At 45.2% G+C, this 72,089-nt stretch overlaps 2 protein-coding genes across 2 annotated transcripts in view; one reads left to right on the top strand and one right to left on the bottom strand.

The window, feature by feature from the left end:
- Positions 1–23,342, top strand: part of lactbl1b (lactamase, beta-like 1b) — a gene marked incomplete at both ends in the record, with an annotated part of 26,795 nt that extends 3,453 nt beyond the window's left edge. Inside the window, 7 exons of the mRNA XM_083661862.1 lie at positions 3,403–3,565; positions 7,093–7,199; positions 9,889–10,046; positions 17,265–17,512; positions 19,832–19,937; positions 20,728–21,072; positions 22,709–23,342. Of these exons, the coding sequence (XP_083517988.1) occupies positions 3,403–3,565; positions 7,093–7,199; positions 9,889–10,046; positions 17,265–17,512; positions 19,832–19,937; positions 20,728–21,072; positions 22,709–23,342 (1,761 nt within the window). The remainder of the gene's footprint in view (positions 1–3,402; positions 3,566–7,092; positions 7,200–9,888; positions 10,047–17,264; positions 17,513–19,831; positions 19,938–20,727; positions 21,073–22,708) is intronic.
- A 2,734-nt stretch (positions 23,343–26,076) lies between these two features.
- On the bottom strand, positions 26,077–42,338 carry nmur3 (neuromedin U receptor 3; the record flags this gene model as incomplete). The annotated part of the gene is made up of 3 exons (XM_083661617.1): positions 26,077–26,510; positions 40,373–40,820; positions 41,916–42,338. 3 exons carry the CDS (start codon positions 42,336–42,338, stop codon positions 26,077–26,079), a joined length of 1,305 nt encoding a protein of 434 aa, XP_083517743.1.
- Positions 42,339–72,089: the final 29,751 nt, after the last annotated feature.

Raw genomic sequence — 72,089 nt, 5'->3', positions numbered from 1 at the left:
GCTCCTGAAGGTCCTTACCGTACCTTTACCTTCAGCTCCTGAAGGTCCTTACCGTACCTTTACCTTCAGCTCCTGAAGGTCCTTACCGTACCTTTACCTTCAGCTCCTGAAGGTCCTTACCATACCTTTACCTTCAGCTCCTGAAGGTCCTTACCATACCTTTACCTTCAGCTCCTGTACCAAAGCAGTGAACTCTCCTCTCCTCAAAAGCATGTTGTCGGCGCTGCTCCGTGCTCACGATGGTTTCTTTAGAATCCATTTAAAGGAACACTCCCCCGATTTCCAACCAGCTTTGGTATCATTACAAAAGCAGTAGTATATCAGAAAACTGCCAACTATTTTGAAGCCATTTGTTTAGTTTGACAATTATTAAGGTGTGGACCAGTGATGTCATTCATCCACAAAATGGTCCACAACTTAACTCAACTGTCAAACTAAATGAATGATTGCAAAACTGTTTACAGTTTTCTGATACAGATTTTGTAATGATACAAGCCGGTTGAAAATCGGGTTTTTCCTTTAATGTAACGGCAAAATCACGTTGTGTTTGGTGTGAATATATTTGGTGTGAATGATTAACCTGCAAATGATTCCAGAATTTTCCTATACAGTTGATTTGTGTCGCTCCTGGTCTCAAAGAGGCCTTAAAGGCTTGTATACGTTGGGGTAACGTGGCCCAACAGTCACCCCGTCACCCCGTCTCATCCTGCCTTGTGTCGGCTGAGCGGGCGCCATCTTTGTGGGCTCAGTGTCGACACGGCGGCGGCGAAACTGCACTGAAGTGAATTGATTCACAGGGATTAGAGATTAAGATTCCCCCTCCCACTCAGCTGGGCTTTGGTGGAGTAAATCTGGGGATTATGATGATGTCAGAGGCCCGTGGCTGCAGGACAGGAAATTGAATTGTGAGAGACGGAGCGCCGGCGGTCCGGGATTACGGCACAGTCGGTGAGAAATCCGAGATGGGAGAGTCCATGTCTGTGACTTCATCCTGGTCAGGAAAACTGCCATGGAATACCGGCCGCTGCCTTTCAGCTTCTCGGAGTCGGTTACGCAGTCAAACTAGCGCTGGACGGACGGGATGGTTGGGACCTTGACTGAATGATAAGAAGATTTGGGTTTTCTGTTGGTAGTCCAGTCTGCCCTCCTGCTGTTCGTGAAGCAGTGGCATCAGGTGGTGAGTACTCAAGCACAGTTGGAATTGTTTTTGTACTGAACAAGGTGATGGGCTGTTTGTTTCTAGCTCTTCGACAGATGTACTGAATAGACCAGAAGGGAATCTCTGCTCTGCAGCTGTGAGAAACCAGGGGACATTTTTGGAAATGAGTGTGTCTTGAGAAAAGGCCAGGTCGCAGAAAACAACGTCATCGTACATTTCTGCAAGACACAGATATGTAGAATATTAACATTTACATGTGTCAACCAAAAATACGTTGGATATCACGTCTCTAGATGCGTTTATCAATGTTATAGAGTCTGCTATTGTAATAGCGTGGTGGCCAGTACTAGGACGGCCCCTGCACACCAACATGGGCGGTGAGCAATGTACTCGCGATCGCCCAGTCAGCCCTGCCCCGCTGCTACAGCGTGGTTGGCTGCCTTGCTGTATTTCCGTCTTCAATTGGTCGATTTCGAAATGGCCCCTCCTTCCCTCGCTGCCTGTCTGTCGCTCACCACCTTGCAAAGCATGCTGGGATACCTGGCGTCAGGACATCGCAAACGACAAGACGAGAGGAGGGGCCAAAACTGAAATAGACCAATTGAAGACGGAAATACAGCAAGGCAGCCGACCAAGCTGAAGCAGCGGGGCAGGGCTTGACAGGGCGAGTGCGAGTACATGCGAGTTGATCGCGTTTGGTGAGAAGGGCGTCTGAGGCTTGGTGGCCAGTACTAGGAGGTGTGGTGGCCAGTACTAGGAGGCATGGTGGCCAGTACTAGGAGGTGTGGTGGCCAGTACTAGGAGGCATGGTGGCCAGTACTAGGAGATGTGGTGGCCAGTACTAGGAGGTGTGGTGGCCAGTACTAGGAGGTGTGGTGGCCAGTACTAGGAGGTGTGGTGGCCAGTACTAGGAGATGTGGTGGCCAGTACTAGGAGGCGTGGTGGCCAGTACTAGGAGGCATGGTGGCCAGTACTAGGAGGTGTGGTGGCCAGTACTAGGAGGCATGGTGGCCAGTACTAGGAGGTGTGGTGGCCAGTACTAGGAGGTGTGGTGGCCAGTACTAGGAGGCGTGGTGGCCAGTACTAGGAGGCGTGGTGGTCAGTACTAGGAGGCGTGGTGGCCAGTACTAGGGATGGAGGGCGTAAACACTTTGACACTGGAGAGCTGTGTTCTTGCCCCGGCGTGTTCAAAGTTCAAAATTAATTTGCTCATTTCAACCATAAATCACATTTCATGTTTTTGCTAAGCCTAACCCAAAGCAGATGCAGTGATCTTCAGCTGCCAGCCAAGATCTGTGGTAGATTAAACAAAGATCAAACTGAAGCTTAACCTAATATACTTCAACTTAACTTACAGTAGCATAACTTAAACCAATTGAACCTCTTATTAAACGGTATATATATCATTAGTTTCTCTACAGCAATGTCCCTTATGGTGGAACAAAGTGTAGGAGCACAAATTGAAGATTGCTGCCAGCCACACTAACCCTAACCCTAACCTTAACCATGCCTAAACCTGTCCTAACCTTAACCTAACCTGTTCTAACCTTAACCTAACCTGTCCTAACCCTAACCTAACCTAACCTTAACCATGCCTAAACCTGTCCTAACCTTAACCTAACCTGTCCTAACCATAACCCTGCCTAGCCTGGGTAAACCCAGCCCCCAGTGACCTGCTCTCAGGCTTACCCTGCTTACAGTCACAAGGTAGTGACTGAGAGCAGGTCACGTGGCGGCTGGGTTTACCCAGGCTAAACCATGCCTAAACCTGTCCTAACCTTAAACTAACCTAACCTGTCCTAACCTTAACCTAACCTGTCCTAACCTTAACCTAACCTGTCCTAACCTTAACCTAACCTGTTCTAACCTTAACCTAACCTGTCCTAACCATAACCTAACCTGTCCTAAACTTAACCTAACTGTCCTAACCTTAACCTAACCTAACCTGTCCTAACCTTAACCTAACCTGTCCTAACCTTGACCTAACCTGTTCTAACCTTAACCTAACCTGTCCTAACCATAACCTAACCTGTCCTAAACTTAACCGTGCCTAAATGTAACCAAAGTTGTTTTGGTTTTATTCTGGGGACTGGTTTGTCAATCATGAAGAGAACATGTGTGTGTGTGTGTGTGTGTGTGTGTGTGTGTGTGTGTGTGTGTGTGTGTGTGTGTGTGTGTGTACGTGTGTGTGTGTGTGTGTGTGTGTGTGTGTGTGTGTGTGTGTGTGTGTGTGTGTATTCCAGCCCACTCCTGCCGCTGCTGCTCCTGTTAAATTAGACCGCCTCACTGAAGCCAAGGGGATGAAGGTGAAATGGAGCCAGCTGGGCTCAGTGTTCTTCCTGCTGCTGTCTGTGGTGATGACAGCATGCTTCCTGTGGCAGTACAGCCTGCCAAAGTTACTGCCAGGTAAGACATCGGTAACAGGCCAACATGTATGCTGATGCTGTCGGGGGAAAACCTAGTATCTCCAAAATGTCAAGAAAAGCAGCCATTGATCTAGCTTGACCATCATGCACTTTAGTGATCATGGGATTTTGTTTTAACTGAAGTTAAAATATGAAATTCACTAAAATTGGAGTTGCAAAGTTTTCACTTGACAACAGTGTTTTATGTTAGACTGTTGAATCTGTTGTTGGAGTATTTATATTTTAGCATTACGTTTTTGGTTACACTCGGGCAATTGCGATGATGTCACTGAAGATGTCACAATGTCTATGACATCATCAGCGATGTCACTCACTGATGATGTCACAATGTCTACGACATGATCAGTGATGTCACTCGAGCACTCGATGATGTCATCAGTGATGGTAAGTGGGCTCAGTCTGCGATTTTTGGCCTGCGATCTCGAGCAATTGTGATGTCACTGATGATGTCACAATGTCTGGTCACTCGAGCAATTGTGATGTCATCAGTGAGTGATGTCATCAGTGATGCGAAGTTGGGCAATTGTGCGCTGCGCATGCCATTAGGGCAGGCGAGGCCACGCAGCAGCCGAGCTGCGTATGCGAGCTGCAGGGCCAGCAGGCGAGCCTAGCAATCGAGCGCGCGTAGCGTGCGAGATGAGATGCCTAGTAATTCAAAATCACAAAACAAACGTCTGTTTTTAATTCTGTAATCAGCAGCTCATTGACGTTGTCGCGGAAATGACGAGAAACAGCAAGGGGTAATCTGCAGCTCTGAGTGAGGACTCGTTGACTTGCTCCCTCAGCCCTCTAAGGGGCGATCTCAGCAAGTTCACTTAGTTTTCCAGAGAAGTGGAACGACACTTGACATGGCGGATTGGCGGTGGCGTCTTGACATGGCGTGCGGAAGTCTCAGACGGCACGTTGAACGACTAATGAAACGCAGCTGGTGAAATCCTATTAGCGTTAAGTTCTGCTTGCAAGGAACTGGATTACTCCTAAAGCCGAGGTGCAGAGCAGCTGTCTTAGTGCTGCCTCATCTTCCCTGTTGAAGTTGTGCTTGAGAAGTTTTGTTCCAAAATTAGATATTCACAAAGCAACACTCTTACAAAATCATTCAAACCACTGAATTAAAACAACTAAACATCCAGTCATCCAGAATGATCAGTAATTAGTAATATGAGGCACCATCCCTCCAAGTTTCATCAAAACCAGGCCGATGGTGCAGTCAAGCTTGAAATTGTTACCATTAATGATATATTTTTAAATGCCAAACAGTCAAAATTCCTCTAAAGCTGCGTTCACACCAACCTATTAAAGTTTTTCGCTGGCATCGAGTTTACATACAAAGTCAATGCAAACGAGCGATTGAGCGTATATTCGCCCGGGAGAAAAATCGCTGGGCGTCCGAGCGACAGAGACAGAGCGATAGGGAGAAAATACACTCGTCGCCCGAGATGAAATATCCCAACTCGAGCGAAATTACGCTGGCATCAGTCGCTCGCTGTTCAACGCTGATTGGCTGCCGTGTTGAGAGTGAGTCAAGGATCCCACTGGCTTGGAACAAACCGCTGGTTTATTGTGTGGCAACAAACCACATTGACAGCTGATTGACAGGCTGACAGCTGACATGAAGTGAAGTCTGTACTACCGGTATAGAACTCACGTTAGGAGCACGCTGATAGGCTTAGCTTGTAAACAACTACGGTGGCTCGTAGTGGACAAACATCATGACATTGCGTAACGTTATAGCCCCCAGATGTCCGTCAATTCGTGTGCCTGTTGACGAGCGATTTAATCACAGCGACAGAGCGATTCCAAAGGGTTGAATCAAGCGACAGAGCGAAAAATAAATATCTCGGTGTGAACACAGCTTAAGTTCCAACAAAATGAGCTCAGTGGCTTTTGAGATATTGCATTTGAGTTACATTTTTTTACACCCATTATGCCAATTCACCAATAACAGTCAAAATGTGTCATCCCTCCAAATTTTTAAATGTCACCTGATATTTAAAATGCGTAAAGAAAAGCTACATTCAGCGACTGGATGACAAAATAACGTTGATGTTTTTTTTGTCTCCCCCCCCAAATCTATACAGTATTTTTTGGCTGGACTGTAACAGCGGGGCCAGCCCTATAAACGGAAATGTCTGTCACTGACTGACTGACTGACTGACTGACTGACTGACTGATGAAGTTACACCATTGGTCGGCCATGGCAGACTCATCCACGGTCCAGCCCATTGGCCTAGCCATATACTAGATTTTGACTTAGCCTTGTTGAATCTACCTTGACCCAATTCCCCCCACAGTGCTCATTAACGTTTGATCTAACTTCCTATCATAGATTCAATATATTATATAGAGGCTATTTTCAACGTTTTTTTTCAATGTCTTTCAATGAGCACTAATCCATCTTTTCATATCATAATACACCTATTGTTAATCTACATTAAGCTCTGGAGAATGAAAAGGCAGATGCACGGCTCGTGCCACAGCGGTATGTATTGAGATATCCTCGTTGATCCATGAGTTCACAGTAGGACCAGAATGAGTCTGTTTGATCACTGAGCTGTACATTAGCGCCGTCTGTCAAATTGGATCCTTTGAGATCGACGGGGTTTCGTCACGACGGGGAGAGAATGAATGTAACTCTGAGCCCAGCAATTATACCACATTGTGGGGTTTAGCCTTTTTGTCCTGCCAATGATGCCATACATTATTCTATCAAATATGAATTTCAGTGGCCTGTCCTTCAACACTGTCCCCCTCTGTCTCTCCCTCTGACTCCCCCCTCCCTCTGTCCCTCTGTCCCCCTCTGTCTCTCCCTCTGACTCCCCCCTCCCTCTGTCCCTCTGTCCCCCTCTGTATCTCCCTCTGACTCCCCCCTCCCTCTGTCCCTCTGTCCCCCTCTGTCTCTCCCTCTGACTCCCCCCTCCCTCTGTCCCCTCTGCCCCCTCTGTCTCTCCCTCTGACTCCCCCCTCCCTCTGTCCCCTCTGTCCCCCTCTGTCTCTCCCTCTGACTCCCCCCTCCCTCTGTCCCTCTGTCCCCCTCTGTCTCTCCATCTGACTCCCCCCTCCCTCTGTCCCTCTGTCCCCCTCTGTCTCTCCCTCTGACTCCCCCCTCCCTCTGTCCCCTCTGTCCCCCTCTGTCTCTCCCTCTGACTCCCCCCTCCCTCTGTCCCCTCTGTCCCCCTCTGTCTCTCCCTCTGACTCCCCCCTCCCTCTGTCCCTCTGTCCCCCTCTGTCTCTCCCTCTGACTCTCCCTCTGACTCCCCCCTCCCTCTGTCCCTCTGTCCCCCTCTGTCTCTCCCTCTGACTCCCCCCTCCCTCTGTCCCTCTGTCCCCCTCTGTCTCTCCCTCTGACTCCCCCCTCCCTCTGTCCCCTCTGTCCCCCTCTGTCTCTCCCTCTGACTCCCCTCTCCCTCTGTCCCCCTCTGTCTCTCCCTCTGACTCCCCCCTCCCTCTGTCCCTCTGTCCCCCTCTGTCTCTCCCGGCTCCTGCTGTCATTCTCCGCCATGCTGCCAGATGAAGCGATGGGCCACAACGCCAAATCGGAGAGGATGTGTCCGCGCTTCCCCCAGCCTCTTCCACTGGAGCATCCCATTCCCAGTCTGAAGGAGGCCCTGGAGAAGGTGAGAGCAACGTCTCCATCTGTGCTCAGCTTTTGATATCCTGTCCTCTCCTGTGGAAAATGAACACTGGATGTGATGAGACGTGTCTGCAAAACCAGTGATGAATTTGAAATCCCTTCTGCCCAGAAGGATTTTGCCATCACCAAGTTGAGCCATCGCAGAACAGTTGCTGCAACAACTTTTCTTTTCAAAATGCACACTACCAAGTGCCCGCCAGACCCCATCACCCCCCCCCCCCCCCCCCCCCGCTCATGTCCCAGGTCGAGACCCCCACCCAACCATGCCCTGTCACTGCCCAGGGCAAACACCAAATGCCTGGACAGGAGCTTTCTCCACTCTGCCTTATAGCAACATGGAACAGCCTTCCCCCCCGCGGTTGTTGGAGACATTACATCACTGATACGGCACCCCCTGTGTGGCCCGTGATGGAATTGCATTTTTTTTATTTTATTTTTTTACAGTGCACCTGAATGCAACATGCAAGATACCCGCTGAATAAGTGTCCAAATGTTCATGTAATTCTGGCCAATACTCACACTTCTGTTATAGCATTTCAGTCTGGAATATCTACATGTATGATTTAGCTGCTAAATTGTCAAATACCGCCGTCTGCTCGCTACCCAGGCACTTATGTATGTACTTAACCTAAGTAACTATCCGGTGTGCACAACATTGTCAAACTAAACTCCGTCTGACATCTACAATCCGCTACAGAAAAATGTATATCGATTGTTTATTAACTGGCCCCTGGCCTTCTATCATTTCACGAAAGTGGCCCCCGGGCAAAGCAAGTTGAGTATCCCTGCATTACATCAAGCAGTGTTGATGCCTTCAAGAAGAGACTGAACAAACACCTCCTCAGCACCAGACCCTAAAACTCAAGGACTTCTATTCATCATACTTAATCAGTCTCACATATATTTATGAGTAGCAGCTGATCAATGCTAGGCTCTCTGAATGTTATTCATGAAGCCTGTATCTGTAATAGCACAATAACAAAAAGGAGACGATATAGTTGATGAGACAGTGTGTCTCTGTGTTTGATCAAAGATTGTGTTTCTGTCTGCAGGGAGGCACCACTTTGATCAATATCAGCACACAACACTTTCGCTCATTCATTTAAAGTTGGGCAGATGACCAGTTACGTTTTAGTTTATTCTGTGCCTATTTGTTCTCTTCTGAAAGTCCAACATTGTTTCTTTCATCTCTAGAGCAAACAAGGTCTAACTGGTTAAATAATAGATGACAGGTATCAAGCTTCATCTGTTTATCATTAATACAGGTATCAAGTTTCATCTGTTTATCATTAATACAGGTATCAAGCTTAATCTGTTTATCATTAATACAGGTATCAAGCTTCATCTGTTTATCATTAATACAGGTATCAAGCTTCATCTGTTTATCATTAACACGTTGAGTGCCATGGACGAGATATCTCGTCTTACATAATCCAACCGTTGAGTGCCATAGACGAGATATCTCGTCTTACATAAACATTTATTTTTTTTGACGGTGGGACATCGATCAACCCCTTTTACGTCTCCTATAGCAGAATTGGAGGAAGAGAATGTGTATAATATATTTTACCGACCACTAAGTGGCGACAGTGCCCTCCCGACAGAGAGAAAGTCAACCAAAAGCAGCCGCCTCCCGCGGCTGCTTCCTCCATTCTCAAGGAAATGGCTTGCCGATTTTACAGTCATCAGTCACCAGACTCGCCGCTCTCGGGCCGCGCCAGCAGCAGCACACGGGGGATTGCAAATTTGCATAATATATTATGGGTAAAACACACTTTGAAACGCCCGCAGAAAGGCCAGAATCGCACGCATTCCGAAAACCCAGAAACGAACGAGCCTCATTCTCATACTGTAGGCGGGGAGGGAGGCTGCTCAAACTCGCTGCCAGGGAGGGAGGCTGCAGCAGAGCACTCGCTTGTGACAAACGCAGGCTGAAAGCCACTAGACACGCCCACGGAGGGAGGAGTTGAAGGAGAGGGCGTTCGGAACTATATTGTTTGGATGTCTGATCTCTCACTGATGCCAAAAATAAATGGTTAAAGTGACTGTTCTGCCTGTTTGATTGAATTTCACAAAACTGCGATTATCTCAGCTTTCACTCTCAGACAGCTGAAACCATGCTGTACTCAACGGCTAATATCTACATAACTACTAACTCTACAAACTAACTCTTTTAGACAGAGAAAGCACACATTCTATTAGTACTTTTGTGAACTTCGTGTTCACAAACTCCAAGCAGAAAAGAATCCTCGGCTCTTGTAAAATGAGCCAGAATCCTCAAAAAACGGCCTGGCAGAAGCTACCTACAGCAAAAAAAAAACGGCTGGCAGTCAATGTGTTAATACAGGTATCACGCTGCAAATGTGGCCTGTCATCTGTTTCTTATTAATACATGCTATAGAGTACCCCTGGCAAGGAAAAAGATCTACAAGGGCTCCTTTATTCTATTCTATTCTATTCTATACAGGTATCATGCTGCCAATGTGGGCTGTCATATGTTTCTTATTAATACAGGCATCAAGCTTAATCTGTTTCTTATTAATACAGGTATCAAGCTGAGGCACCACAGGTGAATGGGTTGCGGAGCACAACAACTTCAAGGATCAAGCTGCTTAACCAAACGTTTTAGAATGGAACCTCCTCACCTCCTGCTGTGCTCTGTCCTGCTCCAGGTGGACGCGCTGCTTCGGCAGAACATCAACCCCACCAACCTCCCCTCTCTGTCAGCCATCGTGATCTTCAACGACAGCGTCCTGTGGACCGGCAACTTTGGAAAAAGGAATGGAAGTGATCCTCTGTCCGGCCCGCCCAATGAATACACAATCTACAGGCGAGTACGAGTACTGCACTGTGGCCTTTTGCAATGTCAGCATTCATGATGAATACACAATCTACAGGCGAGTACGAGTACTGCACTGTGGCCTTTTGCAAAGTCAGCATTCATGCAAGTGCAAATAAGAATTAAGTTTCCACTGGTCCGACGGGTTAAAGTCATCTGCTATATAGATCCTTAGAGCTGTTGTTTTTGGGGGTGACATCATTGGTGATACTGATTGGTCATTGCTGTGGTTTTTCTGCCATAGACCGTATAATAAAGATGGACGTAGCTACCATGACGTCACCCATTGTTTGTGGACTGCCATTTTGAAGCCTTGATATTCTTGGCATTCTCACCGTCGCCATCTTGGTTATCTGGAGCCAGAAGTAACGTCAATTTGGACGAGAGGAGCGACAGCTAATTGGTCCACGATCAGACCTGTCAATCACGCCCCAAAGCATAGTCTGCTTTATCGTCTAGTTTACTCGAAATGGGACCATAATTTACTTATAAAGAAAAAACATCGCATGGATGCAACTGGGACGTATCCTCAGTGATGTACCCTGGGGTCATAGGATGTTTCGGGTCTCGCAACATCATACACCCTCGCCCAGGTGACCCAGCCGGGGCTGGCCAAGCCCCAACTTACGTCCCAGTAGCTACCCACAGTCAGCCCTATAGGGAGGGTCGAAGGTGGTCACGTGGTCAGGGCCACTCAATCCGCTGCTCCGGAACTACTTTGCCGGGACCGGGGGGGGAGGGGGAGGGCTCTGGTACGTAGAGGGACCAGGCTCTGTGGGTTGCCACCCGGCCGGGCTCCTCCCTCGTCTCACCAGGTCTAGGACCTGTGTGCTGCACCAGACTCCCCCGCTCCATACATCTCATTCTGAGGTGATGGTATCTTAGTGGACACCATGCAGTACCAGTACTTGGTGGCACTGCAGTCTCCACTTGCGGCTTCAATGGCCCTTCTAAAAGGCCTCTCGTGGATTGTTGGGCTTCTTCCTCACGGAAGACGCAGGCTGGGGAGCTAACCCATACTGCTACCCGGGTGCCGTCCCTGTTCCGGCTCTCAACTGACTCTCCAGTGGTCACTAGTCTATTCCTGGTTGTCACGTAGGCTAGTCTATTCCTATGAGTCACTGGCTTGGCTAAGCCAGGCTAATTTATAAAGAAAAAAACATTGCATGGATGCAACTGGGACGTATCCTCAGTGATGTACCCTGGGGTCATAGGATGTTTCGGTACTAAATTAACATCATGCTGTATTGCTAATTTTTTTTTAAAGAAACACTTTTATTTATTTATTTCACAGGGACAGTGCATATTAAAAACATATGCCAGATTAAGCCAGGAGGCTAGTTTCCATCTGTAGTCCCTGGCCAGGTGTGAAGTTGGCAGCCTAAAATCAGGAAAAAGTGTAAGGCAGTAAGGCTGATTAATCATAGTCAAGATCAAACACATGGACAGGACACAGACATGGGCAGTATAAAGCAGAGTGAATTAGGGTTCAGCAACAGGACAACAGTCACAGACCTGCAGACATAAGCACTACTGACATAGACAGACATAAGCACTACTGACAGAGACAGACATAAGCACTACTGACAGAGACAGACATAAGCACTACTGACAGAGACAGACATAAGCACTACTGACAGAGACAGACATAAGCACTACTGACATAGACAGACATAAGCAAGACAGACATAAGCAACAGGACAACAGTTATAGCAGCACTACTGACATACTGTAGGCAAAGACAGGCGCAGGACAACAGCATAGAAAGGAGTCAGTTGAGGTGGTTCGGGCATCTAGTGCATTGGTTCCCATAGTACGGCAAATTCCAACTGTCTGTTACTTTAAAAAAAGTGGGGTGCTAAGAATTAATTGTTTTGATCTCGGTCTGGACAGAATACATCCGTGACCCCATTATGTGTTGAAACAAAATGAAGTGCTTATAACTGACAGGAAAGGAAATCTATGCATTGAAGGAGCCATTTCGCTCTGAGAGGATTTGCCAGAGCGTTTCACAGAGCACTTTAAAATGGTACTGTAAGTGCTCTGTCAAAAGCATCATCATCTTTTTGAAACGGCTTTAAGACATTTTTCCACATTTAGACATTTTTGCAGCAACCGGCAATTATGGCTGGCCCCACCGTACACAATCAATCCAGCTCTTTCAGCCTCTTCATGCATCAACATGAAAGCGTTTTGGAGTGATTCTGGGACAAACTAGATGCCACTCAGTAGAGAGTATTGGGTAGGCTGTGAAACTGAATTGCCCTTCTGGGATTAATAAAAGTTGTCTGAAGTCTGTCTGAAGTCTGAAGACCCTACCTGCACCAACACTACTGCCCCCTTTGGCCAACCAGTGTGAAAGCTTCAGAACGTCTAACCGACAGTCTATTACAGTTACTATACAGGTCTTCTAACCTTCATCTAGCACTCATAGCTTTTTGAGAGACCCTGCTGACAGACAAACAGATGGAATGGGGACAAATGGATTCCAATGGTAAATTAACTTAAGAGTTTTCTGTAGGCAGACTGACTGCACCCATCCATCACTTAAGAGTTTTCTGTAGGCAGACAGACTGCACCCATCCATCACTTAAGAGTTTTCTGTAGGCAGACTGACTGCACCATCCATCACTTAAGAGTTTTCTGTAGGCAGACTGACTGCACCATCCATCACTTAAGAGTTTTCTGTAGGAAGACTGACTGCACCCATCCATCACTTAAGAGTTTTCTGTAGGCAGACAGACTGCACCCATCCATCACTTAAGAGTTTTCTGTAGGCAGGCTACACCATCCATCACTTAAGAGTTTTCTGTAGGCAGACTGACTGCACCATCCATCACTTAAGAGTTTTCTGTAGGCAGACAGACTGCACCATCCATCACTTAAGAGTTTTCTGTAGGCAGACTGACTGCACCATCCATCACTTAAGAGTTTTGAGTTTTGAGTTTGAGTTTAACTTTATTGTCCCAAAGGGAAATTTGTCTTAGGCATTTGTACAGCAGCAATAGGGCAATGACAAACGTAACAGACAGTACAGTACATCTGAAGACAAACGGCGTGTAAACAAGAGGACAACATAGTACATGATACAGCCTGGGCTACGAGTTAACAACTCTACCTACCCAAATATTGCACTTCAGTATTCAAATTCAAATATTGCACTTCAAGTATTGCACAATTCCAAAACCGCATATCAAACCAAAACCATCATAAAACCATGGTTACTTAAAACTAAAAACATTAAAACCACAGTAAAGGGTAAAAGAAATAAAAAGATAAAATGATAAGAGAAATAAAATGAAATAAAATGAATATAAAACTAACTAAGGCAAGATAAATATCACATGACCAGACAGGCTCCAGGGACAGCCGAGCTCAGAGTGAGCTACCATGTATGCCACACCAATACCATCAGAGATTTCTCGGATCATCCGGCTCTTTAAGGAGGGTTCCAGAATCACCGAGCTCTGTCCTCTCACGACCAGGAAACATTAATCCAGAGGTTTCCTGGGTCGTCAGGCTCTTAATGGAGGGTTCCTGGGTAGCCGGGCTCTGACCTCACAGAGGACAGAGCTCTACCCTCTAGTGGGAGGACAGGCAGTTTATTTAATAAGGCTATAGATGTTGGGAGGAAGGAGCGCTTATAGCGGTTACTCTTAAAGCTACAGGCTCTGAAGCGCCTTCCAGAAGGTAGTAGCTCAAAGTCAGGATATAGAATGTGGGTGGGGTCATCCAAAATTTTAAGAGCCAGATTCACTGCTTTCTTATCGTAAATGGTCTGGAGGGGGGGGAAGTCCCTCTGCCCTATGATCTTCATAGCAGTTTTTATCATTTTGTTGATTTTAGACTTGTACTGGATAGAGAGGGTGCCGAACCATGCCTCCATGCCATACCTTATTAGGCTACCCAACACTCCATTGTAGAAAGTTAGCATGATCTTGGAACTTACTCCAAACAGTCTCAGCCTTCGGAGAAAGTGGAGTCTTTGTGCTAATTTGCCACACAAATAATCAACGTGTATATTCCATTTGAACAAGTTATCGATTTTTACACCCAAGTATTTGTAGGAGCTAACTTGTTCAATGCAGCTCCCCCCTATGACCACTGGGTCGTGGACTTTGACCGCTTTGGGATCAAAGATCATTTCTTTTGTTTTAGATGTGTTTAGGATTAAATTGTTTTCCTCACACCAGGCCTCAAAAGCTGAAATCTCCCTGTGATACACTGAGGGACAGACATCTGCACACAGCAGGCTCAAGATTATTGTGTCATCTGAGAATTTAATGACAGTATTATTTGAATGACTTCTCCTACAGTCATTTGTGTAGGCAGTGAAAAGGAAGGGAGAGCTCACGCCCCCTTGAGGCACCCCCGTACTGCTAAATTTGGTGCTAGAAAGAGAGCCATTAACCGTAACCTGTTGCGGTCTCATAGATAGAAGCGAGTAAAACCATTTAACAATGAACGGGTTAACGTGCATGGTTAACAGCTTCTGAACAAGCACATGAGGTCTAAGCGTGTCGAACGCTGAGCTAAAATCAGCAAATAGGACCCGGGCGTATGCCGCAGGCCTCTCTAAGTGCTTACTTATAAGATGTGTCACACTGACGATAGCATCCTCAGTACTGCGCCCAGCCCTGTACGCATACTGGCAAGGGTCAATGTAAGGTGCCACATCCAGCCTGAGAGAGTTGACTATGACTTTCTCAAAACATTTCATGACACAGCTAGTCAAAGCGATGGGTCTATAATCTTTGTTAGAGGATGGGCAAGAGACCTTAGGAATTGGAATTACAATAGACTTTTTCCAGAGATCAGGAACAGTGTGACTATCAATTGACCTCTGAAATAAAGGACACAATGCGTCGGCAAGCTCAGCAGAACATTTTTTTAGAATGACGGTTGGCAGACCGTCGGGCCCCTTAGATTTCTTCATGCTCACTTTGCTAAAAATAGATTGAACCTGATTAGGATCAATGATAAGACGATCAGAGGAATGACATGTGATAGTATCAATATTGAATCCCTCTCCAGCTGCCTGGGAGGAGTCTGTATTGAATCTGAGGAAGTAATCATTTAAATCATTAGCTTTTTCCACATCATTCAACGTAACAATCTGCTTCCTGCTAGGCTTCATATTAGTGATACTTTTCATGAAGTCCCAAAGCCCTTTACTGTCCATTGAGCTGACACTTTCCTCCAGTGCCGCCCGATGCTTCTCTCTGGCCTTCTTCAGCATCCTGTTAAGTTCTTTTTGGGCAGCTGCCACCCCAACCCTGTCCTTATTTTTGAAAGCCTTTTTTTTTTCTGTAGGCAGGCTACACCATCCATCACTTAAGAGTTTTCTGTAGGCAGACTGACTGCACCATCCATCACTTAAGAGTTTTCTGTAGGCAGACAGACTGCACCCATCCATCACTTAAGAGTTTTCTGTAGGCAGGCTACACCATCCATCACTTAAGAGTTTTCTGTAGGCAGACTGACTGCACCATCCATCACTTAAGAGTTTTCTGTAGGCAGACAGACTGCACCCATCCATCACTTAAGAGTTTTCTGTAGGCAGACTGACTGCACCATCCATCACTTAAGAGTTTTCTGTAGGCAGACTGACTGCACCCATCCATCACTTAAGAGTTTTCTGTAGGCAGGCTACACCATCCATCACTTAAGAATTTTCTGTAGGTAGAAGCAAAGCTTATACTGACCTACCCCTTTTACCTTACAATGATATGCTTCTCACAACAAATAAATAAGAAAAAAGAAAAAAGACCAAAGCACAAGATTTGAAATCAATCACATCAGTAAACTTAAATTTCCCATAACAACGAAATGAAGAAAAGCACACAACGCACAATCCAAAAATAATAATCTAATAATGATAATATAATTATTATATTATATTTAAGCAATATAGCATGAGAGCTAGTGTGTTGTGGCAAATATATCCCGCTGATCAGTTGGCGGCCTCGTGGGATAACAACTGATCAGCGGGATATATGCCACAACACACGCTGCTCGAGTGCTATATTGCTTTTATAAAACGGTTTCCAAGTATGATAATATAAATATAATAATAATACTATAAGTCCGACTGGCATGGTATTCTGATAGAGTCAGTTGAAACACTACTGTAAGGCGGGACCTCTAGCAAGAAGATAGACGTGCGGGTGATTTGATTGGATCGTTCTGGAGACTGAAGTTGACATTGGCCAATCCTGGCGCTTGCTGAGAAGCTGAGAGCTTTCTGGAAAGCCCGACAGGCAGCTCGAGCGCAGCGCTGCATTCTCAGCGCTTGCTGAGAAGCTGAGTGCTTTCTGCAAAGCCCGACACCAACTAACGTTACGGGGTTAAATGCGGGGTTAAATGCGGGGTTAACAGCCTTTTTTTTGCAAAGAAGACATTAGCCCGCATCTATTCTTGTACAAAACATAATTTTCTGTGAAGTATTAGTAAAGTTATAAGCGAAGATCGATTCACAAGGATCTGACAGCTGTCTCCGCCATTTGTTTTTTTTGAGGTAACCAAAGGCTTTTAGTAAGAGAGTTGCCATGGCAACCAATAACCCATGGCCATGGGTTATTGGAGTGGGTTATTGGATTTATACAATGGCTGTGAACCAATCAGATTGCTTGATTTGAGAGAGCCGTTTTATAAATATTATTATATAATAATAATAATCAGTAAACTTAATTTTCCACACTATAACGAGAAATTATATAGTTTTTATAGTGTCTTTTAAATGTGATTAATGTGCTACATAATTTAATAATTTCAGGACATGTGTTCCAGATGTTTACACCTTTGACAGATACCTGGTGATTTTTTAAATTTGTTCGAATCTTTGGTTTAATAAATAATAGTGTTCCCCTCATTGGTGTCCCTCATTTTAAACAGATTCTGGATATGTGGAGGTAGAAGTTTAGTTTTTGCTTTGTACATGGTTTGTATTGTAATGTAATCGACTAAGTCCTTGAATTTCAGAATGTTTGTGCAGATGAATAGTGGGTTGGTTGGCTCACGGTATGTTTTTTTATTGATGATTCTTATGGCTTTCTTTTGTAGTAAAAGTATTGAATTGGTGTTTGCTTTTGACACCACTGAAAGCAACTAAAACATGCAACATTTTTTTTCCAGCCAAATGTACTTTACAGGAGTGTGGCACTATGTACTGTAGATACTGTACTCACAAACTGATTCTCTGTCTTTCAGGATTGCCAGCCTGTCCAAGATCTTCCCCACGCTGATGCTGTACAGGCTGTGGGAGGAGGGGAAGATCGGCTCCTTGGACGACCCGTTGGAGAAGTATGTGGAGAACTTCACCATCAAAAACCCGCTGGGGAGGACGCGAGACTCGGAGCTGAAATACGTCACCGATGGGCTGATATTTCTGGACAGCGGCGAGGTTCCCATCCGCTCCTCCTCTGTGACCCTGCGCAGGATGGCCAGCCAGCTCTCAGGTAGCTTCAGTGCTTTTGAGAAACTTAGTAGGGTATCTACAGTAAATCATCTACCGTAATACAAATGTTCTCAGATTTGGGTCCGAAAGACCAAATGTCATCAAGTAAAAGAAATGTACATTTGTATGCAATTTGTATTGATCGCAACCGAGAAAAATCAGTAGATCTATATTATCGCTGCTTGTGCTTATCATCAGAAGTGTCTGCTGTGATCAATGAGACCAGCCGCTGAGCGAGTGTTACTAACAAGCAACATGAAAAGAAATCAGTATGCCAGTATGTACTGAGTTATTATTCTTATGACCTATTCAACAACAATATATGCATGCATAGGAGTTGCTGTTTCATGCATTCACATGTGCCCGTTTATATCTCAAGCAGCTATTAAATTTGTAATGCTTCAGTCTGTATATTGAATTAAGATGAGGGGGACTCCACAGGATAATGAACCTTTGGCATGAATGTAGACATGAATGATGGTGGTCGGAGGGGCCGTTGAGCGCCGATGTGTGGCTGCCACGCTTTCGAACCACCGGTACGAATGGTGTGAACGAATAATGATTCTGTGAAGCGCTTTGAGCACTTGGAAAGGCGCTATATAAATCCAATCATTATTATTATTATTATTATTATTTAAATCCTCCACCTCATCTGCTTTCATTATAGAAGTGTAGAGGGTGAGCTAGATCTCTTATGTTTGACATGTAATGCTTTATTTGACAGATCGATAGTCAGGAAGGTGGGAAGGACTGAGCCTTTATGGTACACGCTCTACTCGGGGAGCCACAGGGATGCCCTGATTTCCGCAGGAATACTGATTTCTGATGGCCCGGTGGACCCTGATACGAGATCTCTCTCGGCTAGACAGACACAGTAGCCCAAATAAATCAGGATAGCTCCTTAAGCATAATGCCTATATTATGCATATTGTCTATATGAAATGAAATATGAAATATAATAATGAAATATGAATCAAGTGTAAGTAAACATCTATTACCATTCCAGAGTAAATGGAGATGCGATAAGGAAAAAACTTTTTCATCCTCACCTAGTGAATAATCTCATTTAGGCAATATCACCATTATAACCAAGATGCCACAAATAATAAGCTGCTGAATGTATTGTCATACTCCTTGACTACAACTGAAACTGTAGATTTGATGAAAATACGCTAAAATGCACCATTTGTGATGCAATTCTATAAATATAGGTGACGATGAAAATATATATTTTTTCTTTTTTCTTTTTTCTCAATTTACTCTGGAATGGTAATAGATGTATATTTACTTACACTTGATTCATATTGCATAGCTCCTTACCTTTCAAACAAGGCCAGACATATGCATATACATGTAAGCCTCATGGTTGAGGAGTCTGTCTAGGTGAGAAAACACCCCCAAAGCACCCTGGGCTAAGTGAAATGGTAAAAGTGCAGAAGTGTCCTCATGTTTTAGCAGTATAGTGAGATGAAGTAGTAATGTTAAATGTCTGTGAACTTAGGGTGCTTTCTCACTGGGGATCCGGGAGCGGAACCCAGCACACTTGTCCCCAAATTGACCCCAGGGTTGCGGTTCGTTTCGTGAGTGTGAACCTTGCGTTCCGTGCCCCGGGCGTAGAACAGTGTACCGTGACAGGGTCCACTTGAAAAGGTGGTCTGAGGAACGCTTTGACGTGCCTGCAAATGTGAACGCCAACCGTACCGAACCACGTAGACAACACACGGGCGAGGATACACTGCAGGGGTAATTGATGACGCAAGTGCACTCTGCAGTGTTCTGAATGGAACATGGAAGAAATGTTGTAATGTGAAAGCTGACCAGCGGGGGAGAGGGGAGGTGGGGCAATCGGGCACGGAACAGAACGGAACGAAAGCAATCGTTCCCAGTGAGAAAGCACCTTTAGAGGGGACAAGACCAATTGGCCGGCCAAAGAAGGCCTGGCAGATGATCGTGTCGGCTGACATAAGAGCGCTCAGCATCGACCAAGAGATGGCCATGGACCAGATGGCCATGGACCATTCCTGGTGGAGGAAAGCTATAGGGAGGATTCAGTCCAATCCAGTGGAGCCTGGAAAGAGGACTATAAACAGATGATGGATGGTTGAAACTAATGGACACACACACACACACACACACACACACACACACACACGCACACGCACACACACGCACATGCACACGCACACGCACACACACACACACACACACACACACACACACACACACACACACACACACACACACACACACACACACACACACACACACACACACTCACACATTTCTGTGTTACATTTCTTTTTTTCTTTGTAATTCCCAGGCCTGCCCAGGAGACTCCGTGCCACAAATCTGCTTTGGAAAGGGAAAACGCAATCGGCCATCAATCTACTACGAGATGATGTCCTAGTCGCAGACCCAGGCACCAAGTAAGGTTTGCTCTGCTGCGCCCATTCAGATACTTCCGAAATTAACATTTTTATAGATGCCACCACTCTGCCAGTGCTCAGTCAATATTGATATTGTTTATTGTCATGATAAAATGTGCAAACAGATCTCAGGTTGTAAGCCTAGCAGGAGTTCGACAGGGTGAGAACCTCTCACCACTATTGTTTGTATTGTTTACTAATGACTTAGAGGATTATCTACTCCAGTGTGGCCGTCAGCTGATCAGTCTGGATGATGCAGTGATAGATAGCTACATGCAGCTTATGGTACTGATGCACAATTATCATGTCCACAACACAAGATGGATTACACAAAGCAAAGTGTGAAAAATTAAAGAAATTAGATTGTTGTGATTTGTCTTGCATACATTATTAAATAGGTGCACTGCATACCCAGGTATTTGAACTAAAAGAAAAGAAAGGTCATTCTTGGGTTCAGCTCGACTTTAAACTGATCTTGCGACTACAATCAAACAGGCCAAAAGTCATGTGTAAACTAGGTGCCTTTTTAGCTTGATCCCCTCATGCGCTTCGTCCTGCCGGTGAAACTCCTCGCTGCCAGGTGAAAAGAAGCATGGCTGGTGGCTGCATATGTGTCAGAGGAAGCATGTGCTAGTCTACAACTCTCCGCAAATGTGCAGAGGTGGTCGAGCAACGACAGTGATAGCAGGCGGAATTGGCCAAGTTCAATTGTGGAGAAAATCAGAAAAAAAAAAAAAACTTGTTATAAAGTTTTTATGCAGTATTTATGTTTTTTCTCCTCTTGTTCTAGGTGCCACTACAGCAACCTTGCCTTCTCCCTGCTGGCTCACGTGATGGCGGAGAGAGTAATTGGCGTTGACTACCAGCGCTGGATCACTGACAACATCCTGGAGCGGCTGGCGATGGAGGACACTGGCTTCGACATCACGCCCGGGCTGCAGAGCCAGCTGGCAGTGGGCGTGTACTCCAGCGGGCAGCCGGCCCCTCTCTATGACCTGGGCTGGTACCGGCCCTCGGGCCAGATGTTCTCCACAGCGGCAGACTTGGCCAAGCTAGCCATGACGCTGCTGGGAGCCTACCACCGCAAGCTCCTGGAGCCCGACACCCTGAAGATCATGCTGACGCCGCTCTTCAGGTGATTCTTTGATTTGATTTGATTGATTTGGCATTGAGCTATACATTTATATAAATAAAAACAAATATGCCTTCAGCGTCAGAATATCATGAAAAGTCCAGGACTTTTTTTTTAGTTTAACTTTATTGTCCCGTAGTGAAATTTGTTTTAGGCATTTGTACAGCAGCAATAAAAGCGTGACAAACGTGACATGCAGTACATATTATATAAACACAGCACAGCTGATGACAAACAGCACATAGACAAATAAGGACAACATAGTCAGACATGATGGTGTTAACAACCCTACCTAACCAAGTATTGCACTTCAAATATTGCACTGTCCCAAACCGCATTTCATTTCATTTCATTTAATCTCATAAAACCATTACCATCATAAAACCATAGTTCCATAAAAACCATTAGAACCACTGACTGTAAAAGGATAAAAATATAAAAGATAAAGATGTATATATTGTATAAAGCTAAGGCAAGATAAGATAAGACAAGACAGGCTGCAGGGACAGCCAAGCTCGAAAGTGAGCTACCATGTGTACAGTGTCAAGGGACATAAGGGACACTGCCGCCTAGTGGGAGGACAGGCAGTTTATTTAATAAGGGTCTACGTGTAGATGTTGGGAGGAAGGAGCACTTGTAGCGGTTACTGTTGTAGCTACAGGCTCTGAAGCGCCTTCTGGAAGGTAGTAGCTCATATTCAGGGTGTAGAATGTGGGTGGGGTCGTCCAGAATTTTGAGAGACGGATTCACTACCTTTTTTTCGAAGATGGTCTGGAGGGGAGGAAGTCCCTCTGCCCTATGATCTTCATAGCCGTTTTAATCATTTTATTGATTTTAGACTTGTGCTGGACAGAGCGGGTGCCGAACAATGCCTCCATACCATACCTTATTAGGCTACCCAACACTCCACTGTAGAATGTTGTGAAATTATGAGCATTAAAGATGGAATGAAAGGGAGAGGGAATAAGCTTACATGAAGCGAAATAAGTAAATCAATATGCATACAGTATGTATACAAGCACGTACACACACACACACACACGCACGCACACGCACACACACACACACACACACACACACACACGCACGCGCAATCGCACGCACACACACACACACACACACACACACACACACACACACACACACACCAAAAATAAACAGGTTATGCAGCAAGGTCGCTTACAAGCGCAGCAATTTATGCCCACGTCACAGTGGTTTGGCCATTCAGCTTTATGGCAGTGTGCCCGACCCCTAGCCACTCCCCCTACCCACCCCTCAAATCTCGACTCTCTAGCACCTTCCTATCCCTAGCTACGGCCCCTTTTTCCTAACCACGCCCACTTCATTAAACAGCCATGACTCCATGAGGCGTGCTGTCGCAGCGTTGTGGGAAAAAATACTTTCATAATCCTCATTTTAAAAGCCATTTTCCTTATATCATTGAAAGTTTCCTCCACTCCACAGCACCAACATTTAGAATACTCTGCCTGTTATTGTCCTATGCTTGTGCTACGTTTCCCAGGCTTGCTGTTGTGTCCATGTGCTATTTTCTTAAAATAATTGTTAAAATAGTCCGGGGTTCTTCTGTTTAAGATGCTGTGAACCATACTGAGTTGAAACTATCTGGCCCTGTCCTCAGGTGCGATAAGGACTACTTTGCCAACCGCACGGGGACACCGTGGGAGGTGAACGAGCAGCTGGGGTACGAGGTGGTGCGTAAGGACGGGGATCTGGACGGCTACTCGGCCAGCTTCTCCCTGGTGCCCAGACTCAAGCTGGGGCTGGTGGTGCTCATGGCGGGCAGCAGGTCCCCGAGCCAGGACGTGGTCCGTAGGGCCTATAGCCACATCATCCCGGCCATAGAGAAAGCCTTCAGGGAGGCCAAGAAGGTCCTCTCTGCTCCCCCAAACCCAGATCCTTACATCGGCTTTTTCACCTACGCCAACATCACCTTCTACGAGATCAAAGCCGGACCAGAGGGACTTCTGGTCATGCAGCAGTTTGGGCCGCAGATCGAGGAGCTGATCCCGGAGAAGTACAGGACCATCAAACTCAACTACCTGGTGGAGCGGGTGTTCCGGGTGGTGTTTGAGAAGGAGTACCCCTGTGTTTTACGGGTCAGCACCGCCTCCGTGTCCCTGGAGGCCCAGGATGGACAACTATTTAACTTCTACATGTTTGACAGGCAGGGTCTGTCCCCTGGTTTTGATGCACCAGGACTAAATACGTATAACGTGGTTAGAATAGCCCGAAGGCCGTCCTTTTCAAACTGAACTGCAGCAAAACTGTGGCCTATAAAATATGAGTGTGGACACTGAGGTGTCCTTGGGCTCTATAAGGAACTCCAAACAAAAAGATGGATGTGTATATATTGAAAACCAAGTGGAAACTTAGAGGACATTTCACGAGCAGAATTGTATTATTGAAATGCATAATGAATACCACCGGCTATTTAACCCATTGTATAATGTCTTGCACGGCACAGGGCATTAATTTGATTCTCTGTCAAATATGGCATTGTATATAATTGTGGCTTTCATACAAATCCTTGCTGAACATAATTCACGTTGATGTGATGCAATACTTGTGTGTTTCCTGCCTTCAGATACACTGCTCTGGGTCATTTTCTATCCTGGAGTTTGCATGGCCAAGCTAGCCATGATTCAATTAGATCGTCTGACTGACAATATGATGAAATCGGAATTCATATTGCAAATATTGTTTAATGCTGAAGGTGCAATGTGGCGAAATAAAAATCAATATGAATGCTATGGTTTGTGTAAAATAAAGCGACTTTATCCATCATGATATGAAGGAAACACTGAAACCAGCATCTATTAAAACACATTCTCATAGACTATAATGTGAGTAGAACATGATTTCTGTTATGCAGTACTGTGAGCTGTATAGAGAGGCAAAGTGAACGTCACTTCCTGCTTCAGCACTGTACCAGAGATTTTCATCCGCCATTTATTTTCCCATAGACATTTCGTAAAATGCTTATACAAATTGTTTTACTTTGTCAAACCAAATGGTTCAGCTAACGCTATAATCGGGAGAGACCATAGAACATTTCACTCAGACCTCAGAACTTAAAAAAACAGCATCGAAAAAATATTTTCTTTAAACCTGCATTTCTTTACATTTTGGTCCGAGGGAAATGTTATGCGATCTCTCCCGTTTCTAAATATATCGGAACAGTTTGGTTTGAACAAGTAAAACTATTTTTATAAGCATTTTATGAACTTGAAAGAAGAGCCGATGCACACCCTCACAGTCTTAAGGATAGGTGCGTCGGAGGATAGGGTAAATAAGTAGAAGATAAAGAATTCCCGCACACCATCCAGTAATTGGCAAACTTTAATTAAACAACGTTTCGGTCGATCAGACCTTCATCAAGTAAGCTCATGGTCTCTGATTGGGCGCATCCTGCTAACCTGACGCTGCCAGATGGACGGTATAGCTCCATATAGGTTTCACTAAACCAGTCGATCTGGGAATGAAGTCACCAGACCCGCTGACGGAGGCGGGCACTTTTTCCAAGCTACTTGGCAGGTGATTGGATGACCCATCTGTCTATCACCGCTGGTGGGTGTTAACTTCAACCAATCAGATCGCCGAAGGTGCCTGTGGATGATCTCCGTGGTATTTATTGATTGAGCCCTCACGGTCGTAAAGTCACCTTCGAAGCATTTAGTTAGATTATAACGAACTAGTTGTGTGGCTTAGCCTTCCCAAATGTTGAGGGTCGTTTTTTAGAATTTAATACATAGAATTGGGAACGTTACATTCAATTTCATTCAGACTGCCTGTCACTTCCGCGGCGGCAGCCATGTTGACGAGTGAAAAGAACTACAAAGACCATGTACCCACTACTTGCCCAGACGAGTGAGCCCGCCTACGGCCGCCGCTGATTCGTCGGGCCGGCATGGCTCGACCAATCATCTTAACTGCCTGTGCGGGTCCAGACCGTCACGGAGAACCAAATGAAATGTGAGTTCACGTGACGGGCGGTTTACCAGGCTAGTATCCTGCGAGGTGTGACTATAAATACCTGCCTCTTTTTGCCTGTACTCCATTTTACCTGATGAAGGTCTGATCGCCCGAAATGTTGTTTAATTAAAGTTTGCCAATTGCTGGATGGTGTGTGGGAATTCTTTATCTTCTACTTATAAGCATTTTATGAAATGTGTATGGGAAAATAAATGGCGGATGAAAATCTCTGGTACAGTGCTGAAGCAGGAAGGGACGTTCACTTTGGCTCTCTATTGACCTGCAAACTATATCAAATGCCGATTCTCTGGTTGTGTTCAAGCTTGTTATCAGACTTGAATTATTCAAGGCAAGAACAATATTCTACAATGCTGAACATGAAGCTCCATAACTCGCCTTGTAGTAAACATGAGTTAAAAAAGGAAGAGAAGAGCAACACAGGACTGCCTCAAATTTATTGATGTCTCTTTGACGTTAGGCATTGCACAGATAGCCATAATCACAGTCTTCACCATTGCAATCACAGTGAACAACAGCTTACAGACAGTACCAATCGATCCATGAGGTCTCAGTGCAACAAGAGGCAATGTGACAAAAGCTCAGACTGAAACCATACATTTGTTTTGTTTAGAATTCCCACAGAAACGCAGAGAAGCACGTGAATGTCGGTCGCCCGGCAATACATCGATTTTCAAAATGAGAACGACGTAAGTCAAAAAACGGCACAAACGCATCAAACAACATCTCGGATGTGTTGTGTGGGATCGATCCACGTCAAAAATGTTGAGGTGAGAAAACAATTAGCCTTTGACTTACCATTGAAGGCGTACACAGCATCAATAGCACAAGACAGTGGGTGGAATACGCAGGCACTGCTGAAAAACATCCATGCAAAGCACAAAGAAATCAACCTTCATGTACAACTGCTGCAATCTCATGTCATTTTAATGAGCTGTAATCAGTTTAATGCGTGTCTGTCCTAGCAGCTTATAGCTTATTCATATCAAACGTGGGTCAGAACTCAGAGGTGATGCAGTCAGTCTCGTTGCATGTGCATGTAAGGATTGTGGTGTCTATGCTCAGAGACATGGTGGGAGACAGCAAAGGGACGGAAGCGTTGGAGTTCTCACCCTTGACCTGACCTCTGGACCCTGTGACAGAGGGACCCAATAAAATCTTAGGAAAGGCCGGGGAGTCCCTAACGGAGCTGGTGGAGACGTCCGCGTGCGAGCACACCAGTTCCCAGAAACACTCGCGGAAGCGCGTGGAGAGCAGGTTGTAGATGATGGGGTTGACGGCGGAGCTCAGGTAGAAGAGGATGCCCGACAGGATGTGGACACACTGGTAGATCTCATGCATTAAGTCGGTCCACTGGCTGACGGAGCTCCACAGCAGACGCTCGATGTGGAAGGGCGCCCAGCAGACGCCGAACACCGCCACCACGATGGCTAGAGGATCAGTGAGGGAGGAAGCAAGGACAGATGGAAGGAAGGAAGGAAGGAAGAATGGAAGGAAGACAAAGGACAGAAAGAAATTCACAGGTATTCAAGTATTTAAAGCGCCTGGAAACCCAAATCCATAATAAACTTCTAACTATATAATATAGGGTCTTATGTGCATAGTACGCATCTAAATGTATAGAGCTGAACAGGCACGTGACATTTCTTGCCCCGGAAGTGAGTTCCCCATTCGAATTTTCGATTTGTTCCCCCGTTTTTATTTTTTATTTTTGCTCCAACCGAAATGTTTTATCACTCATGATTCAGTAGGTCACGGGTTGGCTTTGTTCCAGCCTTAAAAATTTTCGAAATGTCTATGGAGAAAATGAATGGGGAACTCTCTTCCGGGGCGGGAAACGTCACGGAAAAGTCAAGTGACTGTTGAGCTCTAAATAATAAAATAATAATAAAATACATTAGAACAGCAACAGCAGACACTGTAGCTACCTGTAGTGCCGCACACTTCATAAAATCAATACAATCACAGGTGATAACTATTTAGTTTAAATCCAAATCCTAAATATTGCCATTTAAGTTTTTGTACTGTTCTTGATGTTGCGTTTGAAGCTTATGCTCCAGACACTTATTATACAATAAGCTCCGCCAACCAATCAGTAGTAGTAGTAGTACTTTATTGGCATATAGCAGTCCGTAGGCTGAATTAATTACGAATTTACAGGTTAAAAAGCAGACATCGACACAAGTTAAAATTCAAAACAGCACATAACTAAAATAGGACTTCAGGCATAGACAAAAGCAAACTAAATCAACAGGACATGTTATGGGATAATATGTTGGTTCAGGAGTCTAGTCAGATATGGTATGGGAGAGTTCTGATGGCGGTGTGTTTTTGTGAGGGGATTGTTCAGTTTATGACAGTTCCGGGTTATACGGCCAGAGATCTGCAGACGTGTTGGGGGTAGCCAGTTGGCGAATTGGGAGGTTTGGAGGTTTTGGGCAAATGACAGACAGATCTGCTCACGTCGGGAAGCCGGAAGGCTGAAGAAGTACCTGCAAATTCAAAAAACCATTATAATGTATGATGTTGTGCAGCACTGTGGGGGGAGGGGAGGGGAGGGGGAGAGAGAGCAAGGGGAGCACTTCAGCAGACACGCCTCCACAGTTTCAGAGCAGACAATACTGCTTTGTTTTTCATGATTTTGAAACATAATCTTATGTGGTCCTAGGTGGTTAATAACAAATTTTTCTGTGGTGTGACGAACTAAAAAAATATATTTGTTTGTTTGTTTCCAGGGACTTTAAAGCAACAACAACAACAAAACAACTTTTGGCACTGAGGCAGGTGTATTGTTATCTCCCACCCCCATTTGCACTTAACACTTGTCACTCGTCTTGATGACACTAGGACAGTGGTTTTTCCAACGTTTTGTGCACAAGGCAGAGGGCAAGACAAAATCTCAAGGCACACGTACAGAATTATTACCCATGAAATATTTAACACAATAATTCAGGAATTCATTTGAAAGTGTGTGTGTGTGTGTGTGTGTGTGTGTGTGTGTGTGTGTGTGTGTGTGTGTGTGTGTGTGTGTGTGTGTGTGTGTGTGTGTGTGTGTGTGTGTGTGTGTGTGTGTGTGTGTGTGTGTGTGTGCATGTTTAGAGTCCTCTTTCCAGGCTCCACTGGGTTGGACTCAGAGCCGGCGTCACGAGGGGGCGTGGGGGGGCCTCGCCCCCTCACCTCAGTCAAGACGTGGTCCTTTTACTCTTTTTTGTTTGTTTTGTTTGTTTTCCCAGGATGGCGAAGGTAGATTTTCTTTCCCCACCTGTGATTGGGTTGGGTTTAGGCATGGGGAGTGATGATTGGTTGTCTGTACGCATAAGGCAGAGCCATGTAGCATGAGGATTACGGCGATTGGTTAGGTTAGGGTAAAATTCAGGGTAAGCCAATCAGAGGCAGAGTAGGGCGGGACATTATGTGTTGGCTCCGGCCTTGGGGAAATCGCCTCCCACGGCAGAGCAGATACACTTGTAGTTGACTAGTCTAGTCCCATATCCGCACTTTTTTTTATTAAGAGTTATTTCTCCATGGACATACGAAAATGGCTTCAAAAGAAAAACCCTCCACTGTCGCTGAGTTTGAGGAAGAAGGCGAGCAGCCTGGAGGCAGCAGCTTCACACAGGCACCATTGTCTACGCAGCAGAAGCAGCCGGGCTGCCCGGGCAGTCTGGGCAGAGAGGAGTCTGCTACACCCGGCCCCAGTACCAGCAGCACGGGGACGGAGGAGCCGACACCATCGCACTTAAAGCCTACCAGGAAGGACCCTCTGTAATAGATATATAAATATGTGCTAAAACTAATTTAAAAAGATAAATATGCTAAAATTGAGTTAAAACAATAAATAGGTTTAAAATTGATATCAATGCTAAATTCATGGGTTAAAATACACTCTTAATACGTTAATGTGCACTGAATATAAGAAAGATAAATGCAGTAGTAGTAGCCTATGTGTTGAAGTGCAATCATCAGTTTATCGGTAATCCATTACTTTGGTATTCAGATGTGTTTTCATTGCTCTCTGGCATTCCAGCTAAAAGATAACAGTAGCTCACTGTAGCCTATGTGTCATCACTTGATATTTCTCATCTAAAGATTTGGTTCGATTGCTTTGGTCTTAGTTCTGCCTGTAGGGGGAGCTTGTCTTGGCGTGTCCTGTTTATCATTTCACCATTTCCCTTTTACAGGTGAGAATACTGTCTGTAACAACTTTGAATGGTGTGTATGCATGCACAGTGTTTCATGCTTTCTGTATCACAAGGAACATGTTGATGCTAAAATGTCCGTCTCTAAAGTGATTTGAGCAACTGTTTAAGCATCAAATGCTTTGACAGCAGGTGCTCGCTAGCTTAGCTTGCATAAGGTGGCTAATTGTTTCTAAACATGCAGGCCGACCGGCTTGCAGCTGGTTATAATCCGGATTTCATTGCATGTTTAGAAGGGGCTATAGACAGAGTTACATGGTGATAATCGCCGTGCAGTAGAGAAGCAGGATTTGATTGTGGTTGATAGTATGTATGTGTTTGTATGGTTAAATAGTGATGTCAGTATGTTTCAGGTCAAGAAACATACAGTGGTTGTTTAATGTATGTGTGTAGCTAATGTTGATGTATGGCAAAGCTAAAGTAAGGCTCAAGTGTATTTTAGTTATTTTAAAGGAACAACAGTATTGGAGAATGCACGTCCATTATATTATTTTGGTTAAAGGTGCAGTACGTATTTTATTGTTTGTTTCATTTAAATGGAAAAGGGTAATACAAGTTATTGAATACAGAATTGTACATTATGTAAATTCCTAATTATTTCTTAAAGAGACAGTACATAAGCTATTTGGGATTTTATAAATGATGATGCTTAAGGAGACAATACATGTTATTTTTCATAAAAGATGTAATTTGGTAAAATAATATATTTTTGTTTAGCTGTTAAAGGTCCATTCCGTCGGTTCTGGCGAGAAATAAATGTGCACAAAGTGTTTTTTATTGGCAATGAGTGAATGCGCCTTGGCGTAACTTAAAAATGGCGACCAGGGGGCAGGGCGTTTCTCTCCGACCAGCCGTTCAGAAGATACATGGAAATACCGCATCTTCGGAGGGGTGAACATTTCCCGCCACAGCTAGAGGATGTGACGTCTGCTCGTTCACGAGCCTGTCTCTTGTCCTCATGGCGCCTCCGGCGTAAATACCAAGGAAGAAGACGGCTAACAGGATATGGCTAACGTTACGTTCGTCGCTAGCTGCTAGCAAAAGGAAACAACAACAGACTCCAGAGAAAGTCCACACTAAATAAATAAATAAATATCTAATGAAGCCCGTCTGGCCAGACAGCAGCAATGTGACCGACATCGGGGGGAAACTAGAGTCAGGACTGTGTTTTCGGTTCATGAAGGGAACTTGCTGCTTGTAGCTACTGTAACGTGGTTTTGACCAGATAACGTTAGCTGCTTGCTAATGGATTTTCAAGATTCAAGATTTTCATTGTCACTCCGTAGTAAAAGTATCTGACCACCTGGTCAGAAACTCTGCTAACATTACCATCTTGTGTGAAGTAATGCAACCCTAACGTTACTACCGTTATGCTTATGGTCATGGAACATTATTGTTTGACTGCAGTTGTGACTTGACTGCGGTGGTGAGTGCCTATTATAACCATAACGTTAGATTTAGCTATATTTATAGAAATTACCACCAGCCCCACTAATAACGTTACTGTCTTGTGAGGATGATGAATGTAACAGTCGTAAATATGCCTAACGTTACTGTTATGCTTATGAAACATTGTTTGATTGTTCAGTTTGGTCAACTCCAGGCATTACACGGTACCGTACATACAGGGGAAGCAGGGTAGTTCCTGGCTCACGGTAACGTGAATATCCTATCCATTTCCCCGCAGCCAATGTAAGCCAAAACACGGCCAAACATGCCACAATAACGTCCCCTAATTCATCCAGAATCCTTCCTGGGCATCTCGAGGCTGATCTGACCGATAAATTGTCCAGGTTGCCGTTTTCAAGTGACTTTTATGAGTTAACGTTACAAAGCAACCAACACCCCTGCTGTTGCCAGGCGACTGCTTGTGCGCGTGCGAGTATGGTGCCTGCACGTCAGCTCGTTCACACACTGCTTGCAGTTACTCTTACGGCCACCGGCGTCAGTAACAGTGACAATTGACGGAATGGGCCTTTTAAAGGAACAGTGCAACCTGTTTTGTTGTATATTGTTTTCAGTGGGATTCAGACAAGGTTTATTTTGCTTTGTGTGAACATGTTATGTATGTGGGCAGAGAGGAGTCTGCTACACCCGGCCCCAGTACCAGCAGCACGGGGACGGAGGAGCCGACACCATCGCACTTAAAGCCTACCAGGAAGGACCCTGCACCTCGCCTCATCATCAGCACGACTCACCCACACCCATGCCGTTGCACTCAAACCCCGCCAGGAAGGACCCTGCACCTCGCCCCAGCAGCACGGACTCGGAGGACGCGCCCACGCCCACGAGATCGCACTCAAACCCCACCAGGACGAACCCCTCACCTGGCCAGGGTGCACCTGGCCAGGATGCACCCCTCACCTGGCCAGGATGCACCCCTCACCTGGCCAGGACACACCCCTCACCTGGCCAGGACGCACCCCACACCTGGCCAGGACGCACCCCTCACCTGGCCAGGACGCACCCCGCACCTGGCCAGGATGCACCCCTCACGCACCCCGCACCTGGCCAGGATGCACCCCTCACCTGGCCAGGATGCACCCCTCACCTGGCCAGGATGCACCCCTCACCTGGCCGCCCGGCCACGGTGGCCAGCCACAAGGAGCACCCAGCAACACCACAGGACCGAGGCAATGACGAGCCAAGAGAAGACTGCAGCTCTACTAGACTACTAAAGGTAAGAGGCTGGTTATTCTATTTGCATTGTTGTTTGATGTTTGTGCTATACTGGTTGGTACACACGCTGTTATTGTTGTTATGAATCTATTTAATTTAAATATTGGTAAGCAGGCAATTTGTGGCTGTGTCTGTAGCTTGTCTATACTGTCTAATTGTTGAAAAGGAGCGTTAAAGCAGGCACATACTTGGTGGCTGTACCTAATAGTGTGTCTGTTGACTATGGCTATATGGCCTATAGGCCTACTGAAGCTGGAGTTAATATGTGTAACTAACAAGCGTTTTGTAAAGCAGGCACATATTTGGTGGCTGTGTTAGTGTGTTTATAGTTTGTCTAATAACTTGTCTGTATTCATAGCTTTCAAGGGGCGTTACGTGCTGCCGGGAACGCCCACCTGGCGGTCAAAAAAACAACTTGCCAGCCGTGTCGACTAGTTTCTCACGCTGTGTAGGGGAAATGCAAATAGCTTTTTTTTCTACCATCAAAGTACACACGTCTTTGCTCTTTGCGGCCAACATTTAATCAAAGGTAAGCTCAAGTAACGTTACAATAATGATTAATACCCCGTTAACGTTACTTGAGCTTACCTTTGATGAAATGTTGGCCGCAAAGAGCAAAGACGTGTGTACTTTGATGGTAGAAAAAAAAGGCATTTTTTTCCCCCTGCCCAGCGACTGAACCACGTCGCACAAATCCACAACCTTCTCCTTTCTTTCTCCGACGGGATTCTGTGAAAGCACAAGCCAGGCGTGTCTCCTCGTCGGTTTAGTGCAACCGATAGCACAACAGGTAGGCTATCGGCACTTTGGCTGAACAAACACTACACAGCGTGAGAAACTAGTCGACACGGCTGGCAAGTTGTTTTTTTGACCGCCAGGTGGGCGTTCCCGGCAGCACGTAACGCCCCTTGAAAGCTATGAATAGCGGCTATACGGCCTTATTGTAAAGCTGGCACTTGGTGGCAGTGTTTGTCTACTTGTCTGTAGTCTCGGCTCCCAGACGTTTGGTGAGCTGCGCCACCAAACGTCTGGGAATTTCACTGTCAGAAACTGTCTGTCCGAGCCCGGCGAGAACGGCCGGCAGCAGACACGCCTACATTTATTATTAGAATTTTATTTGGTAGCGGCAATGCAATGTTTCATAGTTACAATATAGAGCAAGACACCGATGTGCTGCAAAGAGAGTTTATACCTGTTGTTTATTTTACAATAATGTAAACAGATTAAGACTGAGGGCTGAGTCTAACTTGTCTGTAATGGTCTCAAAGAGGAGAGGCTCTTTGGAAGAGCGTTATATTGGCATAGAAGGCACAATTACATGTCTCTATTAACGTGTCTGTAATCGCCAGTAAAACGGCTGAATTGATGCCTAGATAAGGCAACTGGTCTGCTCATGTTTTTCAAGCTGGGAATAGTACGTTACATTGTCGCCCCCTCCTGGAATTCCAACGCCCCTCTACTGTAGTGGGCTGTAGCCGGGGCTGGTTTGACTGAATATTGCTCGCATGGCTTTCCTCCACCAGGGATGGTCCATGGCCATCTCTTGGTCCATGCAGAGCGCTAATGCATCCCTCAATTACTCGGATGCTTCCATTATTTTTGGCAGCTACTTCAAATGGGTTTGTATAATTTGCCTCTGTATTGGGAAATACAAAGAAAAAAATCACTCTTCACTTTTGGTATAGTTTGAGGCGATATTTGCAATAATAATGGCTGGTTGTCACAAAATCACAGCCATTCAAGAAAGATGTGAACACACAACACACAGGCAATCCAATAAGAAAAATGAGACAATGTCAATCTTCAGTGATTTCCTAAGGGTTTTGTCTGTCACATAGTTTCTTACTGCTTTCTGACAATCATATTAACCCTTACAGAAAGACTGCTTTCTGCCAATCATATTAACCCTTACAGACAGACTGCTTTCTGCCAATCATATTAACCCTGAACATGGATACAGACTGATTCATTGCTATTTTAACATGACAAATTTGCATATTGCAGATTTAAAGTCAAGGAAATGTACAGTAATTGAGGTTGCTATAATTACATGTGTAGCCTACTGTTCATGTAACCACGGGCGGTTTTACGATGACACATTTTGTACATTTTAAAGTAAAAATGGATCAATCTGGTGGACTTTGAGATCACAATGAAGAGACTAGATCTATGAAGAAAGCTTAATCAATTTATCAGATTCACCTTCTTCTTCCTCTTCTTCTGTGTGTGTGTGTGTACTTCTTAGCAGATACAGCTTCTTCTCACAGTTCCTCTGTTCTCCACCTCCACACCAAATCAATAAAACAATAATCTAAGACTTGAGGTTAATGAGGTACCAAAGAAGTTAAAGGAATTAACTTTATAAACTGTATGGCAACCATGAATAAAGCTAACCTTCACACATAGCAAGCAACACTGCAACAGGCATATCAGTGGCTATTCTAAACATAGGCTACGATTTAACACATTACCAAAATGGCTGGCCACTTAGCATTATGCTAGTGTGCATTTGCATATCAACAGACCCATTAACAAACAGCTTAGCACTAGTAGTTTACTCAGCTCAGTAGCTCAGTAGCCCCCTACAATGATGATCACAGGTACCAATACATTAGATGCAGGGCACATGATGTTGCCCCATTCACTTCATAGTAAACTCTGGTTGACTAATGAAGAAGTTCATTTACAAAATATAACTTAAAATAAAGACTTCGTTTTTCAACCAACTCAATGATCATGGTGTTTAACACCTTACTCACTATAGAAAAGAGACTTAATCTACCTTGGCTTGCTGGTGGTCTCTGTTGTCAGTCTGAGGCTCTCAAGGAGAAATAGAACACTTCCTTATTTCCTGGGTGATCAATTTTCCAGGAGTGCAGATGAGTAACTTCCTCTAGACCTAACCATATTTTCAAAATAAAGGTTGTATTATTTTATGGCTTTAAAGCATGAATGAGAGATGAATAGAGAATATTCTTATTTTTGTAAAAAAAAATCGCCCCCCAAAAAGGGTCTAAAACCGCCCCTGCATGTAACCCACATGATCAAACTGAACAAAGCAGTGATCCCTATAGTTTTAACTGCTTCAGGATGTCGTGATTTCTTGGTTCATCTCAGTTTTCTTGGTTCATCTCAGGTTTCTTGGTTCCTCTCAGGTGGGAAATTGGCACTGTGAGGATCAGAGCATGCTCTGGCTCAGCAGCAGACTCTGAGGACCCCTCTTCTAATCAAAGCATTGCGCTCTTAAGGCACATGCTACTCACTGAGGGGTGGTGCAGCAGTGTTTTTCTCCACACAGTGAAAATAACAGGGACTAACACAGCCACACACTCTGAAGGAGATATTTATGAATGAATGCAGTAGCGGCTGGTGCATTTTTGTCCAGGGAGGGCTATACCAAATATAGGCCTGGACAATGGGGTTGAAATCAATATGATAATGATCATATGTTTCACGTATGCAAAATGAGTGTTCATCTCATTGAACTGAATGGTGATGTCAAACAAACCTTACATTTTCAAATAATATTCCTGCCATACCCAGTGGCGTGTCTAGGGAGGGGCCTGGGGTGGCATGGGCCACCCCTAGAATCTGATTGGCCACCCCAGGTGCCACCCCATATGATTGGCTCTCTGCACAGTCAGTAAACCAAGCTTCCGTGTATAGGCGCAATCCAGTCTTAAACCTGAGAGGCAGTAATGAGCCATAGTAGTGTCTAGCCTGCCAAAAGCCCCAGAGAAGAAGATCTTGATTTGAGGATTTGGCGCAGCTGAGCAGCAAACAACTTAACGCTAAACCAACGTTGTGTGTGTGACGAAGTGAAGCGTCCTCTGTCTGATTCCTGGCGGCTACATGGACCAGGTGTGTTCTATATGCTATTTATTTATTGTGGCATGCGTGAGTAGACTCTTTGATACATATGACATAACTACTGTGCCAGTAGTTTAAAGAAAGACAACATACATTACCTGCCAACAAACACAGAGATTTGCACTTTGAAATTAAGCACCCTCGCTAAAAAAAATATCATGACATGTTACGGTAGACTTGAAACTTCACCCTGTCTTTAAAACTAAGCCTGCTACTAACAGGGTAAACGGACAATAAACCTGTGTGCTAGGCTACGTGATAATGTGGTGCAGCAGGTGTGTTTTCATCTCAGCTTGCTAGTTGCTAACATGAGCAAACCTGTCGTCAGTCATTGTTTGGTTGTCAATGCTAATGCTAGCTATGTAAATCTGTCTTGTGTAACTTTGTAGGCCTGATGTGAGCATGTCAAATGTATCCATGCATGCACAAGGAAATCTATTGTGCAAGACATATAAAGTGACATACAGTATGTCTTCATGTTTCTATTACAGTATGAAAAGAAATCAGAACATTCAGGATTTCTTCTCCATCAAAACAAAGAAATTAAAAACTGCACAGCAGGACAGAGCAGCCAGCAGCACTGCTACCAGTCAGTCACAGTCAGAGCTGCAGGAGAGAGCAGCAACAAGCTCTCCTCCTTGTCAGTCAGATGAGTCAAGCCAGCAGCTTGACAGCAGGAGCCCCCAGCTGTATGTGTGCATATGTATATACTGTCAAATCCTAATAGTTCCAGATTTATCTTCAGTAACCTAAACAGTTATCTTGATATTGCCTTGATGTCAATGGAATTGTGGTTAATTGCCAGACATTGCAACTAAAGTTGAAACTTGTCAATTATGTGTGTAGAACTGGGAAGCTTTATATTACATTTGTATGGTGCTACTCTGTGTGATTGATGGGTCTATTTCTCTTAAATTATGCTTTAAACACAGGAACGTAAGACACTGTAATGTTACTAATTAACACATTCACTGCCAACAGTTTTTTTTTACTGTAGGTAGCTTCTGCCAAGGGTTTTTTTGAGGATTCTGGCTCATCTTTCAAGAGCCGAGGATTATTTTCTGCTAGGAATTTGTGAACACAAAATATCTCAAAAGAACTAATAGAATGTGTGCTTTTGTAGAGTTAGTAGTTATGTAGGCATTAGCAGTTGAATACAGCATGGTTTCAGCGTCTGAGAAGGAAAGCTGAGATAATTGCATTTTTGTGAAATTCGATAGAACAGGCAGAACAGTCACTTTAACCATTTATTTTTGGCATCAGTAAGAAAGCGTTTTCACCACGTTTTCATTCTCCTTCCTCCGTTTTCCTCATGCTATTTTCTGCTGTTTTTGCTCTGCTTTTTCTAGTCTGGAGAGCACTGTCGCCACTTAGTGGGTCGGTGGAATGGGTTGTACACGTTCGGTGGCTCCCATATTTTTATAGGAGATGTAGGGGGCTTGGATCCACGTCCCACCGTCAAATTATTATTATTATTTTTTTTGACGAGATAACTCGTCGACGGCAGTCAACCGTTTTATTTTTTTTGACGAGATATCTCGTCGACGGCAGTGAACGTGTTAAAGTAGATATATGTAGTCTAGTTGGGACGAACATGGTAAATTAATGCTATTCTGACGTGTGCCGTGTGCGTGCACAGTGCGAGCGAGTGCGTGTGTTTTTTTGGCTAAAAGTCCAAAAAACGTCAAATTTTCTTGGGCACCGCCCTTGCGGGCGGCGCCGTGGCCACCCCTTCATAAGTCTGTGCCCCCCTTGTGCCACCCTGGTAAAAACAGTCTGGACACGCCACTGGCCATACCTCATTTGATCAGTTTTTAAGTAACATTTGCTTGTCATCATCAATTTAGACAGCAGAAATGTCACTATTAAAATAACTTCATATCATCACGATGATTCTACTGTAAGACAACAAACACTAATAGGCTATTGAATTATCATCCACTCCAGCCCTAAATCAAGCAAGTAGTAACGGACGTTAGCCTACTAGTACCTTCTGAATCATATGGGCAACAGATGAGTAGGCATATCAATCACGGAGCAGATTACAGAAATAGACACAGTAACCTGGTCAGCAGCCCTCTGATCTCTACATCAAACTTCCCTTTAGCATCCATATTTACTTGAAAAGCACATGGCATAAACACTTTGGAAGAAGGACTTCCCATAGCATGTGAATGAGTTACATTACATTACCTATGAGGAAAGCACGTTTGTGCATGCAAATATAGAATCCGTCAAGAATGCATTGCCGTCACTCTACCTGACCCCACCTCCACCTGGTCGCTAGATACCAGCGCCCACAGCCCTCCCGAATTCTTTTGTCTTGAGAGTGAACAGCGCATGTGCAACTTACACAGATCCTGGCTGCAGCCGGCTGCAGCACTGGTGGAAGCTGGAAGTCCCCGGACGGCGTCCGTGGCAGAAAATAGTTGACCCATAACAGTACACATGTAGATCATTATGAATCTACATATTTATTGCAGATTATATACTCACTATCTAATATTCACCTCGCTCATAAAAAAATATCTATATATACCGTATATATATACAGTATAACGTTTTATTTTCCCCTCCATGTGGGTAGGTGGGGCCGGCCGCCACTGAATGAATGTGACCATTAAGAATAGAGGGTATGCACACCCACTGGAACACGCCCCCTCAACCGGGAACGAGTGTCAAAATGAGTGTCAAGTTCCTCCCTGAGCAGCAGGTGTCAGTTATCTAGGCTGATTACTGCATTCAAGCTCAGTCTTGCTGTGACTCAGTGGGCGTGATCCCACAGTGACTTCTGCCTCTGTGACATCACATGCATACCCTCTATTTGACACTTACATTTGGCACGTTATCATTCACCCTATTGACCATGTGAATAACATTCTTTTTGCCCCCGTTCAGCGTTCTCTTGAATGGAGCATCATTCACATGATGCTGTACCTAACCCAGCATGACCTGCCGGCAGCGTGTCCAAGTATCCTTGAGCAAGGCACTTGAACACAAAGCTCCCGACGAGCTGGTGTCCTTGAGCAAGGCACTGAACACAAAGCTCCCGACGAGCTGGTTAGCGTCTTGCGTCGGTGTATGAATGCGAGCGTGGATGGTGGTGAATGTGAGGTATTCATTGTAAAGCGCTTTGAGTAGCCGATAGACTTGAATACTTTAAATACACTCCATTTACCAATGACAACAAAGGGCTTTATAATAGTAGTGAGATGATAATAATAATAATCATTGATTGCATTTATATATAGCTTTTCTTTTCACATACCGGAGGGTGTGTGGGGGGGGGGGGGGGGAGCACCCACGCACCCACTTGAGCAAGGCACTGAACACAAAGCTCCCGACGAGCTGGTGTCCTTGAGCAAGGCACTGAACACAAAGCTCCCGACGAGCTGGTGTCCTTGAGCAAGGCACTGAACACAAAGCTCCCGACGAGCTGGTGTCCTTGAGCAAGGCACTGAACACAAAGCTCCCGACGAGCTGGTTAGCGTCTCGCATCGGTGTAAGAATGCGAGCGTGGATTGTGAATGTGAGGTATTCATTGTAAAGCGCTTTGAGTAGCCGATAGACTTGAATACTTTAAATACAGTTAAATACAACAAAGGGCTTTATAATAGTAGTAAGATAATAATAATAATAATCATTGATTGCATTTATATAGCGCTTTTCTTTTCACATACCGGAGGGTGTGCGTGTGTGTGTGTGTGTGTGTGTGGGGGGGGGGGGGGGCACTTGAGTGAGGCACTGCAACCAGTTTGTGCCAGAACGCTCAGCACACATCAGCTGTCACGGTGGAGAGGAGAGGACTGATAGAGCCAATTAGATAACGAGGGATGATTAGGTGGCCATGATGGAAGGATGGCTTGTGTGGGAATTTAGCCAGGGTAACGCTGGATCCACTTAACAAGGACAGCGCTATATAGATACAGCATGCTGAGGGCCACCTCTGTATAGATACAGCATGCTGAGGGCCACCTGACTGATCTAAGTGACTCACTGACAGAGGGAGAAGAGGGCACCACATACTCACACACTCACTAGCTCGTTCAGCGCGAAAGCATTGAGATGTGGCACAACGAGACACAGCTCGGAATACAAATGTCCTTTTTCCAAAGAGTCGAGTATACTCTCTCAGTATATTTTGCCAGCGTTTCCGTCACGTTTGGTCTTTGGAACATGTCTGAGCATGAGCACCTCGGATTAGACTGGACCAACTGGTCGTTGCACGTTTTCTGACAGAGAAAGACGCTCAGCTAAATCCGCATGTGTCTGTGTCATGAGGGTAAACAAACAAAACAACATGAACACAAACAACATGAACACACAAATCCAGCTCCGTCAGGTCACCCGCACGGGTGCTCTTTCACCCGCTGAAAGTTTCAGCCCGATCGCACGTAAAACGGCATTGCTGTGGCCGGCCGAAATTCTTGAAACAGACAGAGGCCACATTGCCGAATTTATATATATAAATTACAACGTATATTAAGGTAAAAAAAAGTGACATAATGGGGCTTTAACTCTGGCGACGAGAGGGACAAACTTACCGAGCATCTTAGTGACTTGCCGCCGGCGCCCGTGCTCCACGTGGATCTTCCATCGAGTGCTGGAGCTGCAGTCCTTCTTGCCCAGGTCCCCGTAGGACTGGCGCTTCTCCCTGCCCAGATGAACACCCATCACCAGGTACAGCACACTGATCACCAGCATGGGTACGAAGAAGAAGCAAATGGTGGTGATCTGCATGACCAAGTTATAGATCCACAGCGGCTTCAGCACGGCGCACATGGCCGACTCCTCCATGCTGCCCGGGAGGTAGAAGATGCCATGCAGCGAGGTGTTGGGGATGGCGCAGATCATCGACGCCGCCCACACGACGGTGATGACCCGCTTGGAGTGCTGGTTGGTGGACAGGTAGCGCGTTTTGAGCGGGTGCACCACGGCGATGTACCTCTCCACGCTCAGAGCCGTGACGTTGAGGATGGAGGCGAAGCAGACCTAAAGTGTGATACAGAAAACTGTCATGTACAGAGCCATGGCCAGGTGGAATTCATTGCCAGGGCATATTGTTCAAGAGAATATATATCTCAGAATATTTCAGGAACCGTGATTGAATTGTAAAGTAAACCTGGGTGATAGTAGATATCTCTTGGCAGAGAATGACATTTTAAGCTAAGGTGACCAGACGTCCCCGATTTTCAGGGACAGTCCCCGTTTTTGGTGACCTGTCCCTGGCTGGAGCTGTCCCCGAAAATGTCCCCGATTTTCTATTGGCGTCTGTGGTCAATATGACTCTAGCTCTAGTGGGCTCATTCTTAAATCTAGAGTGAAGATACTTATACGCTATGAAACTGTAAGATCTACAGCATATTGGGAGCAACAATGCCATGCTACCTTGTCGGGAAGGAACGGGGCGAAATAATGAATTTTGAAAAACCAGCATGGTCAATTTCAAAGGGGACCCCTGACCGCTCTCACCTCAAGATATCTGAATGAGAATGGATTCTATGAGTACCTATGAGTCTACCCTTTACAGACGTCACTGGCCAACCACTCAAGCAGGAAGGTTGCGGGAGGCTTACGGGCGGGTTAAAAGCATATCACAGCATCACATGTCTATGTAGCCCGTTGATCCAGACATCTAACAAGTGTTTACATGCTGCTTCCTGCTGTCCAGGAATCTTGAACAATGAAAAAGCACTTAGGACTGTAACACCGGTCTGATGCTGCTGGAGAACACTTTGACATTTTGTAAAGGGGCACAGTGAATGAAGAGTGTGTGTGTGTGTGTGTGTGTGTGTGGGGTGGGGGTGGGGGCACCAGGGGCCTCTCCGACACTAGTGCAGCGACCAGGATTTATGCCGTTAATCTGACCTCCCCACCTTGCAGACATGGCCAATTGTGCCTATATGGACGCCTGACCAAGCCGGAGGTTCAAACCTGCGACCCTCATGTTGGTCGGCAGAGGAATCTACCGCTACACTACCCAGACGCCCATGTGTGATTGTATGTGTGGTGGATGTGGACCCCAGGTAGAATAGCCAATGCTTATGCCGGTGCTAACGGGGGATTTGGAATAAAGAAAGAAAAGACCGTCTCGAAGAGGAAGGTCTTGAAGTAGCAGCCTCCCTCGCCGAAGGGGAACGGGTAGTTCTGCCACATGTCGTAGATCTCCAGGGGCATCCCGAACAGCAGCACGAGCAGGTCGGCCGCGGCCAGGCTCAGCAGGTACAGGTTGGTGGGGTTACGCATCTTCTTGTGCTTAGCGATCACGGCGCACGTGAGAAGGTTGCCGGACAAGCCGGTGAGGAAGATGAGCAGGTAAACGAGGGTCACGGGGAGGAAGAAGGGCGACCGTTTGGGACCCAGGATCTCGGAGAGGCTGTCATCGGCCGATTGGTCGTCGGTGTAATTCCCCCCAGTGGAGTTCAGCTGTACCGTGGCGTTGTGGAACGCCGTGTGCAGTTTGGATGAGTTTGAGAAGGAGGTGGGCAGAGGAGGAGGAGAGGGTTCCATTTCAGAGAGGAAGGCCTTGGCATCCTCTGTGTGTGTTTCTGGGTTCATTCAACATTGAAGGGCCTGGTGAGAAAAAAGACAATTAACAGATGAATCAAAAAGGTGGCCTGGTTAAACCCTCCTGATCATTCGTTCTACGGATCAGTCTGCACTTCCACCCGCCTCCACTGATCTCCAGAAATGACAAAGTCCACAGGGCCAATCACGGGGACCTGCCTCGTAGTTGACAACATAACCAGCCAACTTGTCAAAACCGTAATGGCGTCTCCCGAAGCAACGAGTGGTAATGTTAACGTTAGTAGAGTAAACACAGCCCTCAGTACAGTTATTGCAGAAATAGACTCGATAACAACAATAAAACAGGAACAAGAGTATGTACCAGCGGAGTTTCTCCGTGGAAAATACATGTCCGCCGTTCTTCCGAGTGGATTAGGATTATTTGGCGATGCTGATTGGCTGAAGGAAAGAGTGGAGAGAGGAGAAAGCAAGCCACTCCCACCCAGAGGAATCTCACTGCACTTGGGCCCTGCATGATGGTGACTCTCTCAGTTTAACAACAACCTTACAGGTCACATCTTTCACCTGAAACTCAATTATCCATGTACTGTACTCCCATGACTCAATCAATACTCATTAGACCTCATTAATATTACTTACATGTTTAACTCTGCTAAAAAACAATTTCTAGGTATCACCCTACATGCAGCTGGAGAAAATTAGGATCCAAAAGGTCTTAAAGCAATAGCAGACTATTCCTTTTCCGAAGGATAAACGCTGACAAAATGGGAGGAAAGCATGTTATTTTCAGGGCAAAAGCTATCAACCTAATGATGATAGGAGCCTGCACAGACGAATCACACTGTGTGTGTGTGTGTGTGTGTGTGTGTGTGTGTGTGTGTGTGTGTGTGTGTGTGTGTGTGTGTGTGTGTATATATATATATAACTAAACTGCATCAACAAAGAAAACCACTGACTGCCCCCTGCTGGGAAATATCACTTGTTCTTAAACATCAGGGGCAAATAATATCCATGTTCTGAGCTTATGCTGGTCACAGTGCTGTTTGGTAAAAGGAACAATTCAGTGAACATGCGAATGAGCCTGGCATATATATTGAAAGCGACTGAATATTGCTTCACTGCTATACTAATATAGTGCAAACCATCCTCATCACCTGGTGCTTCACTGCTATACTAATATAGTGCAAACCATCCTCATCACCTGGTGGTTATCGAGGATAATTGAAATTACACACACTGCACTGATAGACATAATGGATTTCTCTAAAAGGTTAATTGTATTGCCCAGAGCTCATGCCTTGGAATATTAAGATTTGGAATAATAAGCTATTACTCTGCATGGTTGGAATAAAAGTCTTAACCCTAAAGATAAAGACATTATAATTGTCTATAATATTCATATAGGGAATATATAGGAAATCATCATTATTATTTATAAATATTAGGTAAAGTATCTTTGAGTACTCAGAAAAGTGCTATATAAGTCCTATCTATTAGTATTATTATTATTATTATTATTATTATTACTATTATGTCTGAGGTACTCAACAATGAGATCTTATTATACTTAATGCAATTCTTAAAAAAAAAAGACATATAGTGATATTTGTTTAGCGTTCTTCTAAAATGTATTTTCGTATATTTATTTTTCACACGGGAAGAGTGATCAGCAAAAACGGAAAATCAGTCATATATTCATATCGTATATCATGTATCCATATCCATATCAATCATAGACGTGGTTCTCAGTGTGGGGTCCGGGGACCACCAGGGGGTTGATTGATTAAGTGTTAAACATCCCCCATTGTTTCATTTACAAGAAGTGAACACAATTAAAGAATGTAGAAGAAGGACTGTTTTGATCATCATTTCTCTGTTATCTCTCTCCAATACAGATCGTATTGAACTCTGAACAGAACCATATCTAACAATAACAAAATCTCAGATTCGGTTCAGAGAGAAAACTATTTCATCAAATGGGGGTCCGTGGTTCTAATTTGGACTATTACAAGATATTACAGGGTTGAGACTCACTGATCTAGACACATCAGTCAAAAGCCACCCATTTAGCCTAAACACAATATTGCAGATATTCAATACAGTGTGACTTCAGCTACACCAAACTTTTGTTGTTGGATGCTTGACTTGCTGCAGTAAAAGCTCAGAAACAACCTCACCTTGACGCTGGTGGTCTGCACGCCTCTCCTTCAAACCTGCTCCCTGGTTGGAAATGTACAGTGTGTTCCCTTCAAGTACATGTACAGTGTGTTCCCTTTAAAAAGACAAAGAAAAGTTGATGCATGCACCCGCTGCTGAGAAGAGACCTGAGGAGGCTGCAGAAGAGGATGAGACTGTGCTGCAGCTGAGACAGAGAGAGAGAGATGGGGGAAGAGGGAGGAGGATAGAGAGAGAGAGAGAGAGAGAGAGAGAGGGAGAAAGAGAGAGTGGGAGAGAGGGGGAGGGAGGGAGGGGAGGGGAGGGGGAGGAAGAGAGAGGGACAGAGAGAGAGAGAGGGGGAGAGACAGAGAGCGGGGGGGGGGGGGGGGGTGTTTAGGAAGTAGAGATGAACTATTGAGAGCAGGTCTGGACATTATATGGGAAAGGAGCCTGTCTGTGGTACAACTCTGTTCAGTTAAAAGCAGACACCAGCTGATCCAATTTAAAGTCGCTCACCGTCTTCACTACTCCAAGTATAAATTACACAATTACAACAAGAGCCCTCTGTCTCACCACTGTGTGACAGGTGTCAGAGCGCACACTATCTCATGCCTTCTGGTTCTGCCCTTCACTAACGGGATTCTGGGCCAAAATATTTGACTGGTACTCTAAAGCTCAATTTATGCTTGGTCTGGTGGTGACACTTTCGAAACCGTCGCCGACAGAAATGAGGGCTTGAGTCGACAACGAGCAGTGTCTGCTACCAAGTGAAATGTCCAGTGTCGCTGACTACGTCACGATGTGTCGCGCAAGTCTGATTGGCTATATAGACAGCACACACGCATGACTTCCTTGTTTTGGTTTTCGCGTGTCCCCGCTATTTTTATCAGCCTGTCCTTGATGTATGACTTTGTGAAAATCACAAAGAACATCGGGACCAATTTCCCAGAGAGAGAGGAGGTGAGTTGTGTGGTTGTGTTTCGTTTATATGCGGCTGCAGCCGAGTACGTTACATCTTGCCTCCGACGTGGTTTCACTGTGCATTCCCTCTCTTCTCTTGGCTGTCTGCACTTATAGCGTTCGAGTGTCACGTGACCGTTGAACCGAGGCGAACGTTCACTGAAGTATAAATGCAACACCATGAGCGACACTTTCTTTTTCGTCTGCGACCATGTGCTGAGCGACACTTTCTAATAAGTATAAATTAAGCTTTAGGCCTACAAAATAACCCTTCAGCTGGAGGCAGAACTGCCCATCTTCGGCTGCTCGAAGTCCTCCTCTTCACCTTCCTTAGAGCTGTGGTTGACGGACATGATCTCTGTTATACGGATGGAGACACTTAGGTTCCTGAGGACCAATTCACTTAAAAAGTTTTCAACCCTTTGGGGCCCGTTTCTAGCATGAATCATGCTAGAATCATCTATGAATCATCACTCCTCATGCCTAAACCTAAACCAATCATCATTTGTCCCCGTGCCTCCAGGCCATCCATTCTAGCACCAAAAATATGTCTTTTTACAGCTGGTTGCGTTTTGCAATCGAGTGCATGGAAACACGTTTGATGTTTTCTCCATAAACCTGCAGATTCAATCATAATCCTTCTGAAAATTGAAGAGCTTGTGTAACGCAAGTTAATGACTGAAGTGTTTGATTAGATAATCAATGATTAGTAACTGTAATGTGATTACTGGATTTAGGAACCGTAGTGCCTTACACTACTCGTTACCGTCAAATGTAACGTGATTACAGTGATTACGTTACCCCAACACTGGTCATTAACAAATATTGGACAAATTGAGTGCAAAATTGAAAGTATTAATCTGAACGGACCACTGACAGATTAGCTTCAGTAATGTGTAAGGACTGTTTGATTTGATGATTGGAGATCTGTGCTATTTTAACACCTTCATAATGCCAGATCAAGAATGTCACAACACTGGTATGACAACTTCATGAACACTCATCCAATCCTTACATCAGCTTTCATCATACTAGTAATAATGTGTAATATTTTACTAAGTATATGCCACCAGGAAGTTGTTTAAGTGGACAAATCTGTCCCTCTATTCACCTTATTCACCACGCCCACTTTTTCTCTCTTCCGCGTTCGACGCAACGTATTTGTTCTTCCGGTTCAGCGCTAGTTGGCGGCCATTTACAAAATAAAACGTCAGTATGAATGAAGTTTGGCAACATTCCAGAATTAAGCTACACTGCGGCCAACTTCAGTTACATGTTCATAACGTTACTGCTGCGAGGAGCCGATGGCTGTACCCGGTCGGCATTTAACGTTAGTTACAAAAGAACGTCGACAGTGTTTTCTCACTGCCAGTAGCCTAACTACAGTAGGGTTTGACAGATAGCTAGTGTGTCAGCACAGTCAGCGCTCCCGGTCCTCGCTGCTCGTTAAAGATTTCCAATAGGCGTTATTCTGATAAACTGGTCACATATATGTTACGTTCTCACCCGACAAATATTAAAACTTTAAAACAGTTTGGGTTTTTTTTAGCTTGAAAACAGCTTTTTGGCAAGTCTAAATGACTGCGGTAGGCGTACTCCACTTCCGTGTTTAAAACCGGGAAAGACGATTATGAAATGACGTCATGCAGAAGCGTCCTTGTATGGGCAAAGAATAAGGTGAATACAGTACAGCAGAAATGTATATTATGCTTCTCTCAGCCTTCATTTCAGACAATATTATGGAAGTCTATTTTTTTCGTCCCCACACTCAGATTAAGGCTGGCATATTTTGGGGAAATGTGCCGTGGAAAATTACCCTCTTGACTGTTACCTCCTCTCCATGTTTCAGCTTTGCTGAACATCATAGCATGGGAGGCTTTGTTGATGGCAATATAACCTTGTGTCCTTGTGTAATATGTCTAGCTCCACTGGGTAGAAGAGAACACTGTTGCTGCTTTGAGAGAGAGAGAGAGAGAGAGAGAGAGAGAGAGAGAGAGAGAGAGAGAGAGAGAGAGAGAGAGAGAGAGATTTGAAATAGCATATGTTCAATCATTCACCCATTCATACAAACATTCATACACCGATGGTGGCAAGCTACCATGCAGGGTGCTGGCACACCATCGGGAGCAATGTGGGGTTCAGTGTCTTGCCCAAGGACACTTCGACATGCAGACTGGAGGAGGCGGGGATCGAACCACCGACCTATTTTATCCAAAGCCGATTAGTGGACGACCCGCTCTACCTCCTGAGCTACAGCCGCCAGGACGTCCCGCCCCTTTCGTCATTGTTTACAATCAATCAATCAATCAATCAATCAATCAATCAATGAATGAATGAATGAATGAATGAATGAATGAATGAATGAATGAATCAAAACTTTATTCCAGACTCAAGGTCCATATAAAAGACCGTCCCTACAGACAGTAGGGGGGAAAGCAATATTCAAATAAATAGTGCAGTGTTCATAAGAGCGACTTATAGCAGTGTCTCCACAGAGGTGACTGATATCTGACATCACTACAGCAGGGATTTACCAGCAGCTTGATAATGACATTCTGTGAGACATTCAGTCAACAGATACATTTATACATCAGATTCCTCAACAGTGCCTGGAAGGTGTTAACCCCCGCCGTGACAAACATCTCACTTGCAGAGCTCCATCTAGGTCTCCTGAGCAATGTTCTCATGGCATCATTATATGCCACTTGAAGTGTGTGCATGCTTGACCTCCTGTAATCTGACCACAGGTGGGCAGTATAGAGTCAGAGTGGTGTGCAGCAGTATGTGACCACAGGTGGGCAGTATAGAGTCAGAGTGGTGTGCAGCAGTATGCTCTAAACAGAGACTCTGACCACAGGTGGGCAGTATAGAGTCAGAGTGGTGTGCAGCAGTACTCTGACCACAGGTGGGCAGTATAGAGTCAGAGTGGTGTGCAGCAGTACACAGGTGAGCAGTATAGAGTCAGAGTGGTGTGCAGCAGTATGTGACCACAGGTGGGCAGTATAGAGTCAGAGTGGTGTGCAGCAGTGTAATCTGACCACAGGTGGGCAGTATAGAGTCAGAGTGGTGTGCAGCAGTATGCTCTAAACAGAGACACCTTGACTCCATCTGTACACATGTTAAACTTACACGCCAAAGTATTAGCTTGTGCATAACATTTTACAGCATTGTCTGTATATATCATCATCATCTGACAATTGCTCTGAAATAAAATGACCTCGATATTTAACCTTATCACAGACAGTAAGGTTATTATCAGACAATTTAAAAAACAGGACATTTCAAACATTTGTCCTCTTTGGTTCTGCAAATGAAGACAACACTCTTACTGGCATTGTATTTGATATCATGGGCCAGACCATATTCAGTACATATTGTGAGGAGCTGCTGGAGACGAGGGGCCCTATCTTGGTACAGGTGATATCCCCTATTTGCGCACCTGCGTGTCCCTTAAGGCAGGGAAGATAGATAGCCGTCGAGAGCGTGCTGACATATCGTCTGTCAGTGTGGTTCTCCAGCTGCACCAAAGCAGACCAGCACGCTCTGCAGCGTGTCATCAAAACGGCGGTCAAAATCATTGGGACTTCGCTCCCGGACATCCACTCCCTCTACTCCTCCCGCTGCCTGCGCCGCGCCCACAGCATCATCAAGGACTCATCTCACCCGGCTCATCACCTGTTCGTCCTCCTGCCCTCAGGTAGGAGATACAGGTCTACCGTATCCGCTCAAAAACTTAACAGCTTTTTCCCACAAGCTGTCAGCCTGCTGAACACTAACCCTCAAAACACAACACAACAATGAACTCTGACCAACTCTGACTGTCACGTAGGCCTACCTATCATGCTCACGAACTCTGAACAATATTCTGGACTCACTGTTTACATCACACATGTACCACTGAACAGTCACTACCTCTGATGCCTTTATAGAATAATGTATTTATTTATTACATTACATTACATTACATTACGTCATTTGGCAGACGCTTTTATCCAAAGTGACTTAGAGCAATAGAGCAATCAACTATGCAACACAGTCTATGACAACTACAACCTCTGAAGGAACAGTGGTACAATTTTAGTTTAGGTTAGTTTTTGTTTTTTTTAGAACGAGAGAGAAAGAAGTTAGATCAAGAAGGGCCCAAATGGAGCCTGAAAAGGTGTGTCTTTAGTCTTTTCCGAAAGATCAGCAGAGATTCCGCCGTCCTGACCGAAGGTGGAAGCTCGTCCACCATTGAGGTGCCAGGGACGAGAAGAGTCGAGATCGGGATGAGCGACTTTGTATTGTGACAATATGTATTTATTGGATGTATTTATTATTTGGGCCGATGCACTTTACCTTGGGGTTTTCACTGTACGTCTCAGGGAGATGCTTGTCTATATCTCGTTGTTGGAGTAATTTAACAATGACAATAAATATACTTGATCTTGATCTTGATAGCAAGTGTCCAGGTGTCCAGGAGTTTTGCACCCCTGCCCGGCAGCAGCTAAACGCATCCGCACCTCACGGGAGCATATTGTAATGATTTATACAGAAATGTAACTGTTTGACCTCTTCTAAAGCCACCTATTTCTGAAGAAAATGGTGAAAACGACATACCCAAACTAAAATGCTTACTGTGGCTGAACCGCTAGGGTTACAGACAACTGCCTGACCTTTTCTGAAAGGTAAGACTTTGAAGTTTCTGTTCCAAGTGTCAGAATGACTCTATGTGTTGTGACATTACTGACCCTGAGTAACACCAGCTCAAACACAGTGGTTGATTCTCGCCTAGAATAAAAAACACTTTTAGAGTGTAAACAGTTACCTGTGGTTGTTGTATTTATGGCTAGAAACCCAATGGAGACATAGCCACAGGCCTTACCACATCCCAACTCAAAGAAGATGAAAAAATACCAAAACATGAGTATTTGGCAGTGGTTTTTGTAGGGAGATACCTAGGCGGATTTCCAAAAAGCCATTTGAAAAAGCCAAATAATCTGAAATGTTGTCTTTGTACAAAGACAGCTATAACTTCTGCTGTGTTGATCTGATCTGAAAAAGGAAGAGATGGTTCGATGCGCAAGATTCAGCCGGTTAATTTGGTATGTAGCATGAACAGTATTGTTCAGAATTAACTACCTAATTAATCACATAAATGACAGATGAACAGCAAAAAATCAGAAACGTAAAAAGTAAAAGTGACGAAAAGTGATATAATCGTCTGGGAAGACGTGACTTCCCTGTTTTCTAAGTTAAAACAGCGCTGAAATATGGTGGGGATGCAATTCTCGGCGGAGATGCAGAAACGTTCCGGCACCTGCCGCAGGGGCAAATTAGAGCCGTGCCAAAATCATCTGCGCCCCCAAAATGCCTGCGCAAACGGGATTTGGGCAGAATTATTCACAGGTGTGGCCAGGCAATGCCTGGGCGTTACATCAATAAAACCAATCAGATTCCCGTCTCGCAATCGCTGTTTGCGCGAGGCATGCAATATGCTGTAATTCTCTCCATGCGTAATAGAGTGGACTCACTCGTGCGAGGACAGAGAGAGATGGAGAGAGCTTGTTGACAAGCAGGCATCGTCTGTGGTGCCCCATTGATTGATTTCAAAAAGTCCTTATATAACGAGTTATAAGCCTGGAACCGAGCCTAACAGTGACCTACTGAATCGTGAGTGACCATAAAACATTTAAAGAAAAAAAATCATCACATGGATGCACCTGGGACGTATCATCAGTGATGTACCCTGGGGTCATAGGATGTTTCGGGTCTCGCAACATCATACACCCTCGCCCAGGTGACCCAGCCGGGGTTGATCAAGCCTCGACTTACGTCCCAATAGCTACCCACGGTCAGCCCTCTTAGGGAAAGACAGGGCCACTCAATCCGCTGCTCTGGAACTACTCTGCCGGGACCGGGAGGCTCTGGCACGTGGAGGGACCGGGCTCTGTGGGTTGCCCCCTGTCCGGGCTCCTCCTACGTCTCACCAGGTCCAGGACCTGTGCGTTGCACCAGACTCCCCCGCTCCAAACATTTCATTCTGGTATGATGTTTCTTGGAGCAAAAAATAAAATAAAAAATCTATTTTTCCCCCAGACGATCGTCAGCGAACGAAACTGACCCAGTCAAGCAGTTCTTGGAAAACATCAGGCAATACAATGGCTTGGTGTGTGTCTATATGGCTTCCAAGAATCCATACAACTTTGATTCAGTTCAGGGGTCTGTGATCGATACGAGACATATCGTTATGCTCATTTAACACAATCAGCACAATGGCTACAACATTCCTCCTCTGGCAAAACGTTTTACCTCACATAGCGCGTCATAACAGAACTGCAGATGTTCTGCATAAAGATTGAAACACTTCTCCTCCATCCTGCTCGTTCCCAGGTATCAACAACAGCTCAAGCGACACCCCCCGGCCTTCCGAACCGCCCACTGCTGGTCAGACCAATCAGAGGACATCCTGAGAGACTGTTTCGACCAAACAGCATGGGAAGAGTTCAAGGCTGCAGGAGACCTGGACGATTATGCAGACACGGTAACAGGCTTCATACAAAAATGCACAGAGGACATAATCCCCCAAAAAATAACCAAAATAATGCCAAACCAGAAACCCTGGATTAACTGTGATGTCCGGGCTGCACTCCACGCCCGGACCACCGCCTTCAAGTCCGGGACCCCAGAACAATACAAGCAGACGAAATACGCCCTCCGAGCTACAATAAAAAAAGCGCGGAGAGAATATGGAAGGCAGCTGGAGGCAAAACTGGACTCCAACAACCCCAGACACCTGTGGAGAGGACTCCATGCTGCCACTGACTTCAAAGGGGTAAAACAGCAAAACAACAACGAGTCACCCACCCTGCCAGACGAACTCAACGCGTTCTACGCCAGGTTCGACCCCTCTGCCAGAGCGCCTCCCCTCCTCCCCCCCTCCTCTCCCACCCCTCTCCTCCTCTCCCACCCCTCTCCTCCTCTCCTCCCCCCCATCACCCCCCCTCCCTCCTCCTCTCCTCCCCCACCACCCCCCCTCCTCTCCTCCCCCCCCTGCCACCTCTCTCCCCACACCACCCCTCCCCTCCTCTTCTCCCCCCCTGCCACCTCCTCTCCTCCCCCCCCTGCCACCTCTCTCCCCCCACCACCCCTCCCCTCCTCTCCTCCCCCCCCACCACCACCACTCCCCCCCTCTGCTCCTCCGCCCCCCCACCACCACTCCTCCTCCCCCCCCCCCCCCCACTGCCCTCCTCCTCCCCCCGCCACCTCTCCCCCCCACCTCCCCTCCCCCCCACCCCCCCCCCCCCACCCCTCAGCACCCCCTCCCATCCCCACCTAACCACCAACCCCCCCCACCTCCCCCCCCCCCCACAGACCCAGACCGCCCTCTCACCATCACTGAGGAGGAGGTGCACCGGTCGTTCCTGCGTATCAACCCTCGCAAGGCGGCCGGCCCGGACGGCATCCCCGGGCGGGTCCTCAAGGCCTGCGCCCACCAGCTGGCAGGCGTATACACAGACATTTTCAACCAGTCTCTCTCCCTCCGACGAGTTCCCTCCTGCTTCAAAGCAGCGACAATCATCCCCATTCCCAAGCAGCAGAAAGTGACCAGCCTCAACGACTGGCGCCCAATAGCCCTCACACCAATAGCCAGCAAGTGCTTTGAAAAGCTGGTCATATCAAAGATCCGCCCCACACTCCCCCCGGACCACGACCCGCTACAATTCGCATACCGCCCCAACAGGAGCACAGCGGATGCAGTAGCACACGTGCTCCACACCGCCCTGTCCCACCTGGAGGGGAAGGACACCTACGTAAGAATGCTGTTCGTGGACTACAGCTCAGCATTCAACACCATAGTACCCTCCAGGCTGGTATGCAAGCTCAAGGACCTGGGACTTAACACAGCAATGTGCAACTGGATCCTGGATTTCCTGACAGACCGCCGCCAGGTGGTGAGGGTGGGCAACCTCACCTCCTCCCCACTGACCATCAGCATAGGAGCGCCCCAGGGGTGCGTCTCCAGTCCCTTCTGGTACGACCTCTACACCCACGACTGCGTGGCGACTCAAACCTCTAACACCATCGTGAAGTTTGCAGACGACACAGCAGTCGTGGGGCTGATCTCGGGGAGCGACGAGACGGCCTACAGAGAGGAGGTGGGGGCCCTGGAACAATGGTGCCAGGACAACCACCTCTCTCTGAACGTCTCCAAGACCAAGGAGATCATTGTAGACTACAGGAGGGGGGGGCGCACACCCCCCAATCACCATCAACGGCACAGTGGTGGAAAGGGTGGACAGCTTCAAGTACCTGGGAGTCAATATCCACCAGGACCTGACTTGGGCTAGCCACACCGCCACTGTCGTCAAAAAGGCCCAACAGCGAATACACGGACTCAAGCGCCTGAAGAAATTTGGGCTAAGGAAAGAAATCCTCAGGGACTTCTACAGAGGCACCATTGAAAGCCTGCTGACTGGCGGCTTCACCACCTGGTACGGGAACTGTACCACCATGGACCGCAGGGCGCTACGGAGAGTGAGACGCGCGGCACAGCACGTAACAGAATGTGAGTTGCCAGATCTGCATGAACTGTATAAACAGCGGTGCCTCAGGAGGTCCCTGAAGATCATCAAAGACACAAACCATCCCCACAACAGCCTGTTCTCCCTGCTACCCTCAGGGAGAAGATACAGGGTTCCGAAAGCACGCACAAATCGCTTGAGGAACAGTTTCTTCCCGCAGGCCACGAGACTCCTTAACATACACAAATAGTGTAGTAGCCGCACTGTACCGTACTGTAGCTGCTACCATTACGTATGTCTAACGTTTAATTGTATGTTTAATAAGGAATATGCTATTTGCACCTGTATGTCAAATACGCCGAATTTAAAATGCCGAGTTTAATTGTATGTTTAATAAGGAATATGTTATTTGCACCTGTATGTCAAATACGCAGAATTTAAAATGTTTAAGCACGTCTAAAGTATGCACCCGACACGTGCACCTATGTGCAGTGAATATGCCACTGTCTCTGACTTGTCTTATCACTCTACTGCCTTATGCTTGTTGTGTCTCTTGTTGTTTTTGCACCCATATGCCCTGTTATATTTGTACTATTTGCACTATGTTGTAAACGGAGTCCACAGCACAAGAATTTCACACGTGATACTTGTACCATGGAGTGACAATAAAAATCTTGAATCTTGAATCTTGAATCTTCTTTGAGTGTTCATTGTAAATACATTTTCCACTGTATTTTCAAGTTGTTAGTTGATATTCAGGCTGCACTGCTCTATACTGTGAAGAATGCACGGCCTACTTACTGCTAATCCATTCTGCCCTCCAAGGCTATTTACTCCTTTAAATTGTATGCAACGATCCAGCAACGTCCCAAAAGCAGTGCATTGAATTTTGTTTCCCACATCCCGTCTCTTCAGAGCACACAGCATGAAAGTGCTCCAGACATGAAATCAGCTGTGCCTTTCTTTTTGAGTCAAAACCTGCCTGCTGTTTTGAATCATCTGTCTATCATTATTCTCCCTTCCTGCTTTGTCAGTCACAAACCTCACATGAAGGTGTTTGTCTTGTTACTTATTTATTATTTATGAGCCTACATCTTAAATGGTGTTTTCACCTGAAAGGTCACCTGGAAGGGGGTTAGCGTAGGGGTAGGGTTAGGGAAGTGATGTCACTCAGGCAGACCTGGTGGTGTTCAGATCTTGGAAAAGAGACTTTGACCTAGAGGATGAAGACATATCTTGGGACAATATATGGGAAAATACCTCCTCCGCCTCGGAGAATCCAAACCACCAACTTATCTATTTTAAGTTATGTCACAGAATGTACAGTATTATACTCCTGTCACCAGGTTTCGCATGAAACAAGTACAAAGTCCAAACTGCAATATGTGCCAGCATTCATTGATTTTTTTTGTTTTTGTCTGAGGATAAGCCCCTTGGACATAACGTTTGCATTTTTGCATGGAAAAAGTGCTACCTGGAGCATTTTTTGTGAGGAGAGCGACTGACTGTGATTAGGTGATGCTAAGCTAACGTCTAAAGCTTACCTCAGACAGTATCAAATAAGGTTACGTTTACAATAAGCGTTTTATTTTGAAGGCAACAAAGCGCATGACATACTTGTACATTCTGGCTGACTTGACGCCCGTGCAGTTCATGCTGCCAGATCCACATGACGATGCGTGCGTAGATCTAGACCATTTTTAAAGGCGGAAACGTTACTCGAGTACTGACGTTATGAACGAGTACTCGAGTACCCGAGTACCCATCCCTAATTTAAACAATACAAAATTAACAAAGGGAACAATCAACAAAAACAATTAACAAATACACACATACTCTCCAAGCATCCCAAGCATCAATTAATCTATACAGACATCAGTGGTTTTCCCACATAGTCAAGTATAGACTATATATACACATATAGACTAAAAAATAATCAAAAACGAGAACAACTGGATTTAAGATAAACAAACAATGACACACACACACACACACACACACACACACACACACACACACACACACACATTGCCCCTCACTTACGCCCCTGGCCCATATTAATTTGAAGTGGCGGGTGTCTCGGCTGGTGTGATTGCATCACAAGACGGCTATTCTTGTTTGGCAGAATAAAAACAGTACAGGTTATTAATTTTGCTCAAGTCAAGCTTATGGAGAGAAATCGTAGTGCAGCAGAGTTTGTGTGTGACCACACCCTACGTGTTGAAAGCTGTAAAAGCAAACAGATACAGCCTGTATCTGAACATCTGTATCTGAACATCTGTATCTGAACATCTGTATCTGAACATCTGTATCTGAACATCTGTATCTGAACATCTGTATCTGAACATCAGTGGGCCGGACACTCGAAACAATCTAGCTGGATAATAAGTTACTTCACGTAGATAAAGACTGAAGTGTTGTTTGGTACTATAGGCAGAGCTGTCCCAACACAGTTTTCCCACGGCGCATGTCAGTCAGTCAGTCAGTCAGTTGTCAGTCAGTCAGTCAGTCGTCAGTCAGTCAGTCAGTAGTCAGTCAGTCAGTCAGTCAGTCAGTCAGTAGTCAGTCAGTCAGTCAATCAGTCAGTAGTCAGTCAGTCAGTCAGTCAGTCAGTCAGTAAGTAGTCAGTCAGTCAGTCAATCAGTCAGTAGTCAGTCAGTCAGTCAGTCAGTCAGTCAGCCAGTCAGTCAGTCAGTCAGTCAGTCAGGAGCGCTTAGTGAGGTGATCTTCATCAGATGGCATATCAGAATATTTCGTAGGCGTTTTCTAATCTGCTATTGGAATGATCCTATAGCGACAAGTCGGCAACCAAAAATGAAGCCAACGCGGAAGAGGCTGGCTGCAAAAGTGCATCACCATAGATCCCTATGTTATAATTCTCGAGTTTACAGAGAAATAGAAGTTTTTAGCTAATTCCCCCATTCATGACAACTACGGAGGGTGAATTTTGATATAACACCCGTTTACAGTAACTCACCCGTTTACAGTAACTCACCCGTTTACAGTCTATATCTGCAAAAACATGTCTGATTGTATAGAAGTCAATGGAAAATGACCCTACTTCTCACTTAATTTATTACCTCACGTTCCTATAATGAGTTTATGGTCCCACTCGCTAATTCCAAGTCTTCTTCAAATTCTAAAATTATTTAGAGTAGAATGGTAAAGTGGACTATGCTTTGGGGCGTGAATGATTGACAGGTCATCTGTATCAGTAATTCAGCACAATTGCAGCAGAAAGAATTATTAGATTATTATGTTCTGTATTTCTGTGATTCTTTCTCATGCAACATCAAATGTTAACTTTTATATTTCTAAGAACAATACAGGCTACATATAATCACAAATTGTATCTATCATTGCATCTCATGATAGTATAAACAAATTCACCGTGGTTGGTCATTAATTAAGATATACCGCCTTCAACAGACATTGTTAACACGTTCACTGCCAATGACGTATTAATACGTCAAAAATAATCCAACGGTTGACTGCCAATGACGTATTAATACGTCAAAAAAATAATTTTTTTTTTTTTTACCGTGGGATGTGCATCTAACCCTTTTACATCTCTTATATAATTATTGGAGCCACCGAACGTTTACAACCCATTCCACCGACCCACTAAGTGGCGACAGTGCTCTCCTGACTAGAGGAAGGCAAGCAAAAAGCAGCCATTCTCATGAAAATGGATGGGGGAAAACGCTTTCGTTTTCGCGCTGATTGCTGGCGATGCGGGATTGCAAATTTGCATAATAGATTACAGGTGGAACACACTTTGAAACACGCAGCATAAATATGACCAGAATCGCAAAAGCTTCTCTCAACCAAAACTCCAAGAAGCGAGCGAGTCCATCCAGACTTCCTCAAACAGCGGCCGCGCAGACAGGCAGCAGCAGCAGCAAAGCAGTGAGACTGGTGACAAGCTTGTGACGGCCGCTGCAGCCAAGAAGAACGCCCACGGAGGGAGGAGTTGGAAGCAGAGGGGGGTTTCCTGCTGTTATGGAGGAAATTACTGTTCAAAACTATTGTTTAGATGTCTTACGTCTTACTGATGCCAAAAATGAATGGTTAAAGTGACTGTTCTATCGAATTTCACAAAAAGCCGTTTATCTCTGAATAATTTTTCTGACGCTGAAACCATGCTGTATTCAACTGCTAATGCTTACATAACTACTAACTCTACAAACTAACTCTTTTAGACAGAGAAAGCACACATTCTATTAGTTCTTTTGAGATATTGTGTGTTCACAAAATCTTAGCAGAAAAGAATCCTCGGGTCTTGAAAGATGAGCCAGAATCCTCAAAAAACCCCTCTGGCAGAAGCTAACTACAGTAAAAAAAAAACGTCTGGCAGTGAATGTGTTAATATCATTATGATTGTGTGTGTGTGTGTGTGTGTGTTTGTGTGTGTGTGTGTGTGTGTGTGTGTGTGTGTGTGTGTGTGTGTGCGTCCGTGTGTGTGTGTGTGTGTGTGCGTGCGTGCGTGCGTGTGTGTGTGTGTGTGGGTGTGTACATGCGTGTGCGTGTGTGTGTGTGTGTGTGTGTGTGTGTGTGTGTGTGTGTGTGTGTGTGCATGTGTGTGATGTGTTGGTATGAAAGAAAATACACACACACACATGCACACAATGCATGCACGTACGCGCGCACACACACACACACACACACACACACACACACACACATCCCAGCCAATGACAGAGAAGCTGGCCTGATAATGTGATGGGAACAGTGGAAGCAGATCAAACACTAACTGCTATGACAGCCATCCTCCAGTTGAAATAAACAATGCTGGTTTATTGGCAAAGATTAAACAATCCAAACTAATGATAGAAGCTCAGTGTGTCAGATCTGGACAGGAGCCACCTGACCATCTATATCAGTTTATGGCTGCATAATAAAGCCATTTACAATGAGATCGTCCATAACACAATCACACGTTTATGCTCTAGCCAGATTTTCCTTTTATGCAGGAAAACAAAATTTGAGCAAAATGAAAAAAAAGACAAGAAACAATAACGCACTATAAAAGAGCAGCAGCAGAAAAACAACAAGATTAATAATAATAATAATAATAATAATAATAATAATCGTCATTATCATCATCCAACACGATCTCACATAAACAGCGTTGGTCGACAGCGCAAAACGTTTTAGTTTGTCGACAGCTCGGTCCACCGCTACTTCCTGGCTACAGCACCGCTACCAAAGAGCGTGGAAGGAAAGAGACGACACTCCGGCCATTTTTGGAAACAGAATGCGCCTCGCAGTGGTCAGCTGCGGTAGCGCTGGCCCCTATAATCAGCCTCTCTAAACAGTAACTCAACGGGAGTTGAACCTCGGGTCCTTTTCATTAGGTATTTATCTTGAAAAAACTAAACAAAGAAAACGAAAAATTTTGCTTAGTTTCCACAATATGGTTGTTGTTTTACATCCCTGCACTACACCACTTCAATCAAGATTTGCAGTACGCCCGGAAAAGATGTGAATCCCCAAAGTTTAGAGTGTTCTCCCGTTGAGTTACTGTTTAGAGAGGCTGATTATAGGGGCCCGCGCTACCGCAGCTGACCACTGCGAGCCTGTGCGAGGTTCTTTTGGCGCTGTCACGCTTCCAAAAATAAAAAATGGCGGAGGCTGCTGGGCGCTGATGTTGCAATGGGGCAATATGGAGCTGTCATTTCTTTCCATAAAAGTTCTTTGCCGCTACTTCCTGGCTACAGCACTGCTACTTCCTGGCTACAGCACCGCTACTTCCTGGCTACAGCAGCAGGTTGTCAGCACTGAGCCGCAGCTTGACTCAGCGGTTAAGTTTCAACTTGGTTAACTCTTTCCCACCCTGACGTGTTTTTACATCATTTATGAGACAATGCTTCCCTGCCATTGACGTGATAACACACGTGATAAGTCACATGATAACATGTGACTCTCTTACTTGGCTCTCTTACTCACCGGGGCACGGTGGCGCAGTGGTAGCGCTGTCGCCTCACAGCTAGAAGGGCCTGGGTTCGATTCCCGCCTGGGACACTATGGACGCTGAGGGTGTGTCCCCCCCCATGTCTTCTGTGCCTACTGCCCTGGTGGGCTATCTCCTCAAAAGGGTCTTTCTGTGTGGAGTTTGCATGTTCTCCCCGTGCTCCCCTGGGGTTCCTCCATATAGCCTAACATCGATATGGACCCCCCTAAAAACATGCAGAAGATCCTCATCTGACCAGTGACGACAACATTTGAAGTTGGTCCCCGGGCGCTGTACACAAGAAAGCTGCCCACTGCTCCTGGCTTGCCCCCCGGAGGAGGACAAGCCTGGATGGGATAAATGCAGAGACAATATTTCACTGGCCAGCGTCAGCATGAGTGTGTTAGTGGCCTCATGCATGTGTTGGGTGTGTTCGTGTGACAAATAAAGACAGGTTTGTCCATCCAGTTCTTCTTCTTCTTCTTCACCACTTCCAAAGTGACAGAAGTGACCGTTAGGTTTGGGCTCGGGGGGAAATGGGACACGGTGGGAAAAAACAGGAGAAAAACGGGATGCGGTGGGAGTCGAACCGGCTCCCTCGCGACGAGGAAGTTGTAAAGCGAGGACGCTACCGCTGATTCTGACAAGACTAGAAGGCACCATGCGATAAGAGGAATAGATATATAATGTCTAATAAAATAATCATAAAATAATAGACCGTCTATAAAAAGGGAGATTGAAGAGTTGATTAAAAACGATGTTAGTGATGAAGATAAAAAGCCTGGTGACTTTTCTTCTGGAGACGTGAGAGAGACTTTTGATTGAAGCCAGTATAAACAGAGCTACAGTCTAAATTCATCTTTAAAATTGATTATTTTCTCTGTTGACTTAAGAGCAGTTTAGAGTACAGCCATTTATGATCGCCCGGCGAGTGATGTTATGTCCCGTTATCGCTGGACGCTGATTTCGGACGCTGTCGCTCATAAAAAGTACACTCACTATCCGATAAGAGAACGCAGCGCAGAGGCGCAGTTTCATTTCATTCGCTTCATTTTCATTTTCTCTCAAGACGTGGAGGCACAGTAGAAAAACATGACAACGGAGCCAGCAATGGGGTCAAAGTTCAATCCAAATGAAGTCTTGGCGATGGGCACAACCGTCAGCACAACGATGCCATGTCGCCCGTCGCTGGAAGTCGTTGCCCACGACGACCTTAGTCGATCGCCACCACCATGAATCACTGTACTATATAAACTGCCCTTTAATGCCAAAAGTAACATCAACTGCTGCAGTTACTGTACAAAGTTCATCCTGTATGACATAATGACATAAGTCTGTGTGACAGACAGGATTTGCCCAGTTTACTGCTTTAAGCATGACAATATAAATATAAGTTAACAGGCCCATGTCTCAGATAAGGAAAGGTCACATACATGAAAATCGTGACCTGGTTAACTTGATATACTGTAGCCTACTTCACTTTTGTGTGCCTGGCATTTAATAATGCTGACTGAGTGCATCTGTGTGTGTGTACACACACACACACACACACACATACACACACACACATACACACACACACACATACACACACACACACACACACACACACACACACACACACATATACACACATGTACTAGGCATCTCGGGTGCTACGCGCGCTCGATTCCTATGCTCGCCCGCAGCTGGCCCTGCGCGGCTCCAATACGCAGCTTGGCCGCTATACGGCCTCGCCCGCCCTGCAGCTCGACCGCTGTGCGGGCTCTCTGCTCTTATGACATCACTGATGATCACTGATGATCTCACAATTTCGCATCACTGATGACAATTGCTCTTATGATATCACTGATGATGTCACAATGCCACGGCCGAGCCCGCCCTGCAGCTCGACCGCTGTGTGGGCTCACGTGCTCTTCTGACATCAGATGAATGACGTCACTGATGATGTCACCACTTTTCATCTCATGGCATCATCAGTGGGCCAAAAATTGAAACAGAGAAACAAACAGAGAAACATTGCCCACATGATCCCTTTTATATAATAATAATATAGATAGATAGATACATACATACATAGTTATTTATTTATTTATTTATTTATTCATTCATTCATTCACTCATTCATTCATTTATTATGTACAACAATTGCACTATTGTACATAGATTCCACTGTACATACAATTCCTATTTATTTGCACCTTGCTTTTTTAGTAGCATCCTATTTTCACTTCCTGGTTAGATGCCTAACTGCACTGCATTGTGTAAGTACTTGTGCAGTGACAATAAAGTCAATAATAAATAAAGTCAAAAGTTGAATTGACTCTAATCTGATGAAAACCTCATCAGCATTTCAGTAACTAAAGAAAATCAGCTTTGTTTTCATCTTGAGCGTTCTGCATTTCATGGGTTTATCCAAAGGGTCTAGAAAGAGTTTCATGAGCCCAGAATATAGTCTGATAGAGGAACAGCTGATCCTTCAATTGAGGTTAAACCCTAAAGAAATGAGCATGACAAGGTTTCCATATGACAGCAGTGATACTGATGCATCATGGGAATAGACTTTCTCTAGTAAGTAACTGGGTTAAAACCCTTGTAAGCTTGAGATACCAGGAGGCATGTATCACTTTGCTAGCCAATGAAAATAAGTTTAACGGCCAGTCGGCCACATATGTCAGCAAATAAACAAGTGTGTGACATTGTGCACTGGAGCATAAAAGCACAGTCACACTCACTGACCATCGTGCTAAATGACATGACAGTCTAACTAATCAGTCTGTATTATTATAGTAAGACTGTGTAATCACCGGGGATTATTTTACAGTGCATTCAAGTTGCTATTCAAGTCAAGTCAAGTTTATTTGTATAGCACATTTCATACACAGAGGCAGTTCAAAGTGCTTCACATAAAATGGATGACATAAGAAAATAAAAAAGAGGATAAAATAGACATTTTATAACAGCTTTGTCTTTATACTGTAGTTTGGACACCAAGCATACAGTACCCACTACTGGTACCTTGCGTCTTCTGTTGCCCGTACATGCCACAGCATTGGGTTTGCATAAAATCAGATAGAGGCAATTCAAAGTGCTTCACATAAGATGGTCGACACAAGAAAATAAGAGAATAAAAGAAGAGGATAAAATAGACATTTAAAAGCATCACAACAGAGTAGTTGCGACAATAGTTAAAAAAAACCTACAGAGGAATAAAACACATTTTCAATCTGTCAGCAGTTAAAAGTGACCGTAAACATAAAAGTCTTTAGTCTATTTTTAAAAGTAAGTAAGGTTGGGGCAAGTCTGTGGTCTTCAGGCAGATTGTTCCAGCTAGCAGAAGCATAGTGGGTAAATGCAGCCTTCCCATGATTTGATTTAATCCTAGGGACAGTTAGTAAGCTGGACCCTGCTGACCTGAGAGGTCTAGACGGTTCATAGCGTGGGAGCAATTCAGCGATGTATTTTGGGCCTAGGCCGTTAAGTGATTTGTAGACTAATAACAGTATTTTAAAATCTATTCTCTGACAGACTGGCAACCAGTGTAAGGACTTAAGAACTGGAGTAATATGATCAGCTTTCTTATTCAATTGGCAACTGACTTTAATGGCTGTGTTGTCTTAGAACATTAAAGTCATCACTATCTGCAGGTGTTTACAGCCATAGTGTGTATGAATATGCACGTCTGATAAACAGTCATAAAGCTTGAGGACAGCATAATAAAGTCAACATCAATAAGGTGATATGGCATTCTGCAGAGTTTCCTTTAGAAATACAAACGCCTCTGTTTCAGTCACTTCCTCTTTTGATGAATGTCAAATCAATATCTACTGTAGGCCCACTGGAAATGTAGCATCTCATGTGTTTTCCACCATGCAGAGTGTTTGAAATACGTGTTTGAAACGTTTCCTTGTGAAATGTTATTTCAACACTGAAAATCAATCTGCGTGTCGCCTTTACTTACAACGCAATTGCCCCCCCCCCCCCCGCCATTTTAATACTTTTCAAAGTGCAATAGGTAAAATAAATAGCCTCTATCTAAGCATTTCTTCTTTAATAGTTACATTAAATAATAATACAATTTATGCATATTGTTCATTTTGTAAATGGACTCCAGCTGTCCATATAATCATGTGAACACACATACTGAGCCAGTCAGGTCACATAGGCGTTAAACCTTTGCAGTGACTTGAAAGGGAAAGGCTTTTCAGAGCACCGGTTAGAGAAACTCTTTGAGTCGCAGAGTCTCTAGTTCAAGTCCATTGACGGATGAAGTGTCCTTGAGCAAAACGATTAAAAGATTAGCGAACTGCTCGAGAGGGTCAGACAAACTGTTAACGAGAGGGTCAGACAAACTGTTAACGAGAGGGTCAGACAAACTGCTAACGAGAGGGTCAGACAAACTGTTAACGAGAGGGTCAGACAAACTTAACGAGAGGGTCAGACAAACTGCTAACGAGAGGGTCAGACAAACTGTTAACAAGAGGGTCAGACAAACTGTTAACGAGAGGGTCAGACAAACGGCCAAGGATATTCTGTCCACACTGACCTATGCAGTCAAGCTGATGATTTACTCCACTCTCGTCTAAATGATGCTCATTAGTCTTGCTTGTCTGGACCGTTGGCTTTTCCCACGAGGCCATGTCTGCCTCCTTGCCCTGGCAGAGAGCCTTGGTTCGATTCTGTCTATTGAGCACACAGACAAGAGTAGAGGAATGTCCACTCGATATCAATGCCTTCAGTTGAATCAGGAAGTGGATTCACTTTCATTTCTGATTAGCAATGTGCACGACACAAACAGCTTGGAGGAAGTCAACTGTAAGGTTGTTGTGGAATGATCGTTTCAGCATCTCCCTGATCCCAAAATGATGAACTTAACTATATAAGTCAGAAGAAAGACAATGTCAACAAACTTATGTTATTGACATTTCACTAACGAAGAGGTTTGAAAACAGTTGCATGAAAGTAGGATGTTGAATGGAGGGAGGGAAGGGGGTGAGGGGGTTAGGGTCGAGGGGTGAGGGGATGAGGGGGTTAGGGTCGAGGCGTGAGGGGATGAGGGGGTTAGGGTTGAGGGGTGAGGGGATGAGGGGGTTAGGGTCGAGGCGTGAGGGGATGAGGGGGTTAGGGTCGAGGCGTGAGGGGATGAGGGGGTTAGGGTCGAGGCGTGGGGATGAGGGGGTTAGGGTCGAGGCATGAGGGGATGAGGGGGTTAGGGTCGAGGCGTGAGGGGATGAGGGGGTTAGGGTCGAGGCGTGAGGGGATGAGGGGGTTAGGGTCGAGGCGTGAGGGGATGAGGGGGTTAGGGTCGAGGCGTGAGGGGATGAGGGGGTTAGGGTCGAGGCGTGAGGGGATGAGGGGGTTAGGGTCGAGGCGTGAGGGGATGAGGGGGTTAGGGTCGAGGCGTGAGGGGATGAGGGGGTTAGGGTCGAGGCGTGAGGGGATGAGGGGGTTAGGGTCGAGGGGTGAGGGGATGAGGGGGAAGGGGACAGTCGTTGATGGTTGAAGGTCGTCATCGGCTGATGACAGGAAGCAGGGGGGGAATCGTGAGACTCTGAGTGGGGGGCTGCCTCATCCGTCCATCGTCAGGACGTATCAGACCAGTGGCTGGATAGATCGCTCCATGAGCCCCCCCAGATTTCCTGCAAAACGGCACTCCACTCGATCGGAAAACCCCGCAGGCAAGATGGCCGCCCACACTCCCCTCCTTAGCTGGCAGAATTCCTCCCCCATAAACTAACATATCTTGGCCAATAAGTCTGTAACATACAAAATAAAACAACCCGTAATATCTTAATTTTATGTAGAATGCAGAGGACATGTAACTGTTTAGTTAAACTTGCATTCCAGGAATATTGTGCTCTAAAGATGACGTTAGTGGCTCGAGACTGTTTCGTCCTGAAACCCACATAGGTTGCGCCAGGCGTACCCTATGTGGGATTGGAAATAACGCATCCGAGATAGAAAACGTTATGAATATAGCCACGTTATAAACAACAAACTAACGCTGGTGATCCGTATGGAAACAGTGTTACTCGAAATGGTTAAAAGTTCTATCAATTTGGTCATTTAGTGGCGTTTTACTGCCATGTAACATAACTAACTAGCGGCTAACATTAGCCACAGTAGGCATTACCCATGGATGCATTGCTCTTAAAGGGCTTGCGCCACATGAACTACAGTTATAATCAATGGGGAAAAAAAACTATTTTTCACATGAGTGGGGCGCGTGCTAAACCCACCGTGATGTCACGATGTACCAAATATCCCATTCATTTGAGGGCACAACAAAAAGCAGTGTTCAACCCATAGAGGGAACTTATGCTGCTGAAAATGATACAAATGGTACAATGGTAACAGTTTGGTCTCAAATGTGGAAATTTCGACCAGAATTCTTCACACACCACTCCCAAAGTCATATATATTGGTTAAAAGCTGAAAAACAGTGTTTTGGGGGTAAGTTACACTTACTAAGTACTGTGTAGGCGGAAATTGAATGAGTAGGATGTGTGGTCTCTGCGTCCGAACCGTGTCTATAAAACTATAAACATCGTCATCATTTATTAGCTCACCTTAAAAAAGAAACGTCACACATTATCACCCACACATTTCCGCCGGAAAACCTTGTTTTCATAGCAGCTCATTGGCCTGATTAGTTGGCTGACGCCTTGCCTCTCTGTTAATACAAAGGTTAACCCTTTACAACGCAATTCTGAAGCGTCACCGAAGCAAGGATACCACTCCTATACCTGTCTGTCTGAGTGCCTGTGTGATGCATGGAGCTTATCAATACGTTTATACCTGTCTGTCTAAGAGCCTGTGTGATGCACGGAGCTTATCAATACATTTATGGTCAGAATCACCTCGCATATCTCTGCTTCAAAGGAGGAAGTCATCACTCCCGAGAGGCAGCGAGTCCATCACAGATGTGATCGATGTGCAGTTTCAATGAACACTTCTAACTTGGACAAAATGTAAAAATGACTTGACCACAAGCCTGTAAGTGTAGTCAGCCATGGTCACCACAATAACGTATTGTACGTTTCTGCAATCCACAGATATGTAATATCAACATTTCTGAACGTTTCTAGATACGTTAACATGAACGTTATGCACGTAGTCTGCTCATGAAAGCGTGTGGTGGATGGAGGGTGGAAACACTTGCCTTTCATATACCATGTTCAATTCCTAGGCATTGTCACAGTGTTTCCAAAGGCTACATTTCAATCATGCAAGTCACATGGTGTGGTTAAATAGCCTAACCAAAACCATAATCCTAACCATAACTAAGTTGCCTAAACATAACCCAAGTTGTTTTATTTGCATTTAAAGGAGCTACGAGCAACTTTTTCGATTGTTATTAAACAGTATAAATTTTATATCAATGCATCACATCTTACCTCTAATAGTAGACGAGACCAACGCAGAGTAGTCTCGCTTGAAGCCCGAGTGAATCGGCCAGTGTTAGTCTGTCTGTGGCCAGGGCAGATCAGGAAGTGAAATGAAACGGTTTGCAGCAGCCACTTCGGCCATAATCACAAAATAACTTCCAAAAAACCTGTTAGAATATAACGAGAGATGTTCGCGAGAGTATGCGTGGCGTTCACATTGTTTATGCTATGTTGCTAGGCAGCGTGAACGGGTGAAGGCTGGCAGCTGCGTTTCACTTCCGGGTTTCACTTCCGCGTTTATCCGGTCCGGCGGTAAGGAGAGAGAGAGAGAGAGCCCCCTGTTGACGCAAGTTTAGACAGACACACACTTAATAATCATCTAAGGGAGCAATCTCCGATTCACACGGCTTTGGTCTCAGCTACTATTATAGGTAAGATGTGATGCATCAATATTGTAATTATACTGTTTAATATCAATCGAAAAAGTTGCTCGTAGCTGCTTTAAAGTTGGAAAGGCAGTGAGCTTTTCAAATGAACCATTGTTTTGTTTCAAATTGACATTGAGAATGTAGGTTTGCAGTAGAGCCGTGTATATAGAAGAGTATAGAGAGATCTCTATTCACTCCAATGGACCAGTTTTTACTGAGTTCCCGGAAGTAAGATTCTGGATTAAGCAGTGCTGTCAAGTTGCAGCAAAATGGACCGATTGTGATGTACTTTGAAAGGGTCAGCCGTTTAAAGAATCACATTGTACATTATCAGCTTTATTTTAGCATTCAAAAGTAGCGCGAGCCTCCTTCCTGGCTGTTCATTGGCTAATGAGTCATGCATTTTGGACCTCCGCTGACGCCACTCTCTTACTAGATTGCTCTGGTTTGCAGGCCACATTTTACGTATTTTGCTGAGGCTTTTGTTTAAAGTTTATGTTGATATTCTAACGCTGGTTTGCGGACACGTAAAATGACAATGTTTTATTCTGCCAATTGGGTTGGTATAGCTGTAGTATTTGGTGCCACTCAGTAGGTAGAGATGTGTCATAAAGGTTTATGGATTTCTGATCTTATTTATAACCTCACCATAATGTGATTGTGTCACTGTCACCAGCATGCCACCACACCCATGCACAGCTCTGTGTATGTCAGTGCCTGCAGACCCATGCACAGCTCTGTGTATGTCAGTGCCTGCAGACCCATGCACAGCTCTGTGTACTGTATGTCAGTGCCTGCACACCCATGCACAGCTCTGTGTATGTCAGTGCCTGCAGACCCATGCACAGCTCTGTGTATGTCAGTGCCTGCAGACCCATGCACAGCTCTGTGTATGTCAGTGCCTGCAGACCCATGCACAGCTCTGTGTATGTCAGTGCCTGCAGACCCATGCACAGCTCTGTGTATGTCAGTGCCTGCAGACCCATGCACAGCTCTGTGTATGTCAGTGCCTGCAGACAGTGGGTTCCTGGGCGACGCGTCAGTTGATCTTGCAGTGGCACTTCTTGAGAGTAGCCTATAGCCATCACATCACCACACCATTTAATGGAACGTCTCAGGTGTGATCTCTGCAACAGTCACTGAGTCTGTCTCTGTTGAAGTGCTCTTGAGCAAGATGCTTAAACCGCATCAGCTGGGGAAATGCATCTGAATGTCTTCTATTTATATTGTGCATGGCAAATGTTAGCCTCAACGCGAGACTCATCAGTCATTCTTCCTTCTGAGTCTCGGATGCACGGCCCCTATATCCACTGCAACGTCGGCTAAGTGGCTGCACGCGATATACACGTTATCAATCACAATAAAACTGCACCCACCTCCGAGACAATGTTGTTATCCAAGATGCGGGTGCCCTGGCACTCCCAAATAGTGCGTACTTTCCAATACCGAGCCCTTTTTCACATGCCAGTGCCGAAGTTTTTAGGTGCTCCCAGGGCCGTAACCAGGGTTCCGAAATAGGGGAGGTCCAGCAAGGGGAGGCGGAAAAAAATTTGAGTTCCCCCCCCCCCCTTTTTTAGCCATATTTAGAGTAATATATCATTTTAAATCAACATTAGGATTATACTGTTGTGATGTCATTATTCAGTATATTCTCTTTCATGTCACCACCTGCTCAGCTCTCCTGTCAACATAATTGTAACTAACAAACACAAACTGTTTTAGCCAAATTCATATCAAAATGACACCTACAAACACAGGTACACAACCCAAGCCGTACACAACACACAAAGTCATCATCGATAATAAAAAAAACATACAGAGGGACATTTATTTATTCCTGATAGGAACGATTGAAAAATAAAATAAAATATATTATGTTGTTTTTAACTTTACACCACCTCTTTTTGTTACTTATTGGGTCATGAAACTGAAACCATGCATATAGCCACCTGCATACCTGACTTCGGGAGCTTGGCAATTGGCATCATGCATGATTAGCCAGTAGCATCCCAACGTGTCACACAGGTAACATTACTTAAGAGACAGACTAGACACTTACTTTCTTGGTTGTTGCTAAAAAATCTGTCAGTGTCACTCACTGTCTGTCGTTCACTCGCTCACTGTCTCGCAGCTCGCTCACCTTCAATTATCTCACCAGGCAGACAGACAGTCATCACTCACCACCATGCTGCTGCTCTCTCGGAATCAAGTTACCGCGGACGCGGCATCAGATGACTTCCTGCCTGACCTGCCTTTCGTTTCAAAATAAAAGCGATCCCGTGTTTTTCATGCTTTTCCATGCAGATTGTTTTATTTCATAGCTAGTTACGGCCATGGGTGCTCCACAGCGCTGGATGTATCGGTTCAGTGCTCAGTGGTTGGGAGGGTGTACTGCAGTTTACAATTTTGAGCATCGGCTCCGCCATGTGAATAAAGGGCTTGGTATTGTAAACTACGCACTATTTGGGAGTGCCAGGGTACCCACATCTTGGATAACAACATTGGTTGGTCTGTCTGTCTGTGTCTGTCTGTCTGTCTGCCTGCCTGTCTGTCCATCTGTCTGTCTGTCTGTCTGTCCATCTGTCTGTCTGTCTGCCTGTCTGTCCGTCTGTCTGTCTGTCCATCTGTCTGTCTGTCTGTCCATCTGTCTGTCTGTCCATCTGTCTGTCTGTCTGTCTGCCTGTCTGTCCGTCTGTCTGTCTGTCCATCTGTCTGTCTGTCTGCCTGTCTGTCCGTCTGCCTGTCTGTCCATCTGTCTGTCTGTCTGCCTGTCTGCCTGCCTGTCTGTCCATCTGTCTGTCTGTCTGCCTGTCTGTCCGTCTGTCTGTCTGTCTCTCTATGTGTTTCAGACTCTCTGGGAGTCACACCCTATAGGCCATTCTACGTGATCTCCTTTTGATAACTAATCTAAACTAAATGCAATCATATGTTTTCACTTCAATTCACTGAGCCTCCCCTGAAACTGTTTGGAGCCCCCCTGGGGAGGCCCGCCTCCCACTTTGAAAACATCTACACAGTAAAAGATCTCTCTGAGGGTGAGACTCAAACCAGCAGAGTGCAGATCCTAAAGTCAGCCACGCTCAACGAGTGTGGAGAGGGGGATTTGGTGATTAACTGAGTAGGCGATGGGTCAAGCAACATTAGAACAGACAGAGGATTGACCTGCAGGTCTAGATGATCGCAGTGTTTCCCCTACAGACAAGAGTGCAGTCAGTCTCAGTAGAGTGTCCACGTTTGAAGCCAGGTTACTGTTTAAACATAGAGAGAAATAGCAAGGCAGGGATCCATCAAAACGTCAGACAGGTGATAAGCCAGAGTAGGATTTATGAATGTCCCTTTACAGCCATCACTACTCATTAACCTGTGAGAAAAACATGGGTCCGTCTGGAGCACCTGTGGTCACATGATGACACCTGTGGTCACATGACTGGCGGCGGGCGGGACAGAAGCGTTTAAAAGGAGGGCCGGAGCCAGAGGGAAGGCAGAGACAGAGCGGAGCATTTCACCAGCAAGAAGAAGCTTGAACTACTGCCGACATGAAGACCATGCTGCCCACCATCGCCCTGCTCATCCTGGCTCTCGGCTGCACCTCCGAGGCAGTGCAGGTCCACGTAAGTGAATCTCTAAAGCATCTCTCACATTTTGGTTTATTTCTGCCTTCAATGATGACCAGTTTCTGCACGTTCAAAAGAAACAGAACATTCATAGTTGTGTCTGCATATAGTGCATTATAGTGTAGGTGCATTTCAGGCAAGACTTACATCTATTAGAGGTGCATTTTGTACTTTCAAGGATTACAAACCATATTAAAGCCGCATGTCATTTTGTTCCTTCAATTTGTCACTTTTATTTGAACTGATTACCAACAATACATCTGTAATAACTCCATCTAATAATCCTGGCCTGTCTGTTAGCCCACGGGTTTCTCAACTTTAACCAAAGATTCTCTTGTGTTTTTTGTTTTGCAGGAAGGTGAATTTTCTTTCTCCCTGGAGGCAGTGAGGAAGCTCCAGGAGCTGACAGGAACCAGCAGTACAAATATGGGCAGAACCCCACGTGTCCAAAGCAGCGTGTCCGTCTGTGACGACCCCGCCCTTCCAGAGGAGTTCCTGCCCCTCTGCCAGCAGAAAGGAGCAAGCCAGGCGCTCTCCAGACTAGGTGAGACTCATTACAAAAAGCTTTATTATGATGATTATGATTATTATGATTATTATTAATAATAACAATACTACTAATAATAATACGAATAAGTATCATTATTATGATTATTATGATTATTATGATTATGATTATGATTAATAATAATAATAATAATAATACTAATAATAATAATAATAATAATA

The sequence above is a fragment of the Poromitra crassiceps genome (assembly GCF_964638095.1).
Source record: "Poromitra crassiceps genome assembly, chromosome: 27".
In the NCBI taxonomy this organism is placed as follows: domain Eukaryota; kingdom Metazoa; phylum Chordata; class Actinopteri; order Beryciformes; family Melamphaidae; genus Poromitra; species Poromitra crassiceps.
The sequence above is the reverse complement of the archived record's forward strand: the minus strand, read 5'-3'. Positions and strand labels throughout refer to the sequence as shown.